This window comes from Euphorbia lathyris, chromosome 4 (assembly GCF_963576675.1).
Source record: "Euphorbia lathyris chromosome 4, ddEupLath1.1, whole genome shotgun sequence".
In the NCBI taxonomy this organism is placed as follows: domain Eukaryota; kingdom Viridiplantae; phylum Streptophyta; class Magnoliopsida; order Malpighiales; family Euphorbiaceae; genus Euphorbia; species Euphorbia lathyris.
Genome location: NC_088913.1, coordinates 67,749,765 through 67,821,853, shown reverse-complemented (window position 1 = coordinate 67,821,853; position 72,089 = coordinate 67,749,765). Strand labels below are relative to the sequence as shown.

The 72,089-nt window shown below is 38.4% G+C and overlaps 2 protein-coding genes and 1 non-coding gene across 4 annotated transcripts; 1 reads left to right on the top strand and 2 right to left on the bottom strand.

The window, feature by feature from the left end:
* Window positions 1-11,318: 11,318 nt before the first annotated feature.
* Window positions 11,319-11,390, bottom strand: TRNAH-GUG (transfer RNA histidin (anticodon GUG)). The gene has a single exon. It is a non-coding gene; the product is annotated as a tRNA-His (tRNA).
* Window positions 11,391-29,471: 18,081 nt separating this feature from the next.
* LOC136226451 (UDP-glucuronic acid decarboxylase 5-like) lies at window positions 29,472-33,385 on the top strand. The gene is made up of 13 exons (XM_066014940.1): window positions 29,472-29,683; window positions 30,137-30,246; window positions 30,624-30,710; window positions 30,802-30,889; window positions 30,988-31,079; window positions 31,204-31,268; window positions 31,348-31,436; window positions 31,996-32,073; window positions 32,157-32,250; window positions 32,340-32,406; window positions 32,511-32,574; window positions 32,679-32,719; window positions 32,973-33,385. Exons 2-13 carry the CDS (start codon window positions 30,157-30,159, stop codon window positions 33,156-33,158), a joined length of 1,041 nt encoding a protein of 346 aa, XP_065871012.1. The 5' UTR covers window positions 29,472-29,683; window positions 30,137-30,156; the 3' UTR covers window positions 33,159-33,385.
* Window positions 33,386-38,536: 5,151 nt separating this feature from the next.
* On the bottom strand, window positions 38,537-44,570 carry LOC136227441 (methionine--tRNA ligase, chloroplastic/mitochondrial). 2 transcript variants are annotated; one of them, XM_066016106.1, is made up of 12 exons: window positions 44,074-44,570; window positions 43,703-43,846; window positions 43,461-43,610; window positions 43,071-43,238; window positions 41,957-42,081; window positions 41,216-41,309; window positions 40,970-41,068; window positions 39,848-40,028; window positions 39,618-39,733; window positions 39,344-39,499; window positions 39,010-39,141; window positions 38,537-38,897 (listed from the first exon to the last, which is right to left on the bottom strand). In XM_066016106.1, exons 1-12 carry the CDS (start codon window positions 44,392-44,394, stop codon window positions 38,727-38,729), a joined length of 1,857 nt encoding a protein of 618 aa, XP_065872178.1. In that variant the 5' UTR covers window positions 44,395-44,570; the 3' UTR covers window positions 38,537-38,726. The 2 variants fall into 2 exon arrangements, with proteins under 2 accessions (XP_065872178.1, XP_065872179.1); XM_066016107.1 differs by having other exon boundaries at window positions 38,542-38,897; window positions 39,010-39,138; window positions 44,074-44,569.
* Between the last annotated feature and the right edge of the window lie 27,519 nt (window positions 44,571-72,089).

Here is a 72,089-nt window from a genome sequence, read left to right as displayed (position 1 = left end):
TAAGGCTCATGTAGATGGAAAATCGATCTCCAGAGTGCTCATCGACAATGGATCAGCCGTTAACATCATACCAATGAAGATGGTCTTAGCCCTAGGCAAATCAGAGGAAGAGATAATCTCATCAGAGGTGTCGGTTTCATCCTTCATGGGAGAAATCACGAGGACGTACGGTGTCCTACCTTTGGAGCTCACCATCGGTTCTCACACCACCATGGCTGCTTTCTTCGTAGTAAATTCAACTGCGGGCTATCAAGCGCTTTTATGAAGGGATTGGATTCACTCCAACTCATGCATCCCATCATTTTTGCACCAACTCCTTCTACTTTGGAAAGGAGACGACGTGGAAGTTATCCGGGCGAACGAGAAACCATTCAAAACCTACTCAGACGTAGTCGAAGCCAGGCTTTATGAAGAATCTATTGGCCCAATCCGAATTGGATCTAACTACAAAGAGCAATCATGTGGCGAAGTGACTAAGAATATCTTAAAGGCAACGACAATCATGCCTCGTCGAAGTCCGTTCTACAATGAACCAATAATCGAAGAGATTCCATGATTAAGACAATTTTCCAAAAAAAAAAAAAAAAATTTGTGGTGTCTCGACGAGATGAGGCGGCAGCGATGGTTCAAAAGAACCATCGCGTGGTGTCTCGGCGAGACCACTAAATGTAACCCCCTCACTTGGATCACATGATATCTCACAAAATATCAGTTATAGACATGCTTTCAATTCTCAAATCATATAAACTTCAATCTCATATAAACTTTACATATTATACATAAGAGAAAGCATTTACAATACACGTTTAAGTCATTATCCTACATAGAGGATTTACAAAACAAAAGTACATCACAAGATGCCAAAATGCCTAGATGAGAATGGACTGACACTGCCGGTGCGACCTTAAGCAAGAAGAACTCCACCTAACCTGTAAAATCTGTTGGCAAGGGGTGAGCTGCCTACTCAATAAACATATTACATATATATGTATATACAAAAGTAATGTAAAGAGCACAAATCAAAATATGTGAACAACTTCTTGAAAATATCCCATGTTATTTCAGTTCTAATTCTTGTCCTTTTTATAGATCTCCACCATTCTAAAGCTTCTCCAGTGAAAAGATTAAAAACATATTTGACCATTGAGTCTAGTCGACATTCTGTGTTCTCAAGTACATCTTCAATCTTGGCCCACCATTTATCAGCTATATCAGGATCTGTGCTACCCTCAAACTCTGTTGCACCCATCTTTTTAAGCCTTTCAAAATTTTTATCAAAGATTGGCGCATCTCGACGAGCTTGAACACGTGGCTGAGGCTGACCTTGAGCCAAATAGATTCCCATCATTTCTTCAAACTGGTTGCAACCCTGTGGATAACCTGCATGTCCTGAAGCTCCTATATGTTCTGAGCCCCCAGACTCATGAACATGACCAACTGAACCATGACTAGACACATTACCGGATTGTCCATTCTCACCATCAGACTCCATAACCCTACATGAAACATGACCATGTCAACATGCTTTAGAATAAGAAAATATGATTATGTGGTCTTAACCTAGGAATCCAAAACAAGTCATACACAACCTAATCCCTAGGAAAGTAGACCCTCTTTGATACCACTAAATGTAACCCCCTCACTTGGATCACATGATATCTCACAAAATATCAGTTATAGACATGCTTTCAATTCTCAAATCATATAAACTTAAATCTCATATAAACTTTACATATTATACATAAGAGAAAGCATTTACAATACACGTTTAAGTCATTATCCTACATAGAGGATTTACAAAACAAAAGTACATCACAAGACGCCAAAATGCCTAGATGAGAATGGACTGACACTGCCGGTGCGATCTTAAGCAAGAAGAACTCCACCTAACCTGTAAAATTTGTTGGCAAGGGGTGAGCTGCCTACTCAATAAACATATTACGTATATATGTATATACAAAAGTAATGTAAAGAGCACAAATCAAAATATATCATCAGTACCAAGTTAGAATTTTCAATAGAAATATATTCACTTGTTTCACTTATTATAGTAATACTTATTTTAGAAAGGCCTTGCTATACTTAGACAATATATATAAAATGGTCCTTGGGCCCAATCTGTATTCCGGCTCACTAAATTCGGAATACAATCATATGTGCTACGAAGGAGTTAAACTCAACTCACGTACTCATATATCTCAACACATGTGCTTCCGACTCACAATATTCAGATAGCACTCTCAACTTGGACCATTTCACATATCCATCTAAGCAAGCTCATATTCATTTATAATCCAACCATTATCCAGTTCCAGTATGTGCACAAGGCTCAACATGCCGTATTTACTCATAACACTGCAACATACTCAATCATATCACAACGTATCACAAACACTCAAACATCATTCACATCAGAATCAATCACATCTCACACTCAACAAGTTACAAGGCACAATTCATTCATACACATATATAAGTAATATGCTTACCATCGCACTTGGTTCGATCTATTCAACACGATCGGGTGTGCGTTCAGTTGCACCTTGCCCTCCTAATGTCACATAACATTTATACAATTAGCCTTAACATAAACTTAATGAAAATATAAACTAATGAATGTTATATGATTTACAAGACACTAACTCCACAAAGTTCATGCAATCTAATCCTTTTGTCTTAGATCATCACATGACCTACTTGCACACATTCTGCCATAACTCTCTCTATATAAATGCAAATGCCCTGTTTCTTGAACTTACTAAAACTAGACATATATGGGTATAACATATCTAAAATTCATATTAATATCGCTTCTACACAATATATGGCATGCAAAATGATTCTGTCCTATTTCCAGCCAAGAAACAGACTACCCAGATTTGCATCTACCATAATTCACTCAACCTAGCTCACACTAAACACAATGTATTGTTAAATACTTTTATATACATATACTTCAAGTAGTTAGGAACACTTTTGTATAAAGCAACTTTCTCAAATTCGGACTCTAAGGTCCTCAAAATGCTACATCAACATGGCTGCCTCACATGACATTCAATTTCGAGACAGTCATGTTCCATCTAGGTTTTATTCATCTATATATGGAATTAAAGTCCCATATTTTACAGAGGGTTTCATAAGATATATAGGAACATAGTTTATTCTTTATGTATCTTCAAATTCGAATAATATCAATATGAAAAACATGATCCAAAATGACTGAAAGCAGTACCCTAGATTTCTGTTTAGGACACTTGATGCATATCTTTCATTTGGACAACCTAAAACCAATTCAAACAACACCAAAACTCAACAAACTCAATCACAACTCATCCAAAACAAATCCTATGATCATACCTAGGTATTTCAGAATCTCCAACTCATAGAAAACAAGCTAAAACAACATACTAACCTTCAACTTGTGTCTATCACCTAGTATGCTTCCTAACTTGACTTGTTTGGCTTGAAAATGGAAGAAATTGAAAGAGTTTTCTTTGGAGGATGTTAGGGTATGAAAAGGGAAGGTTTGATGAAGCTTTTGTCGAAATTGTGGCTGGAAAGCATAAAGAATGAGTTGTGTACATCCATTTGAAAAGAAGAGGTGTATTTTGTCTCAATCTTGGATGACACCTCGTGCTTAAGTGAGGTGCTTGCTCACAAAAATCATTTCCAGCCCTCCATAAGTCTAATTTGATCAATTAAGCACATATTCATTCATTCATTTAAATCCTAACTCAATTAACCAATCGTTACATCTTAACGACAAACTAATCGTCTACTAATCGCATGATAATCGCATTATGCATACGAAACTTCCAATGCCAATTAGATGAATCTAAAATGTATGTATTCAATCATGAAAACATATATGAATGTGGGAAGATGTATATGTTAGGGTTTTAGGGATGTTACAACTTTGGTCTCGACGAGACGAGGCGGCAGCGTAAGGGCCAGTAAAAAAAAAAGGTTCAAAAAATCCTAAATACATTCTTTTGTGTACAAATTTTCAATTCTAGTCAATTTATACACAAAAGAGGGGGGCAATTGTTGGCCCACAATAAAATAAATTTTATTTTTATAGAAAGTTTATGTTTAATTTTAGGGTATAGTTTCTATTTTTTCTAGAAAAATAATAATGATGAATGGAAAATAATATATATATATATATATATATATATATATATATATATATAAACGAACCTCCCGCTCGGCGAGTTGGAAGTCAGCACGGCGAACGAGAGATCAGTCCTCGCCCGAAGCCCGTTTCGGTCCACCCGACTTCTCCAAACTTACCCGAACACAACCACGAGCTAACCACAAGGTGGTTGATGATGTGGCATGGAAGTTAGTGGTAGTTGGTGGAAGTTGAGGAAGTTGGTGATGTGGCAAGGTAGTGGGCAAGGTTAGAGAGAATTTTAAGGGTTAGTTGATGAATAATTACCAAAATACCATTCAATAATTACCAAAATACCACTCTAAAAAACTATAATTAGGCCCTCCATTCTTCATAATAACACACACTCAACACAACAAAAACCCCCTCTCAAAGCTCCAATGCTTAATCTCTAGTTCCTTTTGTTCTTAGTTCTTCAAGTTCTTAGTTTTAATTCCTTCTTTTAGCCTGCTTTAGCTTTAATCCAAGTTTCAATAGCCTCTTTCCAAGTTTCTCAATTCAATTTATCATTCCCAAGCCTTTAATTTGTTCAATCCTTAGCTAGAATTCTGTTTTCAAATTAATTTTCCAGATTCGTCCAAGTATTTTCAAAGCCCGATGTCGTCCGTTTAAATTCATTTTTTGCTTTCGATCCCTTCAACAAAGTTGTTCCTGACGTCTTGAATTTCAATCTAGTATATTTATTTTCCCAATTCCGTATTCAGAAACTATAGTTACAAGCCAATCTTTACAGGTCAAATCTTTTTAGATACTCTGTTTCCAGAATTTTCCAGATTCGTCCAGTTATTTTCCACTCCCAATTTCATCTACTTATATTCCGTTTTAGCCTTCGATCCCTTATAGAAGTTTGTTTCTGACGTCCCAAAGTTAAATTTAGCCTATTTACTCGTCCGATTCCATGTTCTTAAGCACTCAAACGAGCCCACCGAAGTCAAAGGTTAAATCTGCCCCATTTGCCTACCACACGTTTTGACATTGCCAAGATCGTACACCATACGGGCCCGACCGACCGCATTGCTCCAAGAACCTCAAGCCGACATAAAAATCCAACGTCCAGCCGAGATAGCTATTGTGGCTCCGAGTTTGTCGTTGAATTTCAATTTTATTTTAATTGCATTTCAATTCTTTGTATTGATTTGTCTTTTCCCAATTCAATTGATTGTCTATATGTTTAGTATAGAAAATTTTCAATTGTAATTCATTATCTCATTTCATGCTTGTTGAACATATCAAATCAATAAAATACTAATTTTTCACTAAATCTCGTGTCAATTTCGTACTTTTAATTTCTTTATTTTACCCGTCTTCAATTTATACGCTTAGCTTAAATAAAATAATTAATCTAGCAAAGTTTTTATAACGGCGCTAGAGACCCAAGAGGGACTTTTTCAATCCTTGCGTCCCTCGCCAATCGCTTCAATTAGAATTCATGTTTTCGGCGCATAATTTCAAAAACTTAACCGTCTTTTATAATTGAGAAATAATTTCTCTGGCACGCCCGCACCCTAACCACACTCGAAAATATCGCTAACAGATATATTAGGGATACCTTTTTGTAGGTAAACTGCATTTGTGTTTATATTTCATTTTCCTGTTAGATTCAAAATTTATATAATTCTATTTGATTATGGATAATATAATAAATTTATTATTACTAAAATTGAATTTACATTAAATTAAGAAAATAAAAGTAGTTAGAAAATACTACAATACCCAATTATAAATAGAAAGTGGATTTAATTATCTAACAAAATTACAAACTAAACTATCTAATTTAAATTGAGAGTTTGTAATAAAAAAAACTATGTTAAATATGCTAAGCTTAAAAAAAAAACTATTAAACTAAGTCACATATATCATGATAATGTAAGGTATGGATCAACCTTAAAAAGCTAGACAAGCTTCCAAAAATATTAAACTAAGTCAAATATCATAAAAATCTAAAGCCTAGATAAATCTGAATCCATAACACCATCTATCCTCTTTACATCATCCTCGAGTCGAGTGATAGAATGTTGGATTTGCCTTAATAATGTCATTTGCTCCTACAATCTCTAACATCATTAGCACCAACATTCAAATGGATGCCATCACCAGAATGTGGCTGCTCCATTTGCTATCCCTCTACTCGATCTAAATACTCTATAAAATGTGTTTTATCAGCATTAAAGCTATTAAGCTGCTCTTGTATGCTCTAAATCGTTGAATTTTTAGCACCAGAATCTGATGTAGATATGCCTCACTAACACCTGAAGATGATGCGTTTGTTGCATTTGAAGGTATGTAATCACTATAAAATGGGGAAGCATCCGTACCAAGCCTAAAAATCCTCCTCCCCCTAGTAAGCCCTCATGCCGCTCTATAGAATGGTTCTAACTCATTTAAGAGTTTGTGCACTGTCCCAAACCCCATAAGGCTTTGTGTAAGGTTTTCAAATTGTGCCTATATTTATTATTAACAGGTTTGAGGTTCGATTTCCCACTCCGTCAAAATTTAGCCCTCATTGGTAGGTGATCTGTAAATTCCACTGTAAACCCTCATCGAGGTCTGTGGTTTGTCCTGACCTTGGGAATGGGTAGACCTACCCTTACCTAAACTTTTTCCTTAAAAAAAAAAAAAAAAAAAAAAACAACAACCTATGTTATAATGCACTAAATACAATTAATTCTACTTGAGTATGCCTAAAATGATCGTTAACAAATGTAATTCCGTCATATTCATGTGCATGTAATCATAAAAACAGTTGATGAGGAGTAGTAATAGGTTGGTTCATAAACAATGTTTGATACATAATAAAGCATTAGTTGGAATGATAGTATACTATGACTTGGAAATAATTGAGTTGAACAATAGCAATTACAATTGCAAGGCTATCTTTGTCTCTAGTTAAAAAGGAATTACAATTTTTAGTTCGTGGCTAGGTTATAAATATTAACAGAATATATAATTTTACCAAATATTAATAATTAATTAGCTGATAACAAACGGTTAAAAGCAACAATTATTAATTAACACCTAAATCAACTTTTTAAATAGCTTATAGGTTGAATGGAATAATAAAATACTAAGAACTATGTAACTATATTTCAAAAAAAAAAAACTATTTAACTAAATGTGTTATTGTTTGATGTTTATTATGTTATATTGTGATATTTTGCAATATATCAATAGAAATTCTTTTTATTTTTCATGTTTTGAAATTATACAGAGTTTGTTCATCAATATACCATTAAAAATAAAAGAAGAGTAACTTTTTTTTTTAAAACTTCATTTAAATGAGTAAACAGACATCTATATGTTTATATAAAAAAAAAAGTAAATAATTATAAGGTCCCTGTATTTTTACTTAACTCACTAGTAGATCCATCATGTTATTATAAGGTCTTTAGGCTTTACCTTAATCAACTCTTTAATCCCTTTATTTATTTTTATACATAAAAGTACAAATTGCCTCTAATTATACAAATAAATAATTTATCATTCTAGGTTTCAAATTTAATCAAAATAGTTGTAATGAAGTTTGTGTAGCATATATACACCGAAATTCTGACATTTGTGTATATTAATTATAAAAAATATATATATTTCTTATTCTCTTACAAAAAAAAATCACATTTAAAATTGTATTTAGTTATACTCATATTTTGATGGTTTTTACAATATTTGTTATTCATTTTTTTAACGAATAAGTTATACACTACTAAATTAAAATTTATAGTTATATGAAAATTAATAAAACAATTATAACTAATAGTGAAAGATTATTATTATTAGGGATAAGGTACCAAAATAGGCCTAAGGTTTTTGGAGAAGTACCAATTTAGACTCAACGTTCAAAATAGCACCAATATAGACTTAACGTTTACAACATAATATCAATTTAGGCTTAACGTTTATAACATAGTATCAATTTAGGCCTCATGTACAAAATAGCACCAATATAGGCTTAACGTTTACAAAATAATACGAATTTAAACTTATCGTTTTACAAAATATATACAATTTAAGCTAAACGTCACAATTAAATTAACCATATTATATTTTTCCCTATTAACTTTATATGTTATCTTTTTATTTAGTTCTATATTCTTATTTATTATAATACAATTAATTAGTATTCTTACCCATTAAAATCTTATATTTGTTTTTCATAAATGATCCCATGACTACTAAATTTCATTGCTAATGTAATATATGCAAACTAAAAGTAATTGAATATCCACAATATTTCATTAATATTGTGGATATTCAATTACTTTTAGTTTGCATATATTACATGAACCATGAAATTTAGGAGTCACATGGAATGGTTGATGAAAAACAAATATAATATTTTAATGGGCAAGAAAACTAATTAATTGTATTATAATAAATAAGAAAATAGAACTAAATAAAAAGATAACATATAAAGTTAATAGGAAAAGAATATAATATGGTTAATTTAATTGTGACGTTTAGCTTAAATTGAATATATTTTGTAAACGTTAAGATTAAATTCGTATTATTTTGTAAACGTTAAGCCTATATTGGTGTTATTTTGTACGTGGGGCCTAAATTGATGCTATATTGTAAACGTTAAGCCTAAATTGATTTTATGTTGTAAACGTGTTGGCCCAAAAAATAAAATAATTATTTTTATGTATATAAAATGCTTGGATTATGTTTTTAGGATATAGTTTATATTTTCTAGAAATAATACACGTGTAAGCTAACCTTCAACCCGTGAGAGAATCCGGCACCACGCGGGGCGTGTCCTCAATACGCAGCGCGTAAACAAGGCGTCCGGAGAAATCAACGTCAAAAACGCAAATACGCAGCGCGTCCTTCACTTTACGCGGGGCGTACTTTCTTACGCGGGACGTACTTGCCAATACGTCATGCGTAAGACGCATCCGCAGAGTGTTCCAAGATCAGAAGCTCCAATACGCGGGGCGTATCCACCTATACGCAGGGCGTACTCCTTCACGCGGGACGCGACACCAGAGACGCCACGCGTAGAAACCATCAATGAAACGCACAAGGCCCAGTATCCGCCAACACGCAGGGCGTAGTAGGACATACGCGGGGCGTGTCGTCTCGTCCAGAAGCAGTCAACGGCAGTTGAGGAAGTTAAGTTAGTTAGTTGGAGTTAGTTGGTGACTAATTACCAAAATGCCACTGACTAAGTACCAAAATGCCACTCCAAAATACTATAAATAGACCCCCTTCCCTTCATTAAAATCACACTTAACACAACATAAAACCCCTCTCTAAAGGTCCCTTTCAATGCTCTCTCTTTTTAGTTTTTAGTTCTTAGCTTCTAGTTCTTCAAGTTCTTCAAAGTTCTTCCTTTCGTTCTTCGTTTTTCTTAGTTTTAATCCCCCATTTAGCTTCCTTCAGCTTCAATTCAAGTTCTAAAGCCTTTTTTCGAGTTTCTCAAATCAAATTAGTGTTTTTAAGTCATTACTCTGCTCAAGTTTTCAATTAGAATCTCCTTTCTAAAGTAATTTTCCAGATTCGTCCATCCTTTTTCAAAGCCCAATTCTGTCCATTTAACTTTATTTTTTGCCTTCGATCCCTTCGACAAAGTTGTTCCTAACGTCCTGAATTTCGATCTAGTGTATTTACTTTCCCAATTCCGTACACAGAAACTATAGTTACAAGCCGATCTTTGTAGCCCAAATTCTTTTAGACATTCTGTTTCCAGATTTTTTCCAGATTCGTCCATTCATTTTCAATCCTCAATTACGTCTAGTTAAAGTCCGTTTTAGCCTTCGATCCCTTATAGAAGTTTGTTCCTGACATTCCGAAGTTCAATTTACACTACTTGCTCGTCCAATTCCGTGTTCTTAAACACCCAAACGAGCATCCCAAAGTTGAAGATTAAATCTGCCCCATTTGCCTACCAACGTTTTGCCATTGCCAAGATCATATACCATACGGGCCCGACCGGTTGCAGCTCTCCAAGGACCTCACGCCGACACCAAAATTCAACATCAATCCGAGATAGCTATTGTGGCTCCGAGTTTGTTGTTGAATTCCAATTTATTTTAATTGCATTTCAATTCCTTGTATTTGATTTGCTATTCCATTTCAATTGAATTAGCTATATGTTTAGTATAGAAGTTTTTCAATTGTAATTCATTTTTGATTTTATGCTTACTTCAAACACATGTATTCAAACCTTGATTTACATCAATAAAATACCGATTTTTCACCAAATCTTGTGTTAATTTCGCATCTTTCAATTTCTTTATTTTTCACGTCTTCAATTTATTCACATTAGCTTAAATAAAAAAATTTATCTAGCAAAGTTTTTATCACGGCGCTAGAGACCCAAGAGGGACTTTTTCAATCCTTGCGTCCCTCGCCAATCGCTTCGTTTAAGATTTCAAGTTTTGGCGCGCAATTCCATAAACTTAACCGTCTTTAATAATTGAGAAATAATTTCTCTGGCACGCCCGCACCCTAACCACACGTGACAAGGTTGAAATTAGCATATTCGTAAAATATCGCTAACAAAACGTTAAGCCTATATTGGTGCTATTTTGAAGGTTGAGCCTAAATTGACACTTCCCCAAAAATCTTAGGCCTATTTTGGTACCTTATCCCTTATTATTATGAAGGAAAACACATAAAATATGAAAAATAGATATTTTATTATTAAAACATATAGTAAAGCATAATTTTGGTATTTTAAATTTTATTTAGTCTTATTTGACCATTCAGTCAAATATAAAGATTAAAAATATGACAAAAATAAAAACCAAATGACTATATAATCATTTCTAAAAACACAGAAACTGGTATATTATTTATAATTATTTAAACTAAAAAATCATTATACTTTTCATGTTCAATAGTAATGAAGTAATCAGGCATGTAATAAAAAAATCATTATATTGTTCGTTTTTATGTTTTGAAATTATACAAAGTTATAAAAAAAAATAAAACAATAAAGAAAAGCTGTACAATGTGGCTGGTTATATTTTTCGTTTTCATGTTTTAAAATTATACAAAGGTATTAAATAAAAAATAGTTTTCCCTCGGAAAGAAAATAAAGAAAAATATTAGTGTGACTGCTGGGATTCGAGTACAAAATTATACAAAGGTATTAAATAAAAAATATTTTTTCCTCAGAAAAAAAATAAAAAAAAAATATTAGTGTGGCTGCTGGGATTCGAGCCCAGGTCTCCACGGCCACAACGTGGAATTCTTACCACTAAACTACAGCCACAAGATGACAAACTGGGTACAGTAACATATATGTTGATTGAACTAAATTTATGGAAATAAAATATTTAATACATATAATTTTTTGTATGCTTGATAAAAAAAAAACCATGTGGTTGTATATTTCGTTAATTGCATAGAAATTTTTTTTGGGAAGAATTACATAATTGGATCAAATGGGATTTCATTTATATATTTAGACCAATTACATAACACATTATATATTTAGACTATTTATTTGTGACTTTTTCAAAATATCTCAAATATTCCATCTTCCTCCTTCCTTTCTACCGTTTCATCTTCCCTCTTCATTTCTATTGTTTCATCTTCGTCTCTTCTTTTCTTTATATTGTGCGATCGGAATCCATTTTTTCATCATCTTGTCTCTTCTTTCTCTCTTTGTCTCTCTGTTCTTGTGCGAATCGAAGGCATAGTTCTTCATCTTCTCGTTTCTTCTTCCTCTCTTTGTTTCTTTCTTCTTGTGCGAATCGAAGGTATTGTTATTCGACGTTCTCCTACGTTTGTCATATGTTTATTGTCGATTTCAATGGCAAAATGTGGAAAGAATGTAAGTATCTCATGTATTTCTCCATTCACCTTCCTCTCTTTCCAGAAAATGGCTACACAAAACTAGTTTGCTTCACATTTTGTGAAGCCTGTGAAGCAAAATCACCCTCTGAAATAGTATTTTCTCTAGAAAATAACTTCACAGAATGAGTTTGCTTTACATTTTGTGAAGCCTGCGAAGCAAAATCATCCTTTGAAGTATTATTTTCTCCAAAGAATGACTTCACATATTCGTTGTTTCGAATATGCGAAGCAAAATCATCCTTTTTCATATTGTATTTCTCTTCGCAGTTTTGCTTTTGCTTGGACTTTCAAATTCGTAGACATTAAATTTTGAAAAGAGACACAAATGAACTTTGGACGATTTGCAAAAACAATGAGTCTGTGCTTTTATAAAATTTGCAATTAAATGGTATGTAAATCAATTTTTCCGTCAAACAATATTTATGGTTTAACTATTTTGCAAAGACAGTATTCGATTTGAACTAAATTGACTAGGCTTGCCAACTTCAAGAGTCGTTTTTAATTCATAATTCATTTTTTATTAAAATTCTATCAGTTGGTTGACATGCGTTCTCTTATATGGTGGATAGCTAGTATGAAAACCATTAATTGGTCTCGCATTCCAATCAATATTCTAGTGTGACTTTGACTGAAAGATGAAAAGAGTGTGGCCCAATATAAATTTGATTGATTTTATTTGTAGTATTTTAAAAGGTTTTGACCCAAAGAAAATTTACTATGAATCCTTTTGAACATGGGTAAATTAAAATTCCCATGTTTTTTTTAAGGAAATAGGAAGTGAACTACATAAATTTTGGAATCAACCAAAAGATTAGAGCATTACAAGAATGGAAAGGCAAAGAGAAACGACAGGGCAGGGCCCCGCTGCATCAACTCGTTATTATTGCCCAAAATTCCCTCCCATTTAAAATTAAAATTCATACCGTCCATTGATAATGTTATCAATTCAAGTTTAAAAATAGAACCAACACAACACCATAAAGCTCCAAGTTGGAAGATTCTTCAGCTATGGAAAAAACAACAACACCATTCACTACAAGAAAAAAACAGTTTACATACGACGTAATATCGTCGGTAATAACAAGAAGAAATCTTTTTTTGAAGCACACTCTGTAGCAAGAAGGGAAGCAAATACTGCTGCTGCAACCAAGAATGATCCTCAACCTGTAGTTGAAAAGCAAGTTGTTTGTTATAACAGTGGAAAAAAACAGCAACTTGTAACTAAAAGCCAAGAGGAGGAGGATGAAGACTTCATATCTGATTTGGCATCAATCAACAAGAAGAAACCTGCACCTCCTTCCTCTGGTACTGCACCTAGAGCTAAACCTGCAGCTTTACTTCCTGCTTAGAAAACTTGTCCCTAAAAGTAGATTGGCTCCTTGAACTTTATTAGTGTCTCACCAGCTCCCAAAACTTGCTTATTTCGTATCACCGGCTCTCTAAACTTGTCCATAAAAGTAAATTAGCTCTCTGAACTTTGCAAGTATATCACCAGCTTCCTAAACTTCTTATTCCATAACAACTAAATAAAAAAACTTATTAAACTTAAATTCTAAAAATACATCTTCATTTATTCGAGAGGTAATTTTTCCGCTTCTCGAACCTTTCATCATATTATAAGAGTTAGTGTTGCAGGTTTGAGAGATCGAATGGATGGGGATCGAAAGTTAGTATTATGGTTTTTGTATTTAATTGTTACGGAATAAGCAAGTTTAGAGGGCTAGTGAGACACTTGTAAAGTTCAGAGCGCTAATATACTTTTATAGATAAGTTTAAAAGGCTGATAATATGAAAAAGTAAATTGAGAGAACTGATGAGATACTAATAAACTAAAATACTTTTATAAACTAGTTTTTTTTTTTTTTGATAAAAATATAAACAAGTTAATGGACCAAAAAAATCACATTGGAAGTTTGATAAATTTACTGGGCGACTATATACCGCACTAAAATTCCGGTTCACCGCCCTGTATTGACCTTTTTACCCTTCTCATTATTTCAAATATAAGTTTTGAAAATTCCAAATCCTCTCAACTTATTTTCCATTCTAAAAAAAACCGACCAAAAACGAGATGGCACGAAGAGGAGGCATCGGCAAAGGATACATGGGTATTACGGTAAGTATTTCCATAAAAAAAAATTATCAAAATCGTGAGTAATCGGGCCGAAATTCGGGATTAAAATCCCAGAATTTGGCCTAGGCGGGCGACACGCTCCATCTCCACCTACGGTGGAACGCATGAACTATGCGTTCCACCGTAGGTGGAGATGGAGCGTGTCGAGCGATCCACCCTATGGTGGATCGCACGGTGCACGCGCTCCATCGTAAGGTGGAACGCGCGGCGCATGCGCTCCACCATGGGGTGGGTCGCTCGTCGTACGCGTTCCACTTAAGGTGGAACGCGTACAACGAATGCGCTCCACCCGTTTGGCCTAAGGGCCAAACGTTTGCGGCGCACTGGTCGGCCCTAAGGCCGACTGGTGCGCCGCACCCGTTTGGACCATAGGGCAGGTGGTGTAAACCACCCGCCCAGGCCAAAAAGAGGCAAATTTTGAATTTTTTTTTTTAAAAATTGCACGGACCGGGCATAGGCAGACCCGAACGTATAGAAAAAAAATTATGTTAAATTGAATATACCTTATAAATAAATAATATTACAGGATTAGGAGGGAGCTGACCCTAGACGCACGTCTTCACGTCCTGTTACTGCATCTGCTCGGCGGGACCGGGAGGAGCAGCAGCGGTTCATGGCGGACGCCTGGAGGGCACATGCTGCACAGGCGGAGCGTGCTGAGGGACGGGATGAGGCGGCTGATATAGACATGGACGGGGATGCTTCTATGCATCGTCCTAGTGCTGATACTATCCCCATAGATCGTGGCGTTGTGACGAGGGGTCGAGACGGACGATTTTCTTCTACCGCAGCATCTTCTTCTGGTAAGAGAAATTAAAAAATGTGTTTATTTGTATTTGTGTTAATCGTGATTATTGAAAAATATACTAAAAAATTAATGTAAACCGTTTGCTGTAATTTCAGGTAGCAGCAAGCGATCGAGGAGTGTAGAGGATGACTGGGTTGTGAAGGACCCCGTCCCCAGGGGTCCAATTGATGGTGCTGTGATCCCGAGCTTTTTGGGACATATTGCATGTGCTATATGGGCCGGTCAGGATAGGGGCGTCCTTAGGTGTCATACCAGATCAGGGTATTGCACGAAGCTGAGATTATGGTACAGTGGTTCTTCCCGGACGATTCAGTCGCATATCGAGTCATCTGGCTTGTTCCATTTACCTGGTATTATACACAGTCACATAGATGCTGCTCTGATCACGGCATTTGTAGAGCGGTGGCAGCCAGACACGTCATCATTTCACATGCCATTTGGCGAGATGACCATTTTGATGCATGATGTGTGGGAGATATTGCGCATCCCCATAGATGGTGCCATGGTGACTGCTGATGCGACTGTTGATGAGCTTAAGGAGTGCGTGATGGATTTGTTTGGGGTGACTCGGGTTCAGTTAGATGCCCGTCATTATGCTTCTGGTGGTATACGAGCCGCTTCCGTCATGGAGCACTGTAGAGGTGATCGGATTCCTGAGACCCAGGCTATAGCTTGGACGTGGCTGATGCTCGGTTCCACCTTATTCGTAGACAAGAGTGGTGACCGCATCCGACCTTCTTGTCTGTTAGAGGTGCAGGACTCGGCGGCTGGAGCCGTTGGACTTTCTTGGGGATCAGCTGCACTAGCATATCTATACCGTCATCTTGGTATTGCTACCAGAGGAGATTGCGGGCAGATGACGGGTTGTATGACATTGCTCCAGTCCTGGATTTACGAGTATTTTCCTTGCTTCAAGCCACATCGAGAGGCAGTTATAGTTGACCTGGATCTTCCTAGGGCTTCGTTGTGGCCATCTATATCGATGGAGAAGAGCGATGAGCGGCTGAGAGCATTTCGTGCCCGGCTTCATATGTTGACAGCAGATGAGGTATACTTGCTTTATAATTATAAATATTGTTCAATTAAAACAAATTTGTGTATTACTTGTATGTGTTAATGTAATTTTATACATCTGTAGGTCATGTGGATGCCGTATGGCCCTGATGCCATTACTGAGACCCCGAGGACTCTATATTCTGGATGGATACGGTATCGGGATGTGATTGAGCCGTACATGCCGGGGCGATGCCTTCGACAGCTTGGACATGTGCAGACCATTCCTAGACCGATATTGCAGCCTTCTAAGGCTGTTCGCCCGTGGACCAGTTTGAAGTATCGTGTAGAGGTGCCAGCTATGATGGTGCAGGGTATTTGGGACTCTTTTCCCCAGTCGTCCGTCCTTATACTGTCTGTATTCACTCCAGCACATACTCCATCAGATTGTGAGGATCAGTACATGCATTGGTACACCCGTCACTCACACCCTCGTCTACTTCCGGAGATTGTTGCACCCGGACCGGCTGTTTATACTCGCTCAAACAGTGAGATTGTAAGTTATTTTTGGTTTTTCTTTACTGGTCTAGTAATGTGAAATGATATTTACTGAAATGTGAAATGATATTAACCTTGTTTTTTGTTCTTTACTTTTTTACAGTGGGTTAGTCGATTATCTGGCTGGGGTGAAACTGTGTTGGATCACATGAGTCATCTGGACGAGGATGCTGCGATTGTATATAGGCAGTCGTTAGAGGAGATTATGGATGCTTGGCATTTGGCCAAGTGAGTTATGACTGTATTTTGAAGTATTTTAGTACTATTTTGACTGAATTTGGTGGATTGATATTTTAGTACTTTTTTGTGGTATGTTTTGTTATTATTGCAAATTTAAGAATACATTAGAACGACATAAACGGCATAAACTGTAAAAATACATTACAACGACATAAACTGAAAAAAGACATTACAATGACATAAACCGGAAAAAAAAAGACATTAGTCACTATCTTCTTCGTACACCTGAATGTTTGGTGAAGATGTCGCTGGTACACCTGACTGTATTGCAAGGTATATCTCTTTCTCCTCTGCAATATTCGTCTCATATTCCACAGGAAAAATGTTCCATGGAGCATTTCCTCTATTTCTTGGCCAAGCTCGTCCTGGCAGGTAATCGTTCTTTGAAGCGCTGATACTCTGTAGTACTCGAACCTCTAATTTATAGCGATCCCAATTTTTCACGATCGAGTAAGGATAAGTTCGATGAACCTCATGAGAAATTTCAGACTCTGTCCATCTTAAAAAGATGATGGAGTTGAAATTTTTTTTAAGGATGATTCCCCTCTGATTATCACGCAATAGTCTGGCGAACATAGCTTTCCAGTCATCAATAGGCATAAACCACTTCAGAAATGTTTGAATATGACTAGGAATATTTCCTTCATTCAAATTGTTCAACCATTCCTCTAGAGCAAATTCAAAAGGCATGTAATACATATAACATAAGAACCACAGCATGTGTAGTGAGTATATTGGAAACTCACCAGTAGACGGAAGCTTGAAGCAAAACATAAATGGAAATTCAGGATGGAACATTGTTGGACTCACAAATGTCTCTCCATATACACGGATTGCGTAGTATTGGTAATCAAGCATCTTCGTCGTGCAATCAGACTTATTCAAAGTTGAAACTATGCTTTTCTCGGGAGGAAAATTAGGGAACTCGTTGGTAAAATCAGATGAAGCCATTTATGTTTGAGAGTTTTCGTTGATCGTAATGTAAAGAGTAAATGTGGATAACTGAAGTAGCAACATTGTTTAATTTTATAGATGGAGAATATAGCCGTTGGAATATAGACGTTGGAATATAGACGTTGGAATATAGACGTTGGAATATAGCCGTTGGAATACCACATGTTCGAATATATTAATCAGAATTGATCAGAATTCACCTGTAACATTACAGAACCACACATAATTGATCAGAATTCACCTGTAACATTACAGAACCACACAAAATTCATCACAATTCACCTGTAACATTACAGAACCACACATAATTGATCAGAATTCACCTGTAACATTACAGAACCACACATAATTCATCACAATTCACCTGTAACATTACAGAACCACACATAATTGATCAGAATTCACCTGTAACATTACAGAACCACACATAATTCATCACAATTCACCTGTAACATTACAGAACCACACATAATTCATCACAATTCACCTGTAACATTACAGAACCACACAAAATTCATCACAATTCACCTGTAACATTACAGAACCACACATAATTGATCAGAATTCACCTGTAACATTACAGAACCACACATAATTCATCACAATTCACCTGTAACATTACAGAACCACACAAAATTCATCACAATTCACCTGTAACATTACAGAACCACACATAATTCATCACAATTCACCTGTAACATTACAGAACCACACATAATTCATCATAATTCACCTGTAACATTACAGAACCACACATAATTGATCAGAATTCACCTGTACATTACAGAACCACACATAATTCATCAAAATTCACCTGTAACATTATAGAACCACACATAATTCATCAGAATTCACCTGTAACATTACAGAATATCAACCACTAATATCCCCTAAGTTGGGCCAATCTGGTCCACTGTGTCACCCTATCCTGATAGAAGCGCTCCCATCCTACAACGCTTTGGCCTCGGTGCACAAACCACCAGTGTACTATAGGGGGCACCGGAAAGTTAGGCGATAAATTTAAACGTATGTAGTGCTGGCAGTGATTCCCTAAATGAGCTATACAAATCTCACGTGATGGTCTTGTAGCAGTCGATGCGGCATACAATGGTAAGATAGTACCACACAACGCTAATGTGTCCCCACCTGAGAAGCCAAATAACATGATAGCAGAATTGTACATGGTAGCAACCGGCCACAAGTCATCCCAAACGATCATCCAATAATCCGGCGTACAACCTGCACCGTCCCAACTTACTCTACGAAGAGCTGCATCAACAGTATCAACAAACACTCTTTGATACAAACAACGGTTAGCAATTACTTCATTTCGAATGTGATGCCTAACTGTCTGCCACGCTTCTTCGTCACCAAAAATGTAAGTTGCTACCGTACGGAAACCACAATTTCCATCACCTACAACGTCGTAGTATGATTCGACGTATGGTTTAATTATGCCAACTATTTTATCGGAATGTACGAATTCAGAACCATGATACGTTTTTCCATCTGCATTCATGTATATTAGTGTAAAACAACTCTATATTGCAAAACAGTTATAAAAAAAGATAGGTTTATCAGATATAATTTACCTGATGAGGCAGTATTATGTACCGAGGATGACGAGCTAATTCTGCCACTTCTACCACGACTCCTAGATGAACTAGTAGAACGAGCCCGTCCACGACGAGTTTAATTATATTCCCAAGAACTCGGCATACGTTTTGTGGATTTGCTCACCTTAGGTCGCCCCCGCACGTTAATTTTGACATCGGGTTCGGTGTACTGAGCTTGATCAGGGTGTAGTTGATCATGGATAAACATTGAAATATTATGCATTACGGATGGGTCGGCTTTAGAGACTTGGTCCACTAAGGACTTAAAATATCGCTGCTCCTCGTTCAGATCATTACGCCCGTCATTTTCATCAGTGTGACCATGATTGATTAAAAGTGTTCTCCAAAACACGTGAACACTCTCAGAACTGATCATTTGTTCCAGATCACAAGCTCGTTTCAGTTCACATGCACATGGTATCTGATGCGATGTTCTCAATACACAACCGCAACGCACGTACACTTCATGGCTCAACCCTCTCATACGCTCTAACTCTTGATTCAACAACTGCAGACAATAATGAGAGACTTTGAATACAAGTTGGCTTAATGGGCGTCCGGTGAAAGTGACTGCTTGACGAAGCCGCGACTGTTCAAGCATGTACCTGATACGAAGACAAAATTATTATTAGTTAGTGAAATGATACAACCCTAAATGCAAATTCCAAAATCGCAGTAGAAGAAATTGCAAATACCTTATATTGGTTGCTTGTGATTCAATCTGCTTGTGAACCTTCTGCCATACCGTGTCAAGGGACCCAATTGCCGTATTGAGCCATTGCTTTAGACTAGCATGTTCGCTCTTCACTCGACAAGTAGTTGTGTTACCAAAATGTAGGAACTCCTTTGTCCAAGCAACAACAAACTTCTCCTTATGCACCAACCACGTCTCCTCAACATACGAGATAACTCCTTTGAACCTGCTCATCTTTTCCTTCATCATCATAAGATTGGTCTCGTACTCCTCAATGGTTAATGATTCTAATATTGTTCTCCATTTGCCATTCTTGAATTTAGAGGCAAGGCCTTTATCTCCAATGATTCTATACACACGATCTTCCACATCCTTATTTATATGCCAAGTGCATAGCAAGTGCGCTGCTTGTGGAAAAACTTCTTGTATCGGCTTTAATAACCCAAGCTCCCTGTCACTAACAACAACGGTCGGGTTAAGATCATCCCCAAGCAAAATCTTTAGCCTTTGCAAAATCCAACGATAGCTCCCTTCGGTCTCGTCTTTAACAATAGCATACGCTATCTTGAAGTTATTATTGCATGGCGTCATCCCAACAATCTCAACAAACGGCATTTTGTACTTGTTTGTTTTGTACGTTGAATCAATGCCGATGTACCAGTGGTAAGTCCTGAACATATCAACTGACTCTGGATGTGCCATGAACACATGCGTTATCACACCTGAATCAGCCTGTGTGTAATTGACATATTTGTTCTCCACAGCAATATGGTAGAATTGACTAGCCAGGTCTCTACCTTCAAACGCGTCCCTCCTCATTTTGTCCCTGTAATTATATATGTGTTTAATTACTGAGTTGTCCTCTGGGTGTTTTTCTTTAACTGCTGCTAAAATAGCACAAGGCTTTGCTTGAGCTGAAGACATATCACGCACAATTTGTTTAGATGCGATACTGAGTCCGCTCATTTGCCGACTTCCCTCTGGATACATACGCATTGTATGGTTATGCATTCCAGTTAACCCAGCCTTAGCCTTTATCCCCCATCCCGAAAGGTCTGCATGTTGATAGGCTTTAATCTAAAATTTACAGCGGCACGCTTTAGTTTTACTTTTCCTAATTGCAGGATCTTCATCATTTTTCACAACACCTCTATATCGTTCACCCCGTGAACAACGCAACAACTTCTGTTTTCCCCCATTTTTGTGCGAAGATATTACAAGCTCAAACCCATTCTGAATAGCTATCTTTTTTGCCCAATCAATAGCATCCTGACTGGAGGGGAAAACGGTATCCGTTATAAAACGCGAACTATAATCAATGTTATCGGGGTTCCAATCTTCTATCGGTACCTGAATATACGAAAAATTTACATTAAAATTACAAAAAAATACTTCGGGGCTATTTCTCCCGTTCGAAATTAATTCGGGGCAATTTCTGCCCATTTTGCCTGAACGGGCAGGCTACCCGTTCCACCATAGGTGGAAACGGGCAGCGCGTACTGCCCGTTCCATAGGTGAAACGGGTGGCGCGTACCACCCGTTCCATGGGTGGAGCGGGTGGCGATTACCACCCGTTCCTTAGGCCGAACGGGTAGTTCATCCGTTCGGCCTAAGGAACGGGTGGTATTCGCCACCCGCCCAGGCAAAAATCGAATAAAAAAAAAATAAAAGAATGCTAAATAACGTTTTTAATTCTCGTAATATTACCTCGTGTTCGAACTCATTGTCTTCGGGAATGTTTTGATCCATTTTTTTCAAATCCGGAATTTGTGCTCGGGAGAGAAAACTAGAGAGAGTTTTGAAGGTTTTAGGGGAAAAAAAGTGGCAAGGGTATAATGGTCAAAACAGTGCGGTGAACCGGAAATTATGGACGGTATTTAGCAATACCCTAAATTTAAGTGCAATGGATAGGATCTGACGCGGAGGATAAGGCTTGCATCGTAGACTATCATGAACTTACTTCAGTTTAGTGTCTCTCTAATAGAATATTACCTGTATCTTACGTGTAAGAAAATTACTTCTTGTGGAGACTGATAATCATCTGCTCCGCACACTACTATGTCCACATGTTCTCAACCAATAGAGAACTACATATGTATGTTAATTGGAAATTTCTTTTTTTTCTTTTTGAGTACCATGTTAATTGAACTTATTATCACCCTATTTTTATTGCCTTTCAAGAGTCAAGCCCATATTCCATCCGATAAATATTTTGCTAAAATTTGTAGCCTAAAACAATTCTTGAATTTGTATATTCTTTTTTTTTATTATTATTTTAAGTTCTTGTTACACTATACGTACATCAGAATCTGATGTGATATGTAATGACCAATAAAAGAAAGACATATACTAATTCTTTTTAAAAATTAATAAAAAATAAAATAATTTATTTGCTAATTCAACTCACCAAAACAGATTTAGAGCCTATTTATTTTACCTGTTGTTTGTTGTTTCATTTTACGGTTTGATGTTTGTTGTTGGTTATATAGAAAAGAAGACATGTGCTAATTCTTTTTTAAAAATTAATAAAAAATAAAATAATTTATTTGCTAATTCAACTCACCAAAACAAATTTAGAGCCTGTTTATTTTACCTGTTGTTTGTTGTTTCATTTTACGGTTTGATGTTTGTCTTGCAAGAAAGCATACTTCACCAACAAAAGATTTTGCAAGACATCAAAATTCTTTTCTATATAACCATTCACCACCATTATTGTACTTTCAACAAATTTTAAATTCCTTCTCATGAACCTATCTAAGGTACTACAATAGTAAAGCCCAAATCTCTTATAGAGTATTTAAGCACATGAAGTGTCATTGTCATATGATTGTTCGGTTGGGGGTCGATTTTACACATATTGTATATTTATTTATTTTTGTTAAATTGAACTTGATTAAATTTTTTTTCTTATATGTTACCGTAGTTTCGTAACTTGCTTTCACGATCAAGATTTTGGTCACCTGTAACACAAGAAACATCAGAAAATGGACCGAAGACCGGTGAACCCTCTCCGATGATAAAGTCAGTTGATAATACGAGAAGATATCAAAGACTTAGAAAATATTTCAAGTAGTTAGAATCAAATTACCTCAATTCTGTAGTGGCTCGACTATTAATAGATAATGAAAAGTGATTCCTAAACACGTGGTAGCTTCTGATAGGTTAGCAGGTCCTATCTTTGCGTGCTATTGTATTTATGAACATAAGGAGCGTACACTTAGAGTCCATCATTCTGATTGGTCAACGTGTCCTTTGATAAGACCTTTTAACTGACTACCTTCAGTCATACTGTAATGACCGAAGGATGGCTTCGATCAACACTCGAACCTCTCCTAATGGCCCTCCTTATACTGGGCTGAGGCTTACCTGAATATCATAATTCATAGTAGGCCCACTTGTTGTGAACCCAAATGAATTAATATTATAACAGTATATATATGTGTTATAATCAGAGTGGTTAAGAACCAACTTTTAAATACAAATGTAAAACTTTTCAAAATTAAGCTATATTATGTATAAGATTCTTAACATGTAAAAAAATTGTCTAATAGAAAAAATTAGATTGAAAGGCCTAACATGCTAAAAAAATTAGAAATTTGGATTCAATGAGTACCTAACAGACAAAAAAAAAAAAGAATTTTGAATTTAGAGAGTCTAACAGGAAAAAAATGGATTTAAAGAGGACCTAACAGAATCTGGACTAATTTTGGAGTACTAATTCAGCACCTAATCATTAATTCTTGGAAATAAGAGGGCTAGAACCACCATAGTCTCAAATTTCCTGCAGATAGAAGGGCTGAAACTACTCGTGGTCATGGTGGTTCTGGTGGTCGGAGAGACCCACCGACTCCCCTGTCTCCGCCTCTGGTCATATGCAGATCTATAGGAGAATTAAGGAATCGACTTAGTTGTTGTGTAACGAAAGAAATGTATGGCCTACTGAGTCCTTAATATAATAGGCTTCCAATAAATCTTCTATCTAAAGAAGAATAGAGTGGTGGAGGAGAATCAAAAGTAACTCCACTTGGAATGAGACTATTGATAGAGTTTATATTAAATAATCATGCATCTGCCAACATATCAGAAATTTACTTGTGACAAATAAGAATACCATAAAGAGATCTAGTAATCTTAATCCCATAAAGAACTTAGCATGCCCAAGTTCTTAACAACAACTGTTACATTTAGTTCCTTCTTCACCTCTATGATAATTGCCTCCCTAACACTTGTAATGAGAGCATCAACATCGTAGATAACAATAGCAATAAAATTTACAGTTGTTTGTTTAATGAACAAACAGTAATCATGAAAAGGCTTTTTAAACCCCATATCCACTAACTTCCTTATAAACTTTCTATTCTACTTTCTACCAGTTTGTTTTAGCCCATACAAAGACTTGGTTAACTTACTCGCCTTCCCTGGTTGTGCTTTAGTATAACATGTTTGAGGTTCAAGGTAGATATCTTCATATACATAACCATTCAAGTAGGCATTATTAATGTCAATGCAATTGCGAGGAAAACCCTAACTATGACAGTCTTAGCAATAGGAGAGTATCTCTCGGTATAGTCAACCTCAAAAATTTGATTGTAACCTTTAGCTACCAAACGAGCCTTATATCTCTCAAATGTAGCATCAACCTTATATTTGACATGAAATAACCATTTAGAAGTGATAGGATTCTTATTAGGGGGGAGGGTAATAAGAGCCTAAGTTTGGTTTGTTTTTAATGTATGTAATTCATGAGTTTGAGAGTACATTTCTTAAGATACAGAATTTTTCGGTTTCAAGATTGTAGATTTTGTGTCCTTTCTGACAAGGGGGAGAAACCTATAAAAACTCCCTTATATGATCTTTGTTCAAACTTTTGTTTAAAGGATTTAATGTTGGCAATGTAGCATTGACAACTAAAACTCTAAGCGGTTTATAATGTGGATCTTTACCATATAGCTTAGCATAAGGATTTTGCCAATCTAAAATTCAAGTAGGTAGAGCATTGATGATTTGAGGTTCATGGAGCATAGATTTTCCCTGAAATTGAATTGGCAAGTGATGTTGAAAATTAAGGCTCTAGATACCTCAGTCAGGTGCCTACGTTTGCATTCTGAAAACCCCATTTTTTGTGGGGTATGAATACATGTTCTTTCATCAAAGATACCACAAGATTAAAAAAAATTCTAACATGTGTATTCATAAATTCTATGTCATTGTCAGTGCGAATAACCTTTATAAAAGTAGAAAAGTAAACTGAAACAAACTTAATGAAATGTCTAGGTTGATCAACAATAATAGTATTGGAAGCAAACGAAAATAACCATGTAACGCGAGAAAAATCATTCATTATTTTGAGCACAAAACGAGCTCCTATAATAGTAGACTACTTATAAGGCACACATACATCAATTCCAATACATTGGGCCTCACGGCTTTAAAACGCGTCTGCATGTATTGGATTCACATCATACTAATAAGCCTCAATCACTCCCTCTCCATTTCTGATGTGGGATTCAGTTCATTCCTTCCCCCATCGACGTCCCTTAGGGCCGCTCCTTGCTCAGGCCTTCTACCCCGGCGGCACCCACTCCGGACCGGGTCGTTACAGTAACATTAGGTATTTTATTTAAAACCTCATAAGAAGCATGCCCCAATCTACCATGTGAAAGGTGTGAACCAATATAGGAAGAAGAATCAATATTGGGTTGATGAGAAAAAGAACAAGTCTATGGATGTATTGTTAAATAGTGTCTGGTTGAAAGATGCAGAAGTCAAACTATACAAGTTATGATGGAATAGTCCTACAGTGAAAATTTGATTAATAGCTTGCTCTTGCAATAAGAAACACTTAAATTGAAAATGAAAAACAGTAGCACTCTCATTGAGTAATTGGCCCACATATAATAGATTGAATTGAAATATAAGAACATAAAGCACATTGTTCAACTTGAGATACTTGCTTAGGTGCATAATGCCAATCAAGCTTATAATTTGTGCTTGTCCATTTGGCATACACACTCGTTAGGTTTTAGACAAAACCTCTGCCTAAGAAAGATCTGAACACCTTTACACATATGTGTAGATGCTCTAAAATCTATAATCCATTCGAAATTGGAAAGAATAAAAACATAATTAATGCATACACATAAGTAACTAATGAATTTGGTACATCCTTACACCTATGAAGAATTCGCCTAGTGAGAAAAGAAAGACCACCTTGAGAGCTTGTCCAACTTGTGTGACTGGGTGCATCGATAGAGCGGGTGAGACATTGAGTCACATTGACTTAAGTTCTGTGGATGAGTTAGCTAGCCTCTCTCCTGATGGAGTTAAATCCAAGAAGGCGAATGATGTTGAGAAAGGGAAGAGCAATATTGAAAGTGAGGAAGTTGAGCAAATGTTCGAATGTGACAATTATGTGCCTTTCAACGAGCAACCTAAAGGGCTTCCACCTTTGGGGAAAATACCACATGACATAGCATGAGATCCGGGAGATAGTGCACCTAATATTACACATGTTAAATTAAGCTTTACAAAGGTGGATGAAGATTACCTTATCATGTCTCTCGATAGAATCGAGACTCCTAGTACCTATATTATGCAAAGGAATCAAGTTGCCCACTTGGTAAAATCTGAACTTATTCTTTTGTGCTTTGTTGAAATATATGTGTTGAGATCTTTGTTGTGTTTGTTGATGGAGAACCTATCCTATGAGGAGTCCATAAGCGATGATCTTGTGATGAAGAATGTGAGCTTCATTGAGTATTTTATGAAGGGAAATGACTTCCTAGAGGATATAGAAAAGATGGAAAAAATTCAAGACTTGTGGAATAATGGCCAAGTTAGTGAAGGAGCGAATCTTGAAGTCTCGAAATTGTTAGCCCAAAGCGATGAGGGAGCTGATACAAGTGTTCTTGGGCTCACCATGAAGTAAGTTGACAAGTGTCGTTAGGATATTCCATTTGATATCGTCCATGAGCGAGTCGAGGTTAAGCCTACCATTCGGGTTGATAACGCATGCATAGAAAAGTTCGGGAATGTTCAACTCAAAGTCATATTGGGGTTTTGAAGAGTGCTAATAGGATCACTCCTAATTGGGTTGATATATGTCGCTGGGACATTCCATTTAAGGTAGGCTATGAGCGGAAGAAGGTTGTGGCGACTCCTCAAATTAGTGATGTGGAGATCGAGAGAGCCCGGGGGTGGTCTGTTTGACATAATGTGGGGATTTAGAAGGGCATCCAAGCAATTGTTGGGAAGTGTTTTGACAAGCTTCGTGGAGATATACCATTCAACGCCGATAGAAATTGGGAGACGAGTGTCATGGAGGATGGGGATCGGGGCAAGACACAAGTTGAAATGTGGGGGAAGTTCGTGCGAAGAAGGCGGCTCCGGAGATATGTGGAATAGATTTCTTGAATTCATTTTGAACAACGCCTTGTTTCGATTTGAGAGCTTGAAGTCCACTACACGTGTATGCACTTAAAAAAATATCGTGTGTGTATTTAGTATAATGTCTTTGATATAATTGCACCTAAATCAATTTTCGGTAATTTAATTGACTAATTCTAATAGGAATAGGTAGCAATTTATCAATAGTATTTAGAGTTAAACCCTAAAAAAATTCTCATTTAAAAGAATTATTTTCAAACATGATAATAATTAGGAAATAATTCTCTAAACTGTTTTTAACGTTAAAAACAGTGTCATTACAACAAACCCACTGTTGTAATGAACTATTATGGTGCCTAAAGCGCTGAAATATGAATGTTTTTAATTATAAAATTAAAAACAACCTAAAAAAAAATTATTTCATAAATCATCTTTTTGGGTTAACCCTAATATTAGATTCCACATGAAATATTTGATATTCTTTATAAAGATTTTGAAGAAAATAAATCAATATAATAAAAAAAACTAATAACCACGGCTAACCATTTATTTGTTGATTGCAGCTTTGCAGGTGATTTATGGAGGATAGTCGGCTTACCGATCCCTCAATTTGGTGGACAAACTGTTGCAGATTGGCTATTGAGTGAATTGTGTACACCAGATCAAGACATGCTCATCCGGACGTGTTGTGCTTTAAAGACTATCTGGGAACACCGGAACCGGGTATTATGGCATATGGAATGGTGGCATGTGGACACCAGTTGGCAACTAGGAATTGAAGAGTGCCGCGAGTGGAGGGCGTTTCAGCGTGGAACCGGTGCCAGCCCCATGATTAGGCAGCGGCATCATGGCACGGTACATCCTAACCTGTCAATCGCAAATCAACGGCGTCGGCAGCCGCACTCAGCAGGTCCATCATGACTAACCCCGCAGATATTAACTAGACTCTCCTTTCCTGTTTCTGTTCCCTCTCTGAAATGGAAGCCCCAGTGTTAGGTTCAATTAAATGTAATGTTGACGGGGCGTTGTTCATGGAGGAGGGGTGTTGTGGGATGGGAGCAGTGATCAGGGATGCAATGAGAGCATTTTTATTCTGTAGCAGCAGCTGTGTAGGGAGCCTCAAGTGGTCGAGGCATTAGCATTAAGAACTACTATGATTTGGTTGATGGCTTTGCATTACACACATGTTGAATTTGAGTCAGATGCGAAACTAGTTGTAGATGCGATTCTGTCAAGCAAAAGAGACATCTCGAAGTTTGGATCTCTTATTCATGATTGTAGATTTATTTTAGGATCCGACCCCAATTTTAAATTGTCATTTATTCCTCGTTTAGCGAATAGGGCTGCTCATTTGGTAGCTCGGCAGGTCTATTCCAATACTAGTGATTTTATATTTTCCGAAGTACCGGAATGGTTGTTAAACACTATTATTGAGGATGCGAATCCTATTGATTTATGAGATTTCCGATTTTTGGGTTAAAAAAAAAAGAATGATTATTTTCTTTTTTTGGTAAGAAGGGAAGAAAAAAAAACAAACAAACAAAAACCTAACCCGGGATCAGTCTAGGAAGACTGACCCCAATCCTATCCTCAAGAAGAGAAGGTAACAGAAAAGAAGGAGGAACGGAAAGGGTAGAAACACCTAACATCCCCCCATGCCCAGCAGCTGCTAAGCGATCCGCCACGCGGTTTTGCTCCCTATAAATATGGGAGAAGGTAAGAGAATCGAAGGCAGGACGAAGCCTCAAGATGGCTTTAATGAGATTCTGACTCTTAAGACAAACAGCCTGTCTATCCGAAATCCTGTTGATAGCCTCCAAATTGTCAGACTCCACCGAAAGTCTTTTAACACCCATGCGAATGGCGAGTTTAATGCCAGACAAGATCCCCCAGAGCTCTGCAGTAAAGGAGGAGCTCGTACCTAAGTTATGGGTAAACCCAGCCAGCCAGGCGCCACCAGCATCCCGAAGAACTCCACCAGCAGCAATTCTGCCATTAGCTGACGTGGCTGCGATGCATAGGTTAGATAATCACATCTTACTGTGAGGCCTACCGCAGCAAAGAGCTATCAAAAACAGAGAAACATATTGCGTAAACAATTGCAATCTCGAAGAAACAGCGGAAACGTGTCCTATGGAAACGACATCGTCAAGTATTACGCCAAAATCCTAATTCTAGCTGGATACTACCAGTTTCGGTTCAATTAGTTTTTCTCTCCGACTAGATCATCGATCCAACCTTAACCCCCCCTCTCAATTATATATCTATATATAGAGATTAATGCGTATATCTTTGAAATCGTAGTATTCCCTCTTCTAAACAGGTAATTTCACTTAATCATTGGGTTTTGATCTTATAGGTGAAAATTAGACCTTCTCTTTCCTTTGATTTTGAATTTATGATTATGAGGTGACTTTCAGATCTGAATTGGTGGTGGGGTGGGGTATGGTCTTGGTGATTCGGAGCTTTCTGTACTTTTCGTGTTTTTGAAGTTTTAGTCTGCTTTTATTATTTCGATCATCAGTTGGTGCATTGCAGTTTAATACTATAATTTTTTGGTTACGTTTTCTTTAAATTTTGGATTTTATTGAAGTTCGTATGTTGCAGTTCAGTTCCTTATATAAAGCTCCTAGCTTTCAATCAATTTCTTTCAAATATTCTTTAAGTATTTAGCATTGTTCAGGTGAAAACATGGTTCCTTAACTGAGTTTTAATGAACATACTTTTGGGGGTATGCGTAAATTAATGGTGAATTAAGAAGTTTGTTTCCTTGTAGTGATCAGGAATTAGACAAGAATGGCCAAGGAAGTTTCTAATGGAGATCATAGCTCCTCAGCTAAGCCACCACCAACCCCTTCACCTTTGAGATTTTCCAAGTTCTTTCAGGTACAATATATGCATTCTATAGTTAATATAATTTAAGCTTCAGTTTAGGCTATTGCTGATATTGGCATTTGTGTCAATATGCGAAATTGCGACAATGCTTTTTGTGCAATGTAATGAAAGGAGTCGAAAAGGTTCTAAAATTTAACACTGCCAGAGGTCAGAATTACCTTCTTAGCTTGTAACTGTATAAGATGTATTCTGAATCTCAATTGTTATTGTAAACTGATTTACTATTGTGGAAAAGTTCCGGTACTTGACATGGTTTTGTGCTTGAGATGAGATTAATCGTCTTTGTTTAAGTTGGTGCTTGAGATTAGTTTGCTCTTCGTTCTTCTTAGTGTTTTGTATAATCTGAGAGGACCTTGTTTTGTTGACAGTCAAACATGAGAATTTTGGTCACTGGAGGAGCTGGATTTATTGGCTCTCACCTCGTAGACAGGTTGATGGAAAACGAAAAGAATGAGGTAACTAACTGTTCAATATAAAATCTCTGGCTTATTCTTGTTCGCTTGCTGAAAAACGCATAACTTACGCGGTGTATCTATCTTTGCTCAGGTTGTTGTTGTGGATAACTACTTCACTGGCTCAAAGGACAATCTAAAGAAATGGATTGGTCATCCAAGATTTGAGCTCATGCGTCATGGTATTGCCTTTTTGGTCTTAAGTCGCCAACTGTTTCACACCCTATACCTGTAAGGTGTAATGCTAATTTCAAATGGATCCTGTTTTATGTTTCCACAGATGTCACCGAACCGTTGCTTATTGAGGTTGACCAAATATACCACCTTGCTTGCCCAGCATCTCCAATTTTCTACAAATACAATCCTGTAAAGGTATGAATATCTCATATCGCGCTCAATCTCTAACCAAAAGTTGCTCTTTTAATTCTGAGATTTGTTGATGTTGTGTCTTGAATGTTAAGCCTGAATTCACATGTAACTTCCTTATTCTTGACAGACCATAAAAACAAATGTGATGGGCACAATGAACATGTTGGGGCTTGCCAAGCGTGTTGGAGCAAGGTTTGAGAATATTCCCCTCTCTTAGTAATAGTCGGGTACATCGTTCTTATTTTACTAATGATATAATTATTTGGAACAGGATTTTGCTTACTTCAACTTCAGAGGTGTACGGAGATCCACTTATACATCCCCAAGATGAGAGCTATTGGGGAAATGTGAACCCAATTGGTATGCTTAAATTTTTTTCTTTTTGTATGTACAATGTTTGGATTCACACAACTGCACTGACTATGAGAAGATGATCTATTGCTCGAGTCGTTTGCATAACTATGTTTGGATTCACACAACAATGTTTGTATTTTAACTTACTTTTTTGCAACTGAGTGATTAATTGATTACATTTTACGCAAGTTCAGTTCAGGGAGCTAACTTGACATTTTATGCAAGTTGAGGGGGCCCACTGGGACACTTTGAAAGTTCAGGGGCCAATCAACCTTTTTGGACAAGTTTAGGGGACAACTGATGTATTAATCCTTTAAACACTAAAAAATGTGATTACTGATGGGATATATGGAGTTGATGATGAATTAGTTAGATTACTGGCCAACTCTAATAGTAATGTAATTGAAGATTCTTCACACGGAACCTTTCCAATGCTTATAAGCGAAATTTATGTATAATAGATCTTTTTACAGCTTAAGTAGCAAATGTGCTATAGGTACAAAACATAAACTACGTGTTTTTCTACAATGAACGTACACATTATTGAGCTGGTTAAATTTTACAGGAGTCCGGAGTTGTTATGATGAGGGAAAGCGAGTGGCTGAAACTTTGATGTTTGATTATCACAGACAGCATGGAATTGGTAAATGACTTATTTTTCTATTCGTCGTTGTTGTCTTGTTTTTAGTGTAAAGGATATGTTCTTACCAATAGATTCTCTATCAGAGATAAGAATTGCTAGAATTTTCAACACTTATGGACCGCGCATGAACATTGATGATGGGCGCGTTGTCAGCAATTTCATAGCCCAAGCAATTCGGTAAGTGATTTAATTCAGTTCACTTTTTTAATGATGGTGTCTTGCTACAACATGCAACTTATCATCAAGTGCTTTAACAATAATTACAGTAACGAGTCATTGACGGTTCAAGCACCCGGAACACAAACCAGAAGTTTCTGTTATGTATCCGACATGGTACGTGAGAATTCGGACATCATGTTCTTTCATGGATGAAATTGAATAATATACTGGGTGTTAAATCATTATCTTCCTCTCAAATTTCATGTTTGTTCTTAAAGGTTGATGGCCTTATTCGACTAATGCAAGGAGAGAACACCGGGCCAATCAACATTGGAAACCCTGGTAACTATTGAAAATCTGAAGCAAAATAATTTGGGATTCTTTGACGCAGTTAACGAGTAAAGATTTCCTCTTACAGATTCTAATTTTTTTTTCAAATGTTTCAGGTGAATTTACTATGCTTGAACTTGCTGAGACTGTGAAGGAGGTTAGTTTGAGTTTTCCCGTCCGCATCCTCTTCTTTTCTTTGATATACATGCAACATTACTTATAAATCTGGCTATTATTATCGGCGACTACTCTTACCAGATTAACAAAATCTGGTAAGAGTATAAATCTGGCTATTATTATCGGCAACATTACAACTTTAACTTCCAAACTCTAACCAGATTAACAAAATCTTATGCTGATGATATTTATAGTAACTGTACTGATGAGCCATGACTAATGATGCATTGCAGCTTATCAATCCTGAAGTGGAGATTGTATCGGTGGAAAACACACCAGATGATCCTCGACAAAGGAAGCCGGACATCACAAAAGCAAAGGAGTTGCTAGGATGGGAACCTAAGATCAAGCTACGCGAGGGTCTTCCCCTCATGGAGGATGATTTCAGACTGAGGCTTGGAGTGCCCAGAAATAAGTGAATTGCGTGCTACTGACATTCTACAGAATTACACAATACGGAGACCATTTGGAAAATGATTCGATTAGTAATTCTCAGCTCAGCTTCCTGTTCCGTTTATATATCGTGTTTCTTTTTAATTGTTTGTGCTCTTTTAATTAAGGTAGGAGTTCATGTATAAACTATATATTATTGTCCAATGAGGCATTGGTTCAAGTTTCTAATATCATGAATAAGTTCATTCGTTAACCTCCAGTTTTAATTTCTTATTGACTAATATGTGATTGCTGGAGAAATTATTCTTTGTTGTCTAAACGAGTGTATATAATACAAGTGCGTTTAATATATAGAGCAAATTCAATTGTGTGTTCTACTGGAATTTCAAGCTAAAATCATTGAGCTGGACTTTCAACTTGGAAGCTCAACTCATTTCAAGCAACGTTCACTTATATGAATATATAATAAAATCAAGGCATAATATCCATTTGGCTTCCTAAACTAAGGTTTTAAAGTCAATTAAGACTTTAAACTGTTAAAATCATTAATCAAGTCTTTGAACTAATTAAATATCATCAGTTTAGTCTATATTCTAAATAAAAATCATCAATTGAGGTCTCATGGAAAATCATTCGGTTGAACAGTTTCGAACTCTTTTTGAACTAACACGGTCTATATCAAACTCTTTGCTATCACAAGTATCTCTAGCACTTGTATCTGGTAGAGGTGTTAATTTCTGTATAACATGATTTATTAGTGTTTGGCTCTTTTGTGGGAAATTGCGGGCGTGCCAGATAATTATAGTATTATCAAACTATGGAATGAAATTGAGTTCGCTTTCTAACTTCTAAATATCAAACGACTGTAAGAATTAAAGAGACCGAAAATTCCTAAAGATTCGATTATCAAAACGATACCGACCTTACAGAAAATGATTGAACAACAAATAAAAATAAAAATGTACTGGAAGCTTGAATGAACTTGAACTTGAATGAAAATTGAATCTAAGGGAATAACTAAGAATTGTAAAAAGCTGAAGTCTAGAGATAATTTGTTAGAGTTTTTGCTTGGGTTTGTTGAGTTGTTTGATTGGTTGATTGGGCAGTTGTCATCGTGGTTTCTCCTTTTATAGACGCTGGAGATAACTTCCTGCTTCTTTCCACTAATCCACGTTCTCCACCACATTGAGTAACCGCTCAATTTCGACTTCCACTATGAATTGATTTTCACGCTTTCTATTTTTCCTGTTTTTCAATTGGCTCATAAAAACACGTTAAAATACTAATTGGTTCTTGGTTCTCCTAAGTTTATTTCAAGTTTCCCCTGATGTCCACTATAGGAAGTTGGTTTCCCACGAGGTACACTATGGTTTCCCCTGATGTCCACTATAGGAAGTTGGTTTCCCACGAGGTACACTATGGTTTCCCCCAAGGTACACCATGGTTTCCCTTAAGGTACACTATGGTTTCCCACGAGGTACATCATGGTTTCCCCGAAGGTACACTACATACCCCTGAGGTACACTATATAGGAAGTTGGTACACTATTTTAGATGCTTCCCCTGAGGGAAACCGAGGTTCACTCTAGGAAATCCTAAATCAATGGAAAATATGAAAAGTTTCCCGAAATGAAAAGTTTCCTAAACAGACCTTTTAAGAAAAAGTTTCCTAAAATGTTCTTTTAAGAAAAAGTTTCCTAAAAAGAAAAGTTTATCCCATGAAAAAGAGTAAACCATGGTATGCAATAAAAAAAACTTTATTTTTGGTGCAAACAATTGCCCCCCTCAAGCATGAATTTGAGGAACGTAAATTTCATGCTTGATTCTTCAAAAGCCATGGTGTCAACTTTTAAAAGTGTTGCATGATAACTCTTTAGGTGACACAAAATATATAGGCCGTGGAGTCGGCATTTGTATCACCTTCATACTAATATCTCATTTCCTCAATCAGAGGAATTCTCACCAGCCTCAACTTCACCTCCTACTTCTCCCTTGACTTAGCATCTCATCGCTGCTTTTTTTTTCTTGGCTTGTGAAACTCAAAGTGGCCAACTTGACGGAGGCCATACTCACATAGTTTTTGGACAGCTTCTCGGATGATCTTCGCAGTAACTAGGGGAATCTGTTGAGGGTTGCCAATCTGTTGGTGAACATAAGGCACATTAGGAATTCTAGTGTTTCTCTCATTTCCTCTATGGTTGCCCCCCCATCTCTCCAATGATATGGTGGCCTCCTGTCTCCTCGTGATATGAAGCTGTATGGGAGGTAGGATTAGTGTTTTCAAAACATTGAGAAGCAGGTGACTTACTAGAATTTTCTTGGCCTGCAGAACTAGCGGCCTTATTTGAGACAACTTCCTCCCTCAAAGGTGGAATCTGATACTTCTCAGCGATGGACACACCACATCCTTCATTGGACTCCAATGAGCCTTGAGGAACATGGTTTCCTCCACTCTTGATGTCCCCTGGCTGTGATGGCTTCTCGAGTATCTTGTCCATCTTCTGATTCATATCGCTCCTTAGAGCTTCCAGATTCTTTTCAATGGAATTGAAATGTCTATGCAAGAATTGAGAATTTTGGATCTCTCCAGAGATCCAAGTGTGTCTTCTGGGGTTAACATTATTTTCCCTTCAATTCCTCCCACCATATGTGGAACATTGCATGTTGCCATGATCTCTTCTTCTTTAGAGTTGGCTACTACAAGATCTTTGCTTTTCTTATCATTTTCCTTTGGCGGTATTGTGATTCGGGTCCCACTGGGCGTGCCAATTTTTGTTTGGCTCTTTTGTGGGAAATTGCGGGCGTGCCAGATAATTATAGTATTATCAAACTATGGAATGAAATTGAGTGCGCTTTCTAACTTCTAAATATCAAACGAATGTAAGAATTAAAGAGACCGAAAATTCCTAAAGATTCGATTATCAAAACGATACCGACCTTACAGAAAATGATTGAACAACAAATAAAAATAAAAATGTACTGAAAGCTTGAATGAACTTGAACTTGAATGAAAATTGAATCTAAGGGAATAACTAAGAATTGTAAAAAGCTGAAGTCTAGAGGTAATTTGCTAGAGTTTTTGCTTGGGTTTGTTGAGTTGTTTGATTGGTTGATTGGGCAGTTGTCATCGTGGTTTCTCCTTTTATAGACGCTGGAGGTAACTTCCTGCTTCTTTCCACTAATCCACGTTCTCCACCACATTGAGTAACCACTCAATTTCGACTTCCACTATGAATTGATTTTCACGCTTTCTATTTTTCCTGTTTTTCAATTGGCTCATAAAAACACGTTAAAATATTAATTGGCTCTTGGTTCTCCTAAGTTTACTTCAAGTTTCCCCTGATGTCCACTATAGGAAGTTGGTTTCCCACGAGGTACACTATGGTTTCCCCTGATGTCCACTATAGGAAGTTGGTTTCCCACGAGGTACACTATGGTTTCCCCTGATGTCCACTATAGGAAGTTGGTTTCCCACGAGGTACACTATGGTTTCCCCCAAGGTACACCATGGTTTCCCTTAAGGTACACTATGGTTTCCCACGAGATACACTATGATTTCCCCTAAGGTACACCATGGTTTCCCCTAAGGTACACTACATAGGAAGTTGGTTTCTCTTGAGGTACACTGTACAGGAAGTTGGTACACTATTTTAGATGTTTCCCCTGAGGAAAACTGAGGTTCACTCAAGGAAATCCTAAATCAATGGAAAATATGAAAAGTTTCCCGAAATGAAAAGTTTCCTAAACAGACCTTTTAAGAAAAAGTTTTCTAAAATGTTCTTTTAAGAAAAAGTTTCCTAAAAAGAAAAGTTTATCCCATGAAAAAGAGTAAACAAGGGTATGCAATAAAAAAAACTTTATTTTTGGTGCAAACAATTAGATTGAGTTATTATTATTGTAATGTTACAATTATGACGTATCTGGTAGAGGTGTTAATTTCTGTATAACAAGATTTATTAGATTGAGTTACTGTTGTAATGTTACAATTATGACAAAACGACTCGAATTGAGAGTCTTAGCTGAACGAGTTTCTTTAAGACTGTTCTAACCGTGCCGAGTGGAGCTCTGGTATTGTCATGCTCGCTCAACAGAAAACGGACGAGCTTGAGTTCGGTTCATTAAGAAAATTATGGATCGTGAGTTTGGTCGCAAACAGCTCACGATTCTATTCATCAATTTTGTTCGTAAACAACTCATTAATTATATTTATAAACTACATAGTTTTGAAAACCTATAAAACTAAAGGTTCACACTAAACTATATAGTTTTATATTTCTCCCTTTATAGAAATATTATTATTAAAAATAATAATCGAACCAAGCTTGCTCACAAACCTATTCATATCGTTTACGATCGAACTTCAAAGTCGTACTCAAGCTAGACTCGATTATAAATCAAGTTGACCACTGTTGAACTTTTACAGAGGCGAAAAGCCGTACAAAATCGAATTTTTATCGAATCCAACGCCAAGTAGATCATGACACCTTTTACTGTTGGCTGTCTATAATAAGGTGGAGTACTAAGGATAAGAATTCTCCCTCTCCCCTTTTCTTCATTTTGTTTTCCTTATATCTCTACTATCATTAACCACTATAATTATCTATTGGTACAATTATCAATGGTACAACTAACCACTCATCATACCAATTTCGCGTACTAAATCCTTCACCTACCAATAAATTTCCCTCTCATCTAACAAAATGATATACACTAATAACACATAGAGCTGTGAATGAGACAAGCCGTTGTGGCTTGATAAAAGTTCAATCATGTTCAGCTCGATTTATAAACGAGTCGAATTTGAACACGATTTTGAAGCTCGATTCATAAACACACCGAGTTTGAACATGGCAAGACTCGGTTCGAAAGTTCGCGAGCAGATTTAGTTGGTTACATGTTTGCGAATAAACTCATCAATAAGTTTGATTATAATGTTCATGAACAGGGAAAGTGTACAATTACGTAGTCTATCGTGAAACTTTAGTTTTCTAGGTTTCAAAACTATGTAGCTTATGAACATACTTAGCTATTCGCAAGCATAACAAACAAAGTCTATGAACAAAATTAAAGAGTTGCTCCCGATTAAATAATTTTCTTAATGAACTGAGCTCGACAGGATGTTAAGCTCAAACTCAAACTCAAACTCATCCATTTTCTACCGAGCCGAACATGAGCATGCTTAAACTCGATTCGACTCTGCTCGATTACAGCCTAATAGCACATTTCCCTCTCAAGTAATACACATACTACTCCACTTGTCAAAATAAATAGAAAGATGAAAAAAAAAACTTGGAGAGTGCTCTTTACCTCTCCCTGCAATTTCCTCAATTCATGATTGTGTAAACTTCCGAATTACTCTAATAGCATATTGGATATTCTCTTTTCTTTAAACCTCTCCCATTCTATGTATTTCACCTCACTTGATATAAAGAGACCTTTCTTTCTCTTTTAAGATCAAAATTGAGCTCCGTTTATTCTTTGCTTAAGCTTTCATATTGATACAAAATGTTATGGAGATAATGCGGTTCTATGTGCATAAATAGTCTCTACAAATGATTGAGAGGGGAATACAAATGAGAGATACCAATTGGAGTTTTAAGCTTCTGCAACAACTTGAGCTTTAGGTTTTTTCTCCTTGCTTTTAACTGACTTTTTAGCTGCGACTTCACCATCTTCTGAGTCTGATATGTTCTCAATCCTTGCAAAGACTGGTTTCGGCTGAGCCATGATCTGACCACATGTCAAGCCACCCCATTTTGTCTCACTCTACAGTACAAAATCATCACACGAAGTTAATACAAAACAAAATACTACGAGTTTGGTATGTGTATAGATAATGAGCAGCAATGTATATGCAGAAACAGAGACACAAACGGACCCAAGTCACAGCATTAAACTGGTCCCTTGAGAAGCCAAGCTGAGCATATATCCTCCAGCATAAACTCGGTGCAACAGGGGATAAAGCAACCGCTATAATCCTCACTGCTTCCAATATAATTACAAGATCCTGCTTTAGCATCAACCAAAATGGAATCAGAATTTTAGTAACGGCTAAAGTACAATTGAAACTCAACATCTCCTGATTTTCATGTGCGCATACTCTTGTGAAACAATCTAAGTACAAGGTTGATAGATTCAAGACTAATATGTTTCCTTTGTCAGAAATTAAGGTCATTAGTTTTGTAAAAGAAACAGGAGTACATAGGTGAAACCTTTGCAGCAGCTTCAGAAGCAGCACCCCCTTGCTTAAAAAGAGACCAAGGAGCACGTTCATCCATGTACACATTCCCTGCATTACCAATCTCAAGAACAACCTCACAAGCCATTGATAGTGACAGATTTTCGTAATGAATCCGAGCTTTTTCAACCTATGAGAAAGTATAGTAAGAACTTGGTGGCATATCATGCCACATATGGATAAAACTACTCTAAAACTATTCATTGGATATGTCAATGATGCTAATATCAAAGGCTTTGTAATCTTACCAACTTCTCAACAGTGTCCTTGAGTGCATTTCCTTCGGCTGCAATAGCTGAATCAACAACTAAAGTTGATTGGCAGTTCTTTTTAAGCAGTCCAAGAGTACGATTAAGAAGGTTTCCTGCATGGTTGAGTACGGAATACGTAACATTTTTCAAATCACATTTATACATCTCAGCTTCATACTTTGCTACTGGAAAAAATGAATACTTGTTAACAGGAATATTATAAATACCTATTGTATTGGCAAGATGTGCATTGACAATATTAATAAAGCGCTCTTCCGAGTAGTCTCCATCATTACCAAACTCCACCTCTCTAAGGAAGAAGTACCTGACTGCATCAGAGCCAAACTTCTGAACCAATTCATTTGGCTCAAGTGTATTCCCCAATGATTTTCCCATCTTCAGGCCATCCTATAATTTTCAAAATAAAAAGCATTGCTGCATGAAATAAAATTAGGTGTAAGAGAGAAAAAAGAAAGGTGGGAAAAATAAACAAAACCTTACTCTACAATGCTGTCTTTTAGGCTTTAAGTTTTATAATGCATTTACTTGATTTAAAGTCCATTCCAAATTCAACAAAAAGATTAAGAAAAACAAACAAAGATTCTGCAAAGAAACTAAAATAACTAACACGAATTAGTCCAGCAATTCTTTGGCTAACTTTAGGGTGGCTAAGATTCAATGTAGTAGCAACCCAACCCATTGCTTACTGACGCTAAGATACAGTTGGTGACTCTCTCTCTCTCTCTCTCTCTCTCTCTCTCTTCTTTATTTGCAGTTAGATATGTCTAGGATGTACTATTTCCCAAAGACCCACCCCCTCCAATAACTTTTGATTGTTATCATCTCTACTACAGTACTACTCCTTCCAGGAAAACAAGCAGTTCTTTTGCAATATTTTCCCAAATACAACGTAAAGATTTGCAGTAATATATTCTGTATTCACTAGAATGCAATGCAGAGGATGACACCCCAGATGTAATGGCATGAGCACTAAATTGTGTACTTCCGAGAACTAAATGGTTTGATCTTGGCAAATCCAGGGGATTAGGTATTCTCTGTAATGGGGATCAAGGACTTCTGAGAGATATGAGCTGCTACCATCTTGTATATCTGAAGCCGAATGACCGCAGCCTACTGATGATCCAAAGAAGAACAGATGAAAACACCATCAACTAGTCTAGAAATAATCCCAACCTTTGGCGTCTGCTATAAAAAGATGGTTTTTAGCCTTAAAGCAGCAACTTCTTAGTTGGAAATCCACAACTCTTACTATCAGCGGTGGACAATTTCCCCTCTGAATATACTAGAATGCCAAGTTTATTATACATCATAAAAAATTATATATATACCTTTGTCAAGAATCCATGTCCAAACACCATTTTTGGGAGGCTAAGACCAGCAGACATTAGCATAGCTGGCCAATAAACTGCATGAAAACGTAAAATGTCCTGCATGAAACAAGGGCTATTTTAGTAACATCTTTGGGGAAACAGGGGCTAAATTCATAAATTAAGAAAACAACTAAAATAGCAAAAACATTTTCAGGTGTATTGATAATAAAGTGAACAGATGTTGGAAAATAAAATTGGTAAGACCTTGCCAATCAAGTGTAGTGATGCAGGCCAGCCAGCAGAAACAGCAGTTTGTAAATTTGGTTGCTCCATGTCCTCTGATAGAGCTGATATATACCTGCTCAAAAGAACAAGAATTTAAACATTTAGCAAAAGAGGCAGAATTACTCCTTTTTTTTTTTTTTTGGTCTTTGCAGTGAGCCGATGACACAGAAGAAAACATGAACTGTTACAAATCAGAGAGTCGTGAGCTCTAGAATGATATGACTTTGATCTAGGGAATTAAGTCAAGTTGAATCGACACAGTGCCAATAGCTCAATTCAACTGCCGCTTGAAACGTGACTCAAGTTACATTTTAATAAGTACAACCTCTTAACTCAGTATTATGATTAAGAAATCCATAATGCGACTTGAAAATTCTTAAAAATTTAAATAAAAATCTTACTAATTTCAAATTAAAACTTGAGTGAACTTTAGTTTGTGAGGAAGGTTCATACTTTTATCAAATAAATATAACAATATTACAAATTATAGTCTAAATATATGATACAATATTACATATAATACTTTTGAGTATGCTTGTGATTCATTGAAGTAGTGTATTATAATTTTTGAACTCAATTTGTCTCATTAATCAAGCTACTAAAAGTCAAGATTAATGTCTCAATGAATGTCAAGATGAATTCAAGTATTTCGTGAGTTGAGTTTGAGTAGCGTGACTCATTTATGCCCCTGCTTTGAAATGTTCATGAAAAGAAATATACCCCAGTAAAGCATCAAACCAAACATATATAGTTTGCTTATTGTCATTAGGAACTGGAATTCCCCAATCCACAGATGCTCGGGAAATTGAAAAATCTTTCAGCCCACTTTTGATCCAGCTTTGGACCTGATATTGGCAATAGAAAACAGATGTCAGGTGCAATGCAACTAGCATAAATGAGAACTTACCACAAAAACTGACTTGCAGGTTCGCACATAACATAACTAAAGATCTTATTTTCCTTTCTAAAGAAAGTAAAAGAGAATGTTGGGACAAAAAAACTATCAGATTCCTGATGCCCTCATGGCACCATGATTAGGTTCACCAATAACAAACAACGGAAATCTGAAGCAATGTAACAACCAGAAGCAGCATCCCATGGTAATAGTAAGTCCAATTAAACAATATAACTGATAATTTAATCTAAAACTATGAATCTCTTCTTGTGCCTGAATTCAAAAATTATCAGATATATATGTTCTCAAAAGTACAGGATATTTAAAAATCCATACTATCACAAATCAGAGCACTGTTACAAGGAAATAGCAAATTGAGGTACTCCCTTATATTTGGTAGCTAACTTCACAATGCCATAGGATGAATCCAAATCAGCACCAGACAGGAAGCCAACATATAAAGTTTTAAGGTCAAGTTTTGATCAAATTCCTACTGATTTCAATTTGTTTTTTCCACATCAAAAGTTAATACACTTTTCTGTATACAAAGTTAGATTACATACTTTATCTCGGCAAATGATAAGACTAAATCTGCTCTTGCAAGCATATCTAGAAAGACTTTAGCACAAAAAAAAAAAAAAAAAACATACAAACAGACACACACATATGATGTGAAATATCAGTAGAGAATATTTTGACCAGGGCAGACCTGAGAACTCTAAAATTCCAGGTCAATCTTCATCGAAAAAATGTCTCTTTTACTCTCAAAATTTCAGGTCACATGGTTCTTTCAGATCTAGCTCGGAATTTGTGAATCTTGTCAAGGATGTGATTATTTTCAATTAGTAGATACATAAACTTCTAAAATGTTGTTTACATAATAATAACATGGAATAAAAGTGAAAGCTAATACTTTTCTGATGAATTTTTTCCCCTAACCTCATTCAAACGATATGAAGGCTGCACAAAATTTGGATTTGCTATCAAAGTTTCTTCTAATGGTTTTTGGTACTTTGACAAGGCGAAGAAAAAATTATCCTCTTTCCGCTGAACACATGGCTTTAGGTGCGTAGGGCAACAGTTGTTTTCAAGCAGCTCTTTCTCATCCTGTAGAATTTAGAAAGTTAATATTATTACATTGCAGAAATACTAACATCAAGCTGTCTTAACAGTATCCCTATATAAAATAATAAGGTGATGAAACCGGGTTACTACATGTCTTATACAACAAAAAAAAAAAACATGAGTCTTTTCTTATAGTAGTGAACATTGACTTAAAATCTCGAAAAGAATGCAAGACAACAAGTCAATGTGAATGGAAGACATCACCTTATACTCCTCGCAATTAACACAGTATAATCCCTCGTAGTCAGCTTGGTAAATATCCCCATTTGCAAGAACCTTTGAATAAAATTCCTTGACAATTGCTTCGTGCTTGGGATCAGTTGTTCGAATGAATTTGTCATAAGCAATTTCTAACTGTCATTCAGCAAAACATAACACATCATAACATTAAAAATCAAAATATTAAGCTGAAAGAGTAAAAAAATTCAGGTGGAGAAAAAATTCACATCTTTCCAAAGTGTCTTGTAAGCTTCTGATATGACATCACAATGCTCACTTGGGCTAAAGCCACAGGCAGCTGCAGCAGTAGCAATCTTCTCTCCATGTTCATCTGTGCCTGTAACAAATATAACTTTCTTCCCTAAGAGCCTCTGCAAATTGAAATGCCGAGCTTATTAGTTAGTTAAATTGGGTGAGTAGAACTTTGAACCAGAATCAACTCAATTACACTTGCTAACCAGAAAAAATCTGACAAAAGACAGTGAACACAAAACACACATCCGAATTTTAATCAATTCAATTCAATTCAATTCATACCATCCAACCACTAAAGCCCATCAATCTAAAAAATAATTGACAGGAATATTAGTAAATTAACCTGAAATCGAGCAATAACATCAGCAGCAATGGTAGTATAGGCACTACCCATGTGAGGAGGGGCATTGACGTAATAAAGAGGAGTAGTGAGGACAAATGTTTCTGCTCCGCCATTTTGGGAATTGTTGTGTGCATTACTATCAGAAATGGCGAAAGTACAGAACATAGAATTTCTTAATTTGGAAGGAGAAAGGAATGGAGTTTGAGGGAAAGTGAGACGGGTCTTGAGGTGAGTACTTGTGGTTGATTTTGTAGTAATAGAATACAAAGGATTTAAGAGAGAAAGGGTGCTCTGTATCGAATGGTTTATTCTTGCCGCCATTATTTATCTCCTTTGGTTTTGCTATTGGGCTTTTCGCTCTCTCCTGCAACTGGGAAACTTCTCCTCTCCTCTTCTCTGCTATGAACCACTGCTGCTGCTGGCAGCTAAGCTTCTGGCTATCGATAACGAACGTCTTATTCCTGCCCAACCCATGAATCGATACACAGATAGGAAAATTGTAGGTAATATAAAAATAGATAAATAAATAAGGCATACGGGCAAAAATTAACCTAACAATTGTATCTCTGACGTTTAAAACTGTAGAATTTTATTCCTAACGATAATAAATAATAGCAATTCTACTAAATTGGATTAATTTAAAAAATAATTCATCAAAATAACAAATTTATGATTGGACATGAAAAAATTAAAAAAACATACTGTCTTTTATACGAGTTGGATAAAAAACATCCATATATTTCACCAAATTTATAAATATTAAACTCTAATTCTATTATTAAATCATATAAAATATGAATTTTTTTTAAAACCAACCGATATATGATTTGTACAGAATAAGGAATAAAATATTTGTGTTTTATAATAAATTTAAAATTGACCCAACTTGTCATGTTAGGAGTAAAATTACTCTTTGTTGCCAACATTAGAGGTAAGATTGTACCATTTTACTCCTAACATTGACAAGTTAGGTCAATTTTAAATTTATTATAATACTCCTAACGTTGACAAGTTGGGTCAATTTTAAATTTATTATTAGAGGTAAGATTGTACCATTTTAGACGTTAGGGGTAAAGTTGCTCCTGATCGTAAACGTTAGTAGTATTTTTGCACTTTATCCCAATAAATAATTATTTTGTGAAATATTTCCTCGTATTTTAGATTTGATGAGATAGGGTGTTGCTATTTACCGTCCTTTTTTCTACTTACCGCCCCTACTTACCATATTTGCCCTCCTCATTTATTTGTGCAAAAAATTGGAAAACCCTTCTCTCTCATTCTCTCTCCCTCCGAGCAAATCAGAAAGTTGACGGAAAACGGATCCGAGAATTCCGGAATACGAAGACGTCGAAGACGAGGTAACAATCGAGCCTAAAACTAATTTATTTAACGAAAAAATTCGTATTTGAGTAATGGCGGGTCTGGATCCTGCCAATTCAATAGTGTTGGTGGGTCCAGGACCCACCATCACCCGTCCGCATAATAGGTATGGCGAGTCCAGGTGTTAGACGAGGTGCCGCGGCCTAATCTCCCGGGCGGACCGGGGGGTGGACACCTCATGGAGACGTAAGCGGTGATTGGCGCCGAAAGCAACCAATCGTGGAATCAAGCTGCTCGGCAGGACCGGAGCTCGGAGTATGGAAGAGTCGCCACCCACGAATGGGAAAATGAACACCGATCCCTTGCGGGAGACCGGTGAGGGTTCGGGAAACTTAGGTACGAGCCGAGAAGGCTAGCTCCTTTCCGGAGAAAGGCTACTAGGCACCCCGACATCGCCCGGTTATGAACCACCGGCCTCCTACTCAGCGTGTTAGGCGATAACGGACTAATCGCATATTTCTTTAAGTTTAAAATTCATTTGAAACCTTTTCTTTCTCGTTTTGAAAATCGTTTTGAGCATATATTATTGAAAAGCCACTTTGGTAAAGAATCACCCATTTTGCATAAATTTATAAAAGAGAGAGGGGGAGAAGGAAGAATTGATTTATTTACAATGTGTCTTATGCTTAGATTCATATGTTAGCTCTATACTAAACTCACTCCCCGAAAACGAGTTTATTTACATGGTTCGTACCTTAATCGTCGTTGGAACGATTTAGGTACGTTTCAAAACCCCGGTGGTTTACATGGCGTCTACTTGAATCGCCGTTGGAACGACTCAAGCGTTTGAAGAAGTGGAATAAAGATTTTTAACACGAAAACGTGATTAGGCATACAAGTCAATTTATTTTGTACAAATCATTTAAGAAAACGATTCAAAACTTCATTATTTACAATGGAAAACGGTTTTAATTACAAGGCTCGCTTAATCCGTCGTTGGAACGGAATAAGGTTTAAAACGTGATGATTTAAAAAAACGATTTAAAGAGGTCAAGAACACATTATTTACACTTTTAAGAATATCTAGAAAACTCTAAATTTAAGCAAGCAAATTAAACTCTCTTTTTGTGTTTCATTTTTCCCTTTTCACTCAATTAACCTTTAACATTGTCATAATCACAACAATTAACAAATCAAAGCCAAATTTACTCAATCAAATATGTTTAAAAGAATATACATATAAGTAGGAAAATAGAGGAATATATATAAATATACATGTATACAAAAATAAGTAATAATATCCATTAAAATACAATAGAGAAAATATTATACAAAAATAAGTAAAAATGGTGATGTAAATGTTAATAAGTATAATGAATTCTTATTCTAATCAAAAACATAAAAAATGAATAAGGTTTATAGATAAGAAATTAGTATTTAGTTCCCCCCTTCCCCCCCCCCCCCCCCCCCCAAATGATATATGATGAAGATATATAGAAAATAATCCCAAAGATTCCCAAAACACTCAAATATGTCTAGTTTAAATGAAGTAAAAAGAAAAATCTATATATATACATATACCTTATTAAGTCCAATTAATGAAAAATAATTTATAAACACATTAAATAACAATATGTACAAAGTATTTGAAAACAACTTGAAAGTAAATATTACATAAATATCCATATATATATAAAGGACCAAAAGCCTAAAAGTTGAGAAAGAGGGACCAAAACAGCATTTTTTACATTTCAGCAGCTTTACCGACGGAAACTCCGTCGGTAAACAGCCTTTAGTGACAGAAAACGGAAAATTACAGCAGCACTCCAACTGTTTCCAGATTTATTCAAAAGCTTTAAATTAAGTCTAATTCAATCGTTTTGGACTTCCGAACTACCAAAAATGGATCATAGTCAATAACGGAAACTCCTAAAACGACGTTTTTATTTTAAAACGTTATTCAGAAATATCTTTTCAAAAACTTATAATTACAACGTTTTTAATACCCTAACTACCTTTTTAATCGGATCACGGTTCGTATTGGGATATCAAAATGAGGTTTTTATTTAAAAACAAAACCGAATTTTTATTTAACACGGGATAAAAATAAATAAATACGAAGAATTAAATAAAACGTGATAAATAAATGAATAACTAAATAAATAACATTATGACATAGAAATAAATAAATAAAAGAAATAAATTAAATAAAACAAAACGAGTCTAGTCCTCGGATAATACCTCAAGTTCGGTATTGACGGTTGAAGTCGGTTGATCCCACGAATCGTGCTTTTCCGGTGTTTTTGTGTTTTTGGTCAAATTTTAACTTTTAGGAAATTTGGAATTTTTAGGAAAAAAAATGTTTTTTCCCAAAAAAAAAAGATTTTCTCTCTCTAAAAATGTTTAGAGTGAGAAGCTCCCCCTCCAAAAAGTCCTCTCCTGAATGCATGGGGATCCGTGCCTTATATAGGCAAACGGATCCCCGGAACTTTGGGCGACGCCCGAGTAAAATTGGGCGTCGCCCAAAGGGGGTTGGGCGATCGCCCAACCTGGTTGGGCGAACGCCCAACTTTTGTTGGGCGAACGCCCAACTGACGTTAGGCGTTCGCCCAACCATCGTTGGGCGCGCGCGCCAAACCATTGTTGGGCACTCGCCCAACGAGCGTCGGGCGCCTGCCCAACGGCCGTCGGGCGCTCGCCTAACGGCTGTCGGGGGTGCGTGCCCGACGGCCGTCGAGCGTCCCGTGGACGCTGAGCGCACGCCCTGCGCTGCCGGGCGTGCGTCCGACTGTCGTCGGATACATGTCGGCTGCCGCTAGGCGCTCGCTCTACGTCGCAGAGCGTCCACGAGCCGTCCACTCAACGACCGCGATTCCCGTTGACTCACCATTTTGTTATTATACGTTTTTCTCTTTTTCTTTCAAAATTTTCCCGGAACCAACCGCTTCGACCGCTTTGTTAAAGGTTTTCGTCACAGGTCCTCCGACTCGGTGTCTACAGTTGCCCCTACTTTCCTATTTTGACAGTGATGTGTGTGTTTTGAAAACGTTTTTTGCTAACGCAACACATGCAATGTAAAACATATAAAAGTAAAAGACACGTAAAGAGTAGGAGGAAGAATACCTGACCTTTGCGCTACGCGTTCTGGCGTCATCTTCGATTCTTTCTGGCCTTGCCTTTGAATCGGCCGTCGGCGGATGTTCTTCTTTCGGATCCTAGCCTATGTTGACTATGGGTAAAAATGGCTCAACAGCAACTTTGGTGCACGACCGCGAGTAAGATGGCTCAAAAGCGGCCCCGGCCTACGACCGGGGGGAATGGCTTAAAAGCAACCCTGGTCTACGACCGTGGGTGAAATGGCTCAAAAGCAACCCTGGTCTACGATCGCGGGTAAAAATGGCTCAAAAGTAACCCCGGTTCACGACCGGGGTAAAATGGCTCAAAAGCAACCCCGGTTCACGACCGGGGTAAAAATGGCTCAAAAGCAACCCCGATTCACGACCGGGGTAAAATGGCTCAAAAGCAACCCTGGTCCACGACCGCGGGTAAAAATGGCTCAAAAGCAACCCTGGTCTACGACCGCGGGTAAAAATGGTTCAAAAGCAACCCCGGTTCACGACCGGGGTAAAATGGCTCAAAAGCGACCTTAGTCTACAACTGCGGGTGAAAATGGCTCAAAAGCAGAGGTTCTTTCTAACAATTCTGAATTCTTTTAAAACACTGTTGTCTGTATTTTCTTACTGGAGCTAGTGTCTTGGGGGATTGAATGGTTCGATAGGAACGTCTTTTTAGTCCGGAATGATTCCAACTAACAATTATTTTTCTGTTGACTGTCGTCTGTATTTTGACTGGTGCCACTGTTCTGTAAAAATTGGCTGTCGCCTGGAGTTTCATCTTGATATTATCAGTCACTGTCTGGCAGAAGCGCAGGCTGAAACGGACTGCAAATCGGAGGTCTGTACACCTGGTAAATGATTATTTACTTTTTACCTTTATGTCACATCGTACCTTTTTCACTATATACGGAAATGTCATTCCCATTTCCTATATAAGGTGGTGGGGTTTCATTTCAACCCCACACCTTCTCTCTCTTCTCTCTCTGTCTAACTTTTGATTTGGATTGTTCTCGGGATGGATTTGGACCAATATGATGGCACGAAGGGCATGGAGGCGGGTTTCGTGAACCTTACTACGGTGGACCCTTTTCAGGACCCCGCAACACATCTGAGCCGGACCCGCTGTAACCAGGTAAGTACTTTCTTACTTCCTCGTCTTTTGACTAAAATTCTAGGCTTTAGTATCCCTATTTGAACATGATTTGCATGCTAACTTCTAGATGGACTTAGAAGACTTTTAGTTAGAAAACATGAATTTCTTTGCTTGCAAGTAACCTTTATTTATCTTTTCTAAGAATGCGAACTATATGAATGTGAATAGTAAAACTACGAACGATGCATGCCAACAGTAAGAACAAACGTGAATAGCGCACGTGAATAGTAAAAAACGGGAATAGTGCACGTGAATAGTAACAACGCGAAAAAATACACGTGAATAGTAAAAAACTTGACTAATGTACGTGAATAGTAAAAACTTGACTAATGCACGTGAATAGTAAAACTTGACTAATGCATGTGAATAGTAAAACTTGACTAATGCTCGTGAATAGTAAAAACTTGACTAATGCACGTGAATAGTAAAATTTGACTAACGTACGTGAATAGTAAAAACTTGACTAATGCACGTGAATAGTAAAAACTTGACTAATGCATGTGAATAGTAAAAACTTGACTAATGCACGTGAATAGTAAAACTTGACTAATGTACGTGAATAGTAAAAACTTGACTAATGCACGTGAATAGTAAAAACTTGGCTAATGCACGTGAATAGGCCAATGAATAAAGAATTAATCAAATCCTATGCAGACAACCCTAAGGGAGAGATTTCACAAAATGACGGTCTAAATTGACAAGATGTCTCTAGGTTAGATTTGACCGAAAGAATAGCTAGATTAACGTGCTTTCATCGGATGCAAGCCTAGGAACAACCTTTAAACTTACCTGTTCCGTTCTTTCCAGTTTATCGGTATTTCCGGGACTACAGCGGATATTCACACGTGGTACTCTATGTTAGGCGCCGCGGCGAGAGCCCGTGTGCGAGAGCTGGGCTTTGAGCCATTTATTTTAGCGCTGCCCCGCGCCAACGGGGTGTGCGACCGCTTTGGCCTACGGGCCTTATGCGAGAGATGGGTAGACTCGACCCACACCTTCCACCTTTCCTTCGGGGAGATGACCATCTCGCCCAGAGATTTCTCTTTACTGACTGGGCTGCGGGGGAGTAGCACTCCGGTTCCCTTTTCCTTTGATGTGATGCGCCCGCGAGTTGACCGTGCTAGATTGGCTGCTTTGATTGGGCCGGGAGTTTATCCAGGTGCCAAATCCACCCCGGCGAAGTTCATCACTACATCGGGGCTCTTGAGTCGTAGGGACTTTTGCGGGACTGACGACACCGATTTAGCCATCCGCAGCTTCCTGATATATGCTTTGAGCGAGACGATCTTCCGCACCAAAAGCGGAACGATTCATGCGGGTCTTATTCAGGCTTTGAACAATATGGATGCGGTGGCGTCCTACGATTGGGCAGGAGCGGGTCTAGCTTTCCTATACAAGTTCTTGGATCTGACTTGCCGAAAACGCAAGGATTTTGGCGGCTACACCTTTGCTCTTCTGGTACGTGGTGCATCGTTAACTTGCCCTTTTTATCTTATTCGCGCTTTCTGTTCGTAACCTTTGTTTTCACAAGCAGGTTTGGGCCTACGAGAGGCGGATTCTTCCTAGCGAGCATCGGCACAGGCCACGGGTGCTGAAGCCCCCACTCATGGCTCGATGGAGAGAGTTCGATTTAGGTACCGAGGAGAGGCCGACGGTGGCGCAGCTCCTAGATTGGATTGATTCGCGGACTTTGGGACAGGTAAATATCTTCTAGTCGTGCTAGATTCTTGTTTGATCAGACCTGACTTTTCTTTGTGTTTTTAGATTAAATTCAGGTGGGACGACCTTGACTTCGGTCCCGATTACGCGTATGTTACCCTGATCCAGGAGTAGCAGAGTGTGCTTACCGGCCCTTGCGTGCGGGCTTGGTATTTGGGCGACCGAGGCATCACCGGGGTTAGGGCCTCGCACTGGTCACCAGGCGAGATCCCTGTCTCTATGTTTGCGGTGTGGACCATGCCTTTGTCGGTCATTCGTCAGGATTTGACCCACCGCTTTGTTGGTAGAGACGTGTGGGTCCACATCGGAGGCCGTGCTCCTTACTTGTCGACGTTGTTGAGCGCGAGGGATGCCCCAGCGGTGGCGATGGAGGTGGACCCTGTGGCGGACGTGTTTTCACGGGAGGCTGTCGCTGCAGTCTTTGGTCGGGAGGAGGTCCCGATGAGTGGTTCGGCCTATTTATCTTTATTTATGAGATAATTAGTGGTATTTATTGTGTTTCTATTTGCAGGAGGGTTCCTGGAGGAGTGCTCATCTGTCAGACTTCTTCGATGGTGCCCGAGCTCAAACGTCTGCGAGTGAGCCGCCATATTACGTTGGCGAGTCCTCCAGCGCCGCCCGACCGGAGAGGTCCCCTTTGGGCGTACCCGTCCCGGACTTTGGGAGGGATTTTGCGACTGTTTGTTATGACGAGTCCGGGGTGGCCTACGCCGGTGTCCAGATGGCTCCTCTTGTCTTTACGTCGAGGGTACCATTTGATCCCTCAGACGCTTCCCAGACCTCGAGGGAGACTTGCACTGACTATGTGGGGCTGTCTGGTTACCTCCGAGATCGACTCAGCTTGCGCTGTGCTGACCATCTGGTATGTATCATTACTTTATTTTAGTGTAGTGGGATGTATGCATATATGTATGTATGATTTTTATTCTCGCCAGTATTTCTTTTTTTTCATATCTGTTTTTTTTTTCTTTTTAGAGTGATATTCACACACATGAGCGGAGACGGAGCGAGTCGGTGCAGGAGTCCGATGCTAGGGTTGGCCAGGTTTACCGGGAGAGGAACGACCACTGGTCAGAGGTGATGTGGAGAGAGACTGCGGGACGCCTTGCTATTGAGGAGAGGGTGCGGGAGGAGACTACCGGATGCCTTGCTGCTGAGGAGAGAGCGCGCGTTGCCAAGGAGAGACTTCGAGCCGCCGAGGAGGCCCTATTTGCGGAGCGGGCATCACATCTGAGGGATTTTGAGGCCTACTAGGATGTCCCTTCTTATTAGGCTTATCATGTATAGCTTTGTAGTTTTTATTAGGATTACCCCGATGTATAGCTGATGTATAGGGAGTGGGGTGGATAGTATGTAGGCTTTTTATTATGAAAAGTAAAGTAGGAAATGTATAACTCATGATTCGTATTACCATGCATTCAGTAGATTATGATGATTCCAATCATTCTCTTCAAATATATTCATGCCTTTATTTATTTACAAACAACAGAAATACTTAGCCGCTTATACATTACTTTTGTAATTGCTCAAGATATAACTATTGTTACCAGGACCTGCCTTTTTTCGGTTTTCAGATCCCAGCTATTTTTCATCTCTCCTTTTACTATCCCGGAATTTTCAAATGAGTGCCCTTTCGGGTTTTCACCCATTGGGATGTCCCTGATTGTTGCATAGGTCGCCCTTTGCGGGTTTTCAACCTATCGGGAATTTTTCTTTCTTTCTTTTTTTTATTTTTTTTTATTTTTTTTTACGAAAAGTATTTCTTAAGCCTATCCAGATTGGTAGGTTCGGAGAACTCCATGCCGTCCATGGTGGTAAGCTTTACCGCGCCTTTGCTCAGGATTTTCTTCACGAAGAATGGTCCTTCCCAGTTAGGCTTAAACTTGCCCCTAGGGTCGGTGTGCGTCACTCGGATTTGTTTCAGCACCAAGTCTCCCTCTTTGATAGGGCTGGCCTTGACCTTTTTGTTGAAGGCTCGGGCCATCCTTCTCTGATATAACTGCACATGGTAAAGGGCTTCCATCCTTTTCTCGTCTACTAATGCTAACTGTTCACATCGCTTCTTTACCCATTCCGTCTCGGGAATCTCTGCTTCCACTGCGATTCTCAACGATCGCTTTTCAATCTCAATCGGGAGAACGGCTTCTGCACCGTATACCAAGGAGAACGGCGTTGCCCCAGTCGAGGTTCTAACTGTCGTGCGATAAGCCCATAACACGAGTGGGAGCTGCTCATGCCAATTCCGATGTGATTCTACTGTTTTTACGAGAATCCTTTTAAGGTTCTTATTAGCTGCTTCTACTGCCCCATTAGCTTGCGGTCGATAAGGAGAAGATCTATGATGCTCAATACCGTACTCCTGGAAGAGACTTCTTACTTCCCCCTGAAACTGGATCCCATTATCCGTAATCATGTGATGAGGCACTCCGAACCTGGTGATCAAGTGTTTCTCAATGAACTTTCTCATCTGCTTGGATCCCAATTTGCTAAACGACTCTGCCTCTACCCACTTGGTGAAGTAATCAATGGCGACTGCAATAAATTTGTGCCCATTCGAAGCATTAGGCCTCACCTCACCGATGATATCAATGCCCCAAGCCGCAAATGGCCAAATAGGTGCTAACACATGTAATTCCATGGCTGGTAGATGACTACAATCTCCGTGGATTTGACAATCGTGGCATTTCTTCGCATAATCGTTACAATCCATTTCCATGGTGAGCCAATAGAAGCCTTGCCTTATGATTTTCTTTGCTAACACCGCTCTTCCCATATGGGCCCCACAAATTCCCGAATGTACTGATTCCATTGCCTCGCAGGCTTCTCCCGCATCCAAGCACCTCAGTTGTAACCCATCGATGTGCCTTTTGTAAAGCAAGTCGTTGTGGATGACGAACTGCTGAGCTAACCTTCTAATCACAGCTTGATCCCTAAGCTCCGACTCTGTCGGGTATGTTCCACTCTTCATAAAGTTCATGATATCGAAGTACCACGGCTTTTCATCTGCCCCTAATAGCATTACGTCTTCGTAGCATGGTTTGTGAGATCTCCTCAATACCAACGGCTTCAAGGCAAGGTTCCGAGGGTTGTCCCAAACTGACACCAAAGTGGCCAAAGCATCCGCTGCCTGGTTCTGTGCTCGAGGAATATGATAAAAATGACATTCCTTGAATCTTTGTGCCAACCCTTCTAGCTGGTCTAGGTATGGACGTAGCCTTTCTTCCCTCACTTCCCAGTTTCCTTGTGCCTGTTCGATGATCAGCTTTGAGTCGCCCCAAATTTCGACATGTGATGCCCCTAGTGCTGCTAGGGACTCCAACCCATAGATGCACGCTTCGTATTCGGCCATATTATTGGTGAGAGGGAAGGATAACTTCTTTGCCATCGGGATCCTTTCTCCCTCCGGTGAGATAAGTAGTACTCCTACTCCGGCTCCATTCGAATTAACCGCTCCATCGAAGAACATTTTCCAAGGTATAACTTCTATTGCGTTCAAGTGCTCATCAGAGAAATCATAGCTTATCTCTTCTTCTTCTGTGTTCAGAGGTTGGTTGGCCAGAAACTCTGCTACAGCCCTCCCTTTGATAACTTTCTTCGTTACATATTCAATGTCAAACTCGGATAAAAGCAACAACCATCGGGCTAGCTTCCCTGTTAAGGACGGAGTTCGGTATAGATACTTCACGGGGTCCATCCGGGAAATAATGATCACTTTACATGATTGAAAATAGTGCCTTAGTTTCTTTGTCAACCATACTACTGCCACGCACGTCTTTTCAATCATGTTATACTTAAGCTCGTATTCCACCGCGTGCTCCACACTGGTGTCTCCTTCTTGAGCCAACATTGTTCCAATAGATCGCTCCTCGATCGCCACATAAAGGAGAAGCGGTCTTCCCAGTTTAGGCGGTCTCAGAACCGGCGGATTAGACAAGTAGTTCCGGACGTTCTCCAAAGCTTGCTGACACTTATCATTCCAAATCGTGGGTTGATCTTTCCGTAGCAACTTGAAGATTGGCTCGCAGATTGCGGTGAGTCTTGCTATGAACCGGTTGATATACTGAACCTGCCCCAAAAACCCTCTTACTTCTTTCACGTTCTTCGGTGCCGGCATTTCCCGTATGGCTTTTACATTGTCAGGATCTACTTTAATTCCCTTATTTCCGATTACATAGCCTAAGATTTTCCCCGATGAAACGCCGAAGAAGCACTTCTTCGGATTCAACCTTAGTTTGAATTCCGCAATTCGGGCCAAAAACTTCTCGAGTGCATCGAAATGTCCCTCTCTTGTCTCCGATTTGACCATCATGTCATCCACATAAACTTCTACCTCCTTGTGTATCATATCATGGAACAGTGCTGTAGCCATTCGCTGGTAAGTTACCCCGGCATTTTTCAAACCAAACGGCATCACCCTGTAGCAGTATGTTCCCCACTCAGTTGTGAACGAGGTTTTTGCTTTGTGTTTCTCGGCCATCTATACTTGCATGTAGCCCATGAAACCGTCCACATTCGTGTGTAAGACGCTTGATGCTGCACTGTCGATCAACACGTCAATATGGGGCAACGCGAATTCATCTTTGGGGCACGCTTTGTTAAGATCTCTATAATCGACGCACATTCTCACTTTGCCGTCCTTCTTTGCGATGGGCACTACATTTGCGACCCAAGGGGGATAGTCGATTACTTCGATGAACCCTGCTTCTAACTGCTTCTTCACTTCCTCTCTGATCTTATCTGCCCATTCCGATCTCATGCGTCGGAGCTTCTGCTTCACGGGCTTCGCATCGGGATATGTTGGAATACGGTGAGTTACGATTGATTGATCAATTCTTGGCATGTCTTCGTATGTCCAAGCAAACACTATTTCGTATTTTTTAATTATTCTCTCAAATTCTTTCCTCTCTTCAATAGTTAATTCTTGAGCAATTTGTATAAATTTAGGATTTTCATCCGTGCCAAGATTGAAAGTTGACATTTCTATTGTATTGATTTCAAATGTAGGCATGTTATATGAATGAGAATGCATGGAATGATCACGATCAACATCAAGCAAGTAAGCAAAATCAGAATTCATTTCATTGATAATGTTGGCGAGTACATCATCAGATTCAAATAAAGCAGTAATACAATTTTCATCATCAGGGTTCTCAGGTTTCTCATAAGCTTTGGAGGTACTGGGCTCATCCACCGCTCCCACAGTTGCTTCAATAGTGATGACCTGCTCCTCGGCCTTCAAGTCTAACATCATAATCTCCTCGATAAAGCAGCTTGCCTTTCCTTTGCCCCAGTCAGTCACATCATTGAAGATCTCGAATCCTGGCAGAATCTTTCCTTCGGTGCTAGTCCATGACTCAGGGGTCCCTGAATAAACCTTTCCATGCCCCTCCTTCACGAAATACTTCCTTAGGCCTACTTTCCCTTCACTACTCGCGTTGGATGGACCTCCCTGCTCATATCCTAAACCCCTCCGGGTTTTCTGACTTTTAAAATCCGGAAATTCTGGCAATCCTTGATGGTGTGCTCCCAAGCCCATACTAGGGATGAAGCCTCCCTTCATCATCTTCACCACATCGATGGTCATGCTAGACTCGTAGATTCCCGAAACTTGGAACCCGGAGAAAAGCTAAGGCTCAATTCCTAATGCCGCCACCGAGCTTAATTTTTCCGCTCTGATTGTCACTATCTCCTCCCCGAAGGGGAATTTGATCATTTGGTGGAGCGTGGAGGGCACACCTCCTAACTTGTGGAACCATGGGCGTCCCAACAATACAGCAAAGGTTACCGGGATATCCAACACCGTGAACTCTGTTTCTTCCTCAAGTGGCCCCACTTTCAACTTGGCCTTAAAAACTCCTTCGATGTGCCTTCGACTATCATCATAAGCCCTGATCACAGTTTCCGAGGCCGTCAGGTCTCCTCTTTCTACTCCCAATTTCGACAAGAGTTTCAACGGGCAAACATTAATAGCCGATCCATCATCGACCATCACATAGCTAGTCTTCTTCCCGTTAATCTCGGCTCGGATGTACAAAGGCTTGTTGTGAGCCTTCCCCTCTTCTAGGAGATCCTCGTCAGTAAACGTGATTTCAGTTTTCTTTCGAGCCATAATTGCCCCTACCAACGCTGCTGGCTCAGTATCGGTAGAAATAACCAAATTCTGCAGCTCTTTCATCAGGTTTTCACGATGGTACTTGGAATGGCATAAAACTTCCCACACCGTGGACTTAGCTTGTGTCTTCTTCAACTGCTCGAGAACTTGGTCATCCGGCTTGGGAGCCGACCCTTCCCCTATCTCAGTCTCAACCATAGGTGCCTTTCCTTCGGCCACTTGACCTGATCTTGTCATGACGGCGATTTCCGGCTCATCATCAGATTCATCCCAAATATTGATAGGAATTCTCCGATTAGCATCTTCCTCGTCCGAGGAACTTTCCCAAATGTCCACAATCATTAGATCCATAATGTGAGGAACGTTCGGATTTAAATAAAAAGGATCCGCCGATCCATACAACGCCCAGCCTATCAGATCATCATAATCCCGGAGGGATACTCTACTCATCCTTCTTGCCGCCAACGGAATAGCGCCTCTCTGTATGCACATAAGCTGCACCTTATCACTCATTGTTTCCTGACACTGCTCATAATGGTGCCTCCGCCTCCTAGCATAGTCCACAAATGGTTCCTCGGGGAATTGCCTGATCTTATCTAGATCTTCTAGTGACCCCGTCCATGGAATATACATCTCATATCTTGCCACAAATGCACCCCTAAGCGGTATCCAATGACCCATTTCCTCCTCTGATAGGCCTTGGTGCCACAACAAGGCTTCTCCCATTAGGGTTTCCGGGAAATGTTCATGTAATTCACATTGCGGGAACCCGGCGTCATACATATGGTTGTGGAATAACCTCGCGTGCTCAACAGGATCCTAGTATCCACCATACCTAGGCATTGCCAACACCGCCTCGGGTGTTTGATAAGATGGGGAATCCGGGGTTTGATCTGCTAGCATCCATACCGTATACTCTTTGATAAACCTCTTTGTCATTGCCGCCCAATCGGTTTTGACATACATCGGAAGTGACATGTACCACATCAACGGCTCACCCATCAGCGAATTACAGAACAAGCTGGTGATCTCTTCTTCCTTAAAAACCCAAAGGCGCCATGGCTGATAAGTAGAAGTGAAGGTGTTCCCTGGGATCTTTGTTGCCATTATACTTGCTAACCCTCGGTAGCGGATGCTTGATAGGTCCGATCTGCATTGCGAAGCGTTCTGCAGTCCTGTCCTCAGCTCTTTGGTACTTTTCTAAGAATAAATCTGATAATCGGTCCCAATCATGCTTGCAAGAGTCGAGTAATGAGTGGAACCACCCCAAAGGCTCGCCTATCAGTGAATGGTGGAACCACTGAGCAATCTCATCCACCCCGAAGGATTCAACAAACATATCGTGCATATATTCACGCAAGTGCACCTCCGGATTCTCTCCACCACTAAACAAACCCAATTCTGGCACAATAGTCCGAGATGACCCTTCTCCGATCTCTTTAGTACTATCTTCATCATACGGTGCTCCACCGTCCAACCCTTCATCCATTGGTTCATCCTTCTGTTCCTCGCCAAGGAAGGACACATATAGACCTTTTCCTACATTGCTCTTTTCGTCGGAGTCCAACAACTCCTCTTCGCCTTCCTCGAAGGATTCCATCACTATACTTTCTTTCAGACCGACTCCGATCATGCTCACCCTATGATTAGGCAATGGATTGCGCCTAGTGGAAGGGTTTGCTGATGAAGGATCATCTATCTTCTTCTCCTCGATTAAATCTTGGATTTCGTGCTTCAGCCTCTCACAATTCTCAATAGTATGCCCATAACTACTGTGGAACTCGCAATATCCTCTAGCCTGTATCTACAGAGTGGGTGGAGCTTTGTTATAAGGAGTAAGGGCTTTCAATAATCCTTTCTTCTGCAAACGTTCGAAAACCTTTGCGTAGGTCTGATCAAATTTGGCGAACCGCCTCTTCTCAATAGCATTAAGATCAAGCACTTTCACTGCTGCAGATTCTGTGCTCGCACTTGGCCCTCCGGCACTATATCTCGACTTTGTCCACTTAGTATAAGCTTTCTTCGGTTCTCCATCCCCCTCGACTGTCAAGGCATAATTATACATCTGATTGAAATCGGTAAAAGGCATATACCGCAGCTCATTCTTAATATACGACAATGTGTTACCAACTACCATTCGGATCTGATCCTGCTCAAGCGGCTTCTGTTTCATGACCGCGACTTTGGCCCTCCATCTTCTTACAAAATCGGAAAAGGACTCCCCAGTCTGCTGCTTAGTGCTCTCTAGCTCCTTCAAAGTGACCTCAAGCATGGTGTTGAAGCTATATTGAGCGATGAATGACTTCGCTAACTCTTTCCAATCCCTCTTCGTCACCATTGGCAATGCATGAAACCATGTGAGGGCAGCCCCCTCCAGATAAGTGTTAAACAACCCCAGGACTTGATCCTCAGTTAGGATCGTGTGCTTCATCACAGCAACATACTGATTCATGTGGGCAGTGGGATCCCCAGTTCCGTCGAACTTTTTCATGTCAGGGAGCCGGAATTTCAAAGGCAAAGCAGTTGTCGATAAACAATTCTTCAAGTTATAAAAGTCCTGACTCCCGGAACTTCCCCCACGTAGGTCCTGCACCTCCTGCGTGATGTGTTGCTTCCACTCCTCTTCCTTAACTTTCTCTTTCTCAAGCTGTTTTCGGATATAATCCTGATAATCATCCTCATTCCCAAAGCGAGGGCCATCGTTCACCTCATTCTCAGCGTGCTTACTGCCACTCTTATCATCTTTCATGGCCAGCTTAGCTATCTGGGCCACTATCGTAGCTAACTACTCATTAATGTTGTTCACAGAGTTTTCCAATCCGGCCACTTTTTCGTCGGTTACAGGCATACTGACGGAAGAAGGAGTATACCCGGATGAAGACGAATCAAAAGCCACAATTGCCGATTCAGAACTGTCAATCTGTAACTGATCAAACTGCCTAACTGGCCGACTGCTCTCCCGGAACCACAACCGCTTAATGGTGACGTCTGCGCGAATGGCATTTATTAGTATGTATGCATGATTTATATGCATGATTCGTGGTGTGTGCGTTTATTTATTTACGGATATATAAGATAAGAAGAACAAACGTTAGTCTAATTACATGTATCACAGCATCTCTCTTCCACCCTTATTCCTCCACGCACTCGATGGTCCAAGTCTCTTTCCTAGGATTTTGGTTTGGGGCTCACATTGCGGTCTAGAGGACGCGTGATGCCGTCGATTATTGCAGAAAAGTAAATCATTCATCATACAATACAGTTCGTTTTGACGTATCAACGTTCAGTGACTAAGATATTGACCAAGTGAGATTGTTCCTTCGGAATAACTCGTCTTTTGTCCTTTCGCGAGATGCATTAGTTCAGGTTTTGACTCCCTTTGAGCGCATCTCGGTTTTTTAGACGTGGTGCGAGTTATTCTTTTAGCCCAATCGTTCGTTATTGACAATGATTCGTTCCCTTTTATTCGCGTGGGTTCGTGTCTCGATTTTTGGATTACGACGGGATCTTTTGGATCTATCGAGAGACGTAACCACGTGTTTATTTAGTGATGGAATCACTTTTGGATTTTATTTTAGGGAACGGACTCATCGCGTAACGTGTTTGTTTTTAGCGTTAAGAACCCATTTGCTCGTTTTGGCTACGTGAAAAGACGGCGAGTCTTATTTGAGCGCACGGTAATCTTTCGGCTAGCAAAAATCCTTTATTCCTTCCAATCTACGGGATATATCACATCAGTGTGGCTATAGAAAATCAACGTTTCATTGAATCGCATGTTTATTCGAAGCGAGGATATCACCGCTCTTTTTCATTTAGGCACGAGTTAAGCAAACACGCACATCGGGCCATATTTCTTATAGTTTTGGTAACGGTCGAAATGATCGAGTCGTTAGTCAAACCTACAGTCTCGTCCATATGGCGCAATTATGCGGTTTATCTTAATTCGGCTTCGTGATTTTAAACGGGGTATACACTCGTTCGAGGCACGTATGCAACGGCATTGGTTTATTTTCTTTAACTACTCTCGGGGATTGACATATATCGTAGATACAAAATGATTTTGGTCGTTTAGTTCATTTTGCTTTTATTTTTCTTAGTCACTTTTGCGGACACGTCCATTTCTCTTAAGAACAACACAAGGCATAACGTAAGAGCTCATCTTTTATTCGGAAGGGACAGGCCACGTTTGCGAAACTCTTTACGTTACAGCGGGGTCATTCGAAACAGAAATGTTCTTCGTTTTCGTTTTGTCAAAATTTCGCTTTATCCCAACCTATTTAAAGAATGTGAATAACGGTTACTGTTAATATAGTCTTTTGAATCGAGATATAACTATCCTTAATGCCAAACCGATTCGTACTAATACGTGCTTACGTCATAACGTATTTCCTGAACATATGCCTTCTTCGGGACACGGAAAGGGACCAGGCGGGTCGCACAAGTTCATTCATACGAGATGACTAAGTCGTCTTTAGTTCGAATCGTTTCGACGTTTTTGGGTAGTTTGTATATCGGTTTAAGAGTATATATTAACGTATCGTTTCATTTTCTTTATCTATTTTAGGATTAGACACGTATCATGGAGATTTGAAAACACGAACTAATTCATTTATCACATAAAAAATGGTAACGGGTAATCCTATGGCAACTTCTAAGGCTACTATATGCTGACACGGCTGATCGCGGGACCTCACAGGACCGCACAAATTCGCCCCTAACGAATGGATGGGGACCCTTTGGCGCCTTACTGTAAGGGGGAACTTACACTAGCCTCTTTCGAGCGACGAATGGACTCTCATTAGAGGTTTCGCGGAAATTACCCAAAAGGTTTGCAATAAAGCACATGAATGCATACGAAAAGAAATAATACGATCCGTCCCCGTTAAGGGCTTAATACATGCCTTCCGGAATCAAATTTCTCGCTTCCCCAGCAGAGTCGCCACTTGTTAGACGAGGTGTCGCGGCCTAATCTCCCGGGCGGACCGGGGGGTGGACACCTCATGGCGACGTAAGCGGTGATTGGCGCCGAAAACAACCAATCGTGGAATCAAGCTGCTCGGCAGGACCGAAGCTCGGAGTATGGAAGAGTCGCCACCCACGAATGGGAAAATGAACACCGATCCCTTGCGGGAGACCGGTGAGGGTTCGGGAAACTTAGGTACGAGCCGAGAAGGCTAGCTCCTTTCCGGAGAAAGGCTACTAGGCACCCCGACATCGCCCGGTTATGAACCACCGGCCTCCTACTCAGCGTGTTAGGCGATAATGGACTAATCGCATATTTCTTTAAGTTTAAAATTCATTTGAAACCTTTTCTTTCTCGTTTTGAAAACCGTTTTGAGCATATATTATTGAAAAGCCACTTTGGTAAAGAATCACCCATTTTGCATAAATTTATAAAAGAGAGAGGGGGAAAAGGAAGAATTGATTTATTTACAATGTGTCTTATGCTTAGATTCATATGTTAGCTCTATACTAAACTCACTCCCCGAAAACGAGTTTATTTACATGGTTCGTACCTTAATCGCCGTTGGAACGATTTAGGTACGTTTCAAAACCCCGGTGGTTTACATGGCGTCTACTTGAATCGCCGTTGGAACGACTCAAGCGTTTGAAGACGTGGAATAAAGATTTTTAACCCGAAAACGTGATTAGGCATACAAGTCAATTTATTTTGTACAAATCATTTAAGAAAACGATTCAAAACTTCATTATTTACAATGGAAAACGGTTTTAATTACAAGGCTCGCTTAATCCGTCGTTGGAACGGATTAAGGTTTAAAACGTGATGATTTAAAAAAACAATTTAAAGAGGTCAAGAAAACATTATTTACACTTTTAAGAATATCTAGAAAACTCTAAATTTAAGCAAGCAAATTAAACTCTCTTTTTGTGTTTCATTTTTCCCTTTTCACTCAATTAACCTTTAACATTGTCATAATCACAACAATTAACAAATCAAAGCCAAATTTACTCAATCAAATATGTTTAAAAGAATATACATATAAGTAGGAAAATAGAGGAATATATATAAATATACATGTATACAAAAATAAGTAATAATATCCATTAAAATACAATAGAGAAAATATTATACAAAAATAAGTAAAAATGGTGATGTAAATGTTAATAAGTATAATGAATTCTTATTCTAATCAAAAACATAAAAAATGAATAAGGTTTATAGATAAGAAATTAGTATTTAGTTCCCCCCTTCCCCCCCCCCCCCCCCCCCCCCAAATGATATATGATGAAGATATATAGAAAATAATCCCAAAGATTCCCAAAACACTCAAATATGTCTAGTTTAAATGAAGTAAAAAGAAAAATCTATATATATACATATACCTTATTAAGTCCAATTAATGAAAAATAATTTATAAACACATTAAATAACAATATGTACAAAGTATTTGAAAACAACTTGAAAGTAAATATTACATAAATATCCATATATATATAAAGGACCAAAAGCTTAAGAGTTGAGAAAGGGGGACCAAAACAGCACTTTTTACATTTCAGCAGCTTTACCGACGGAAAATCCGTCGGTAAACAACCTTTAGTGACAGAAAATGGAAGATTACAGCAGTACTCCAACTGTTTCCAGATTTATTCAAAAGCTTTAAATTAAGTCTAATTCAATCGTTTTGGACTTCCGAACTACCAAAAATGGATCATAGTCAATAACGGAAACTCCTAAAACGATGTTTTTATTTTAAAACGTTATTCGGAAATATCTTTTCAAAAACTTATAATTACAACGTTTTTTAATACCCTAACTACCCTTTTAATCGGATCACGGTTCGTATTGGGATATCAAAACGAGGTTTTTATTTAAAAACAAAACCGAATTTTTATTTAACACGGGATAAAAATAAATAAATACGAAGAATTAAATAAAACGTGATAAATAAATGAATAACTAAATAAATAACATTATGACATAGAAATAAGTAAATAAAAGAAATAAATAAATTAAATAAAACAAAACGAGTCTAGTCCTCGGATAATACCTCAAGTTCGGTATTGACGGTTGAAGTCGGTTGATCCCACGAATCATGCTTTTCCGGTGCTTTTGTGTTTTTGGTAAAATTTTAACTTTTAGGAAATTTGGAATTTTTAGGAAAAAAATGTTTTTTCCCAAAAAAAGATTTTCTCTCTCTAAAAATGTTTAGAGTGAGAAGCTCCCCCTCCAAAAAGTCCTCTCCTGAATGCATGGGGATCCGTGCCTTATATAGGCAAACGGATCCCCGGAACTTTGGGCGACGCCCGAGTAAAATTGGGCGTCGCCCAAAGGGGGTTGGGCGATCGCCCAACCTGGTTGGGCGAACGCCCAACATATGTTGGACGAACGCCCAACCATCGTTGGGCGTATTGTTGGGCACTCGCCCAACGAGCGTCGGGCGCTTGCCCAACGACCGTCGGGCGCTCGCCTAACGGCTGTCGGGGGTGCGTGCCCGACGGCCGTCGAGCGTCCCGCGGACGCTGAGCGCACGCCCTGCGCAGTCGGGCGTGCGTCCAACTGTCGTCGGATACACGTCGGCTGCCGCTAGGCGCTCGCTCTACGTCGCGGAGCGTCCACGAGCCGTCCACTCAATGACCGCGATTCCCGTTGACTCACCGTTTTGTTATTATACGTTTTTCTCTTTTTCTTTCAAAATTTTCCCGGAACCTACCGCTTCGACCGCTTTGTTAAAGGTTTTCGTCATAGGTCCTCCGACTCGGTGTCTACACCAGGACCCACCATCACTAGACGGATGGTGGATCCTGGACCCGCCCCATCTTATAGACAACTATCCAATCCTCTTCAGCATCCCTGGATCGCTTGCTGCTCCCTGCAATTCCATTACACGCATAACATTTAAACAATTACAGTTCTATAGTTATAAAAAAAGTAAACTAATAATAAAATAAAAGATAATGTAAAATATTTACCAGATGACTCGGAACAAACAAAACGACCGCCTCTCCCCTTCGGCACCCGGCAAATTAGGACAGTGTCGACTGCAGGACAATCCTCATCAGCATCCACAACAACATAATCCTCAACTCACTTATGGGCCGATGCACTGTCTCGTGCGTCCTCTATGCATTTTCCATGAGTCTGTCTGCTCCTTGGTTTCTCCGAGCAGAGGCTGTGATACCACGCCTATTCGGGTCACAAGCCCAGCAGCCTCTAAAACGTTGGGCTGCAAAAATGTTTAAAAAATGAACGTTAGTGTGTAAAAAAAAATAAAACAGTATATATATAATTATGGCGGCAAAATCGGATCACCGATCTAATTTTTCCGCGGCGGGTCTAAGACCCGCCGTTTTTATGAATGGCTGGTCCAGGACCCGCCTGCTCATATGGAATGGTGGGTCCAGGATCCGCCATTTCGTAAAGGATGGCGGGTCTAAGACCCGCCATTCTTTACGAAAGGGCGTGTCCTGGACCCGCCCTCCCAAAATCAGAAGATTTCCGATTTTTCCAGCAAATTAAAGAAGATTCTAAAAAAAATTCAAAAACTTACCAGGGGAATCATCACGCCTTTTCCTTTACCTGAGCGTCCCGCCATAATTTGTTGTTCGGGTTTAAGGTTCAAATGAGGAGAGAAATTAGGGTGTGAACTTTTTTTTCAAATATAAAGGGGAGGGGCTAATAGGTCATTTAGGGGGTGGTACGAAGCAAAATGAGGCAGAAAATAGCAATTCACATAAATTGGGATTAAAATCTTATGGCATGTTGATTGTTGAAATCATACTATATGTCAAGCATACCAATTAAAACAAAACATGTGTAAATGAATAATTAAAAATAGGGTAAAGTTCAAATAAAACCTTGTAGTTTCACTAATTTTCAGATAAAGGATTACGGTTTACTTTTTGTCAAAACGAAGTTTGAGGTTTCACATTTTTAATAATGCTATTAAAACTATCTTTAACGACCTGAAAATGAAAATTTTCAAGAATTAAAGTTGTTCAATGCCATATTTTCTATGGAACTACATTTTCGATTTTGGAAAATCATCTTTTTTGGAACTTTCTCTCTCTAAATATTAACTTTCTCTCTCTTTACCAAATATTATCTAAATAATCTCGAAATAAAAAAGTTGAAGAATTAAAGTTGCTTAGAATATTAGTAGTTTTTAAAATATGTCATTTTTGAAGTCGTCAATGGTGATTTTAATAGTATCAATAAAAAAGTCCTTATTTTGCTAAATTTGAAAACCTCAGTCCTCGTTTTGACAAAAAGTAAACCACAGTCCTTTATCTGAAAATTAGTGAAACCACAGGGGTTTTATTTGAACTTTACCCTTAAAAATACTTTGAATTTTAGAAGCAGTTGTAGTTGTGTTGTGCACCCCTTCTCCTTCTTTATCTGCAATTGGGTTTTTGTTTCCCATCTCCCTATTTCGTTTCATAACTCACCCATCTCTTCAACAATTCACTTTCTTTTAACTCCTTCAATTTTGTATGATCCGGTTTATTTTTTTTCTCCAGCCACCAGCATGACTTTTAATTATCCAGAATGAGTAGCCATGGAATTAAGAAACAATCAAATTCAAGGTGATTTTCCTACTTCATCGCTGGAGGACAAAAATTTTATGGGGATGATACTTTATTTAGAAATAGTTAAGTGATAATCAAGATGATATTTTTAGGTTCATACTCTATCAGATGAGAAACTGAGGAAAAAAACAATTTAATTGACTATGTGCCTAATTAATTGAGACGTTAATCACAACAAGAATGATATCGATCCCGTTCGCCATTAAAACCGTTGTGCCAGAAGAACCTGTCGATGGGTATCACAGTAAAATCACTGTGCCAACAGAACCTTTCGGTGTGTATCGTAGTAAAACCGTCGTGCCAACAAAACCTTTCGGTGGGTATCACATTAAAACCGTCATGAGCAAAACCTGCCCAGTGGGAATCACAGTTTGTAAGGTTAACCCACTACTGGAAAAGAAGAAGGGACGAAAGAGGGAGATGGGGAAGCAGAAACCCACTCGCAGATAAGGAAGGAGAAGGGAGGGACGACACAACTACAACTGCTTCTAAAATTTAAAATATTTTTTTAATTATTCATTTACAACGTGTTTTATTTTAATTGGCCAAGGCATACCACATCAAACTATGATGTGATATGTGTCACACCCTACCCTAAACGACATCGGGTATGAATAGAAAATATGATAACGAACTTCTAACAGTCTAAAAAGGTGAACCTATATTCTAATAGATAAAAATTTATTTGGACTATTTAAAATTTATTTAATTATTTGGCTTGGACTTGATAATTCTATCAAGCTTCCTACGTATTCCGAACGTCTTTTAATATTTAAACCGGGAATCAAAGCCATGTAGTTCTACCTATTTTAGGTAGTTCTCTTAATTTATTAACTCGTTTTAACTTATTGACACGTTAATGATTTAACTGTATACTTCACTTTATTACTATATAATTTTATATATAAATCATTTTATCAAAACGAATCAAATTAAATAACGTTTTATCAAAACGAATCAAATCGAATAATATTTTATCAAACCAACTCGTAATCAAATAAACGTTTTATCAAACCAACTCGTAATCAAATAAATTGCATTAACAAACCAACTAGTAATCAAACAAATGTAAAATATCAAATCATCAAGCATTTTAAAAACATAATATAAAATTTGTGTGTGTGCCCATCCTCGAATTCCACCCGTGTAGTTTCTCATATCATCAATATTAGAGATATTTATTATTATTTACTGTTTATAGAATTTACTGTATTTACACAATAGTTAAACAGTTCCATATTTCTAGCCTAAACTCTAGAATTAGTGTTTCACTGAAACGTGAACTGTGTTATGTATATATACCATTTTATACATCAATAACAATCACTGAGCAATTCAAATTGTTATATCACGTCCGTGTTTGAGGATATTGTTTGGAGATTTGACTAGGTTGAAGTTTAGAGTTACTAAGAGTATATTAAGATGTCGATATTGATTACTGATGAAGTTAATGGAAGGAAACAAATAAATGATGAAGTTAATGGAAGGAAACATTCGAATTTGTGGTCTAATGATGATTATGAGGAATCTTGCTAATTTGAAATAATTTTGTGATCTTTGAGATTATTTGAGGAAGAAAATTTAGATTAGAGAACGTGAATTTCGAGGACGAAATTTCTTAAGGTGAAGAGAATTGTCACGTCCGTGTCTAAATTTCTAGAATTTATACATTGGTATTAATATATATTATGATTATTAGGCGTGTGATATTAATTTGATGTTATAGGAAAAGTTTGGGGTTAATTCGATAGTTTTAGGTGTAAATTAAAAGTTTAGGTTAATTTTTAAAAGATTATATAAAGATGAAGGATCAAACGGGATATTCGTCAAGTTTGAGATATATATCTCAAATCAGTAGGCGTAGACGGTGATGGTCATCTTCTTTACTTTTTCTTTTTCTTTTTCTTTTATTATCAGTTTTCTCTGAACCGTTTCTCCACCGTTTCTTTGATTTACGGAGATTCGACCGTCCGAATCACTCGAAATTGGAACCATAACATCCTTATGCATAGATCTAAGTTCTAACCGAAGAGTTTTTGCGTTTCGACAGTGTTTGGGTCTTAGACAGAATTTAGAGGCGAATTGAACAGATGTGTTTTCTTCAATTAGTAGCCAAGGTAAGTAACTATCAACTATATTTTGAGGTTTACGTATATAGATATATATATATAATCAAAGAATTTTCAGAAATTGATATTTTAGGGTTTATACAGGTATTTTGTAAATTGGAGTTTTTCACGATCTTGCTTTTATTGTGAAATTATGGTTTAAATGAAGCTATTGACTATGCTTCTATGTGAATTTCAGATTTTACTTGATTATGTTGATTTAAGGCTTAATTTGGTTGATTTACATATATACATATATATGTTTTTGGTTTCAATGTATATATATATTGAATAAAATGAATTTGATGATTTCTTACGAATTGTTTTTGGATTGAGAAATCTGTTGCGGTTATTGTTGTTATTATTTTGGATTGAAGTCCAAATATGATTTTTATGAGTTGTGATATTTTGAAAGATAAAATGGTTTTGTCCATCTAGGATTGTCCGGGGTAGGAGTTGTAAGTTGTAAGACCATATCTAATGGCGGTATGGCCAGAGTGCACGCCTGGTAGTCCTAACTGTTAGGCAAGGAACAAGATATAAATGAGATATCTCGATATTGTTATGATTGATGTTATGATCTACACAGGTGGAATTCGAGGATGGATACACATACACAAATTTTATTTTATGAACTTAAGTTTTGAGAATATTTTATAAGGTTTTGATGACTATCGTATAAACTTAAGTTTGAGTATATTTTATAAGGTTTGAAATTAAATCCCTTTACAAATGTATATATGTAGCTATGTTAAGTAAAGTTGGTTTTTATAGCTGATAGTTTCTTACTGAGATTTTTGTCTCACGTTTTTAAATGTTTTAATGTTTTTAGGTGAGAAAGTACAGGATATAGAGAAGGTTACCGACCGTTTAGGCGAAGTTTGGAAGTTGGCTGCTTATTGTTAGAATTATGGTTAGAACTTTGGTATTGCAATTGTAATATAATGATATTTGGTTAAATTGGAGACTCCTAAGTATTGATTGTGATCTTTCTATTTCACGCCCGATGCCGATTGAGGTCGTCTAGGGTCGGGTGTGACATGTTACATGGTATCAGAGACTAAACTCTACTTCTCCCTCCCTCCCTCAAAATTTTGAAATCTCTCTCTCTCCTCTAAACCCTAATTTCCGCCGCCGACAGAAACCCTAAACCCACTGTCGATTCTCCCTTCCGCCGCCATACCAACACATCGGCCACCTCTAACACAAACACCAATAATACCGCAAATTCCAATACTGAATCCCCCACAAACGAAAACAATACCACAAATCATCCTTCCCTTACAGTCTCAAACATATCAACATTTATCAAAATTACCCTAGACATTGAAAAAGGTCAATATCCAACCTGGGCAGCCTTATTCAAGCTTCATGCCAAAGCGTTCCAAGTACTCGACCACATCATCCCCCCATCTGAAACCCCTGCTACCTCCCTCAAAACTAGAAACCCTGAACTATGGTCCTGTATTGATGTTGTTGTTCTTCAATGGATATACAGTACCATCTCCCTTGATCTGCTTCACACCATTATTGAAGCAGATTCCACCGCAGCCACAGCCTGGACCCGTCTACAGGACATATTCTCAGACAACAAGCACTCCCGTGCCCTTTTCCTTCAACAAGAATTCTCCAAAACCAAACTAGACGATTTTTCTGATATCTCCTCATACTGTCAAAACCTAAAATCCTTGTCTGACCAACTATCCAATGTGGACTTCCCTGTTACTAATAATCAGATAGTTCTGCAACTCCTATCTGGTCTCACTGATGCCTATGACACTATTGGAACACAGATTCGCCATAGGGACTCTCTTCCCCCCTTTCACAAAGCCTGATCCATGCTTATATTAGAGTAAACATCCCATGCCCGTAAGAACCTTCCGCCGTCTGACACTGTCTCCCTAACCGCCACCTCTACCAACTCTGCTGCCCATCAGCCACATTTTCCTCCTACCCGCCCAATGCACCAGCATCAACAGCCCTATTATCGCGGCGGCAGGTACGGTCGATCCAGTCGCGGTCACGGAGGCCATGATCAGACACGGTCTACCGCTCACTCGGTCTACTGTCCTGCTGCCTACACGCCCTGGGCTCCTCAATACCCATGGGTGCCTCAATAGCCGTTGGCTACTCCACACTGCCCCTTCTCGACGAACAATTGGCAGCCACATTACTCATCAGGTCGGCCGGCCTCTCAATCTGGCATCCTTGGTTTATGCCCAAACACACAATAGGCACATGTCAATATGGTCTCCCCATCATATGCGCCAACCGATATTGCAGAAGCCATGCACACCATGTCAATCACACCACCTCCTGATCAATGGCATATGGACACATGAGCAACATCTCACATGACAGCTCAAAAAATGTACACTTACGTCTTATTTTAATTCGAGCTTCAAAGGTAATATTATAGTTGGTAATGGTAATTGTGTCCCAATTTGTGGATCTGGCAATACACATTTAGCTACCAAACACTATCCCTTAAAATTAAATGATGTCTTGCATGCTCCACAACTCATCAAAAATCTTATTTCCGTCCGTGAATTTACTAAAGATAACCATGTTTCTGTGGAATTTGATCCTTTGGGTTTTTCTGTGAAGGATATACAGACGAGAACACCTATCATGAGATGTAACAGTATAGGGGACCTCTATCCGGTCACATCTAGTCCTAACATGTCATCCTCCTCTCACTCCGCTTTTACTGCATTGTCTTCCGATGTCTGGCATAGTCGTTTAGGTCATCCAGGGCCTCCTATCTTGAGTGTCCTGCAGAATAAACGTTTAATTTCTTGTAATAGGATTAAGGATATTTCTGTTTGTTCTTCATGTATTAATGGAAAACAAGTCAAATTACCGTTTCAATCCTCGTACAATGTTGCATGTATGCCCTTTGATTTAATTCATAGTGATATCTGGACTTCTCCTACTTT

What these genes read in the sequence shown, in the direction of transcription:
- LOC136226451 (XM_066014940.1), top strand. Translation starts at nt 30,157, where the DNA reads ATGGCCAAGGAAGTTTCTAATGGAGATCATAGCTCCTCAGCTAAGCCA. An exon ending in TCTGTTATGTATCCGACATG is followed by an intron (nt 32,407 to 32,510) that starts GTACGTGAGAAT and finishes TTGTTCTTAAAG; the next exon opens with GTTGATGGCCTTATTCGACT. An exon ending in AATCAACATTGGAAACCCTG is followed by an intron (nt 32,575 to 32,678) that starts GTAACTATTGAA and finishes CAAATGTTTCAG; the next exon opens with GTGAATTTACTATGCTTGAA.
- LOC136227441 (XM_066016106.1), bottom strand. Translation starts at nt 44,394, where the DNA reads ATGGCGGCAAGAATAAACCATTCGATACAGAGCACCCTTTCTCTCTTA. An exon ending in ATGTTATTGCTCGATTTCAG is followed by an intron (nt 43,847 to 44,073) that starts GTTAATTTACTA and finishes TTCAATTTGCAG; the next exon opens with AGGCTCTTAGGGAAGAAAGT. An exon ending in AGGACACTGTTGAGAAGTTG is followed by an intron (nt 39,500 to 39,617) that starts GTAAGATTACAA and finishes ACTTTCTCATAG; the next exon opens with GTTGAAAAAGCTCGGATTCA.